The sequence below is a fragment of the Psammomys obesus genome, unplaced genomic scaffold, assembly GCF_907164565.1.
Source record: "Psammomys obesus unplaced genomic scaffold, mPsaObe1.curated_primary_1811, whole genome shotgun sequence".
Classification (NCBI taxonomy): Eukaryota; Metazoa; Chordata; class Mammalia; order Rodentia; family Muridae; genus Psammomys; species Psammomys obesus.
In genome coordinates this window covers 30,707,777-30,773,157 of record NW_026592890.1, presented here as the reverse complement: position 1 = coordinate 30,773,157, position 65,381 = coordinate 30,707,777, and the positions used below count along the sequence as shown (strand labels likewise).

The 65,381-nt window shown below is 40.4% G+C and overlaps 3 protein-coding genes across 3 annotated transcripts in view; 1 reads left to right on the top strand and 2 right to left on the bottom strand.

Moving 5' to 3' along the window:
• Positions 1 to 5,865: 5,865 nt before the first annotated feature.
• On the bottom strand, positions 5,866 to 27,219 carry Rwdd1 (RWD domain containing 1). The gene is made up of 7 exons (XM_055616051.1): positions 27,026 to 27,219; positions 19,985 to 20,050; positions 17,410 to 17,540; positions 14,768 to 14,911; positions 13,984 to 14,116; positions 13,483 to 13,545; positions 5,866 to 10,867 (listed from the first exon to the last, which is right to left on the bottom strand). The coding sequence occupies exons 1-7, from the start codon at positions 27,096 to 27,098 to the stop codon at positions 10,749 to 10,751; spliced, it is 729 nt and encodes a 242-aa protein (XP_055472026.1). The 5' UTR covers positions 27,099 to 27,219; the 3' UTR covers positions 5,866 to 10,748.
• Positions 27,220 to 48,745: 21,526 nt separating this feature from the next.
• Calhm4 (calcium homeostasis modulator family member 4) lies at positions 48,746 to 51,477 on the bottom strand. Its single transcript, XM_055615859.1, has 2 exons — positions 50,917 to 51,477; positions 48,746 to 49,132 (listed from the first exon to the last, which is right to left on the bottom strand). Exons 1-2 carry the CDS (start codon positions 51,475 to 51,477, stop codon positions 48,746 to 48,748), a joined length of 948 nt encoding a protein of 315 aa, XP_055471834.1.
• An 8,176-nt stretch (positions 51,478 to 59,653) lies between these two features.
• Trappc3l (trafficking protein particle complex subunit 3L) overlaps positions 59,654 to 65,381 on the top strand; it is a 59,336-nt gene continuing 53,608 nt past the window's right edge. The window contains exons 1-2 of the mRNA XM_055616062.1: positions 59,654 to 59,695; positions 62,496 to 62,593. Coding sequence (XP_055472037.1) covers positions 59,654 to 59,695; positions 62,496 to 62,593 — 140 coding nt within the window. The remainder of the gene's footprint in view (positions 59,696 to 62,495; positions 62,594 to 65,381) is intronic.

The following is a 65,381-nucleotide window of genomic DNA, read 5'->3' as shown; positions in this document are numbered from 1 at the left end:
TGTGTGTGTGTGTGTGTGTGTGTGTGTGTGTGTGTGTGTGTGTGTGTTCACGCATGCACATGCGTAGGGGGTTTGGGAGAGACCTGTAGAGTTCAGAGGAAAACTTGCATCAGTCTGTCTCTCCACCATGTGGCCAGGTGACCAAACCCAGGCCATCAGGCTCAGCAAGATGCCTATACTCTGAGCCATCTCACTGGCCCACTTCTAACCTAACTTACTTTCAAGATTCCCTCTTTTGATCTAAATTTTAGTTCCTTTTGCTGCACTGGAGCAGCCAATTGCACAGCAGTGCTGAGGGTAAAGCAGAGGATGAATCATTTAACCACTAGGTGGCACTTGAGAACACTGCCCTTGGAAGACAATTACTGCATTTGGTTGATAGATGGCGATAGTGTCTGCAAAATCAAAACAAAGTAACATTTCACTTATCACAAAGAATGCACTGTACATTTAGAAAAGGGTCTTTATTGTGAGAAAAAAATTTATTTAGTAATGTATTAACCATACCTATCTCAAAGTGAGATTCAGATATATCTCATTTGTTAGATAAACAGATCTTTATTTTCATCATAAATAACATATACCAATAAAAGGAAAAGAAACCCACACATCATAGCTCCTATAGGAACACTGCTGTCTCTTTGATAGATAACAATATTCTTGAAGCTTGGGGACCTATGTGACTTCCGTGTTCATGGGGATCTTCATAACAGAGCTGTCTTCCGTATCTCTGATGTTTACCTGCTAGCTAATGTTGACTACAACACGAAGTTCACCTCTAAGGGAACACAAGATAGTTTATTCTCAGCCAAATATGAGTTGTTGTAACTCAAAGACACAGATACATGTTGCCCCAAATGACATTCCAACAGAGAAGCTGTTCCATGAACTTTCTATAGTCACAGAACAGAAAGCCACAGGTTATGTCTCCAACATATTAGTAGAAACAGGCGGTACGCTGCAGCAAAGCAGGGGATCCATAAAGGTTTTAGATCTTATTCAATGGCAATTTTAATGATCTGTTGACATAATACATTCCCAAAGTTGTACCTGATGTTTGACAAGATGATAACTCAGATCCAAACAGAGTTGACAAATGGCTACTAAAATGACTAACATCAGTCAAAGACAAGTTTGGCTGTAGATCTGCATCTTTCCAACTCTCCATAATCATAAAGTTCTCATCAGTCAATTGGTTTTGTAGTACTTTTAACATAGGTATGGTTTTGTTTTTGGAAACCTTAGCTCATACTAATTTGTGCCCTAGAAGCCACTCCTAGAGCTGAATCCAATTTAAATCTTAGGCTTCAATTATTTTATTGCATTTAATTTTCCCATAAGCAGTCAACATTCCTGCCATGGAGCAAGGAGTTACTTTCTGTCCAACCATCTTTCTGAGATTCTCAACCCATCACAAAAACAGTATGCTAAACTCAAAGGTTGTCCACTGTTACCCATTGATCCCAGATAAGTATCAACACAATTTCAGTCCCATTAGGACTATTTCTCCCGTCTTAATAAATTCTTCTTATATCCCATGAGATCATAGGCCTCAAAGAAAGCTTAGCATCCACATGTCAGCAGAGGCAGGAGCATCCATTTTGATCTGTGTCCTGTCTTCTTGATCTTTACTAAAATGTGCCTCATTCTACCTGGACAGTCATATGGGTGTCTCTTACATGACACTGACAACTACATCTGGTAACAATGGAATTTGCCTGGTACTCTCATTCAACATACTCAGTGGACTTTTGATTCTGCCATATTCTCCAGTAGATGGCCTTGGCCCTTTTAATCATCTAACACAAACAGTAGAGCTCTGTACTATGAAAAGACAGTTCTTAGCCATGGTGTATACTCAATCTTTTATTTGGACTTTTCTCTTTCACAATATTGTTTAAGTTGGGGTCTAATTTATTAACGCACTGACAGATTTTGTAAAATACATACTTCTACCAACCCAGCTTTCAGTCAATTTCTTCTACCTCATAAGCAATGTGATCTTTCATTTTAACATAGGACCTCCTGTTCTGAAACTTTATAAAAATGGCACCATTTTGCTACTCATAATATTGTTAAGATTCATCTATTTCTAATTAACTCAGGGTGTTCTTTTTCATTGCTGAGCAGTATTCTATCACATATAAATAACACAACTTCTTCATTTACTCACCTGCTAATAACATTTAGGTTGTTTCCAGTTTGGACTTTTCTGAATAAAGTTGCTACCAATAGTCTTGAATAGAATTTAATTTGAGATTTCTAAGTCTCCTGCAAAAACACTTAAATCTTCTGTCTCATGGAGCAGATGAATGGTGCCTCATTTTCCATCATACTGTATTTCACTTCAGCATTGCTGGGGAAGTTCCAGCCGCTTCACACTCTTGCCAACACCAGGGCTGTCAAGATTCTTAATTTTAGATAGTGTAACTGTTGGTAATATATGTTCAATTACTCTGAATTCATAAAGAATCTTCTGTCTAGAAAAGCTATAAGAGATGATAACTATTAAATGCTGAAAACATCCTAACACATTTCACTACGTGTTAGTATGTCAGTAAAATCTTTCCTTAGTTTGTTCAGTAATTCTGTTCTAACAGTGATTACCAAAACCGCAACACAAGCTTGGGTATATATATATAGTCTACACTCAGCTACATTTGGCCTGTTCCCAGCAAATAATACCCAGCACATTAAAAGCCTGCACAGGATTTGGGACTACTAGCCAGCATGGTTACACCAAGAGGACATCCAGAAGTGTGCCCACACATTACCAGAGCTGTTCAGATCCACTCAGCCTAGCACAGCATGGTTTGTGAGAAGTCACCAAGCATGCAAGCTGAGAACCATCCCCAACAAACTTCCCTGTCAGTTCTACTGTCTTTTGCTATTGAGATTGAGTCAGTATGGTGTTTTGTTTTGTTTTGTTTAACTTTTACGTATCTAAAATTTTAATAGCACACATTATATGGAACACAAATCAAAATGTGCCAAACAACAGGGTTTTTCTTGAAAAATACAGTTATGTAAAACTCAATGGCTATAAATCATAATCCAAACATCAGGCTAGCCACATGTGGCAGCACACACCTACTCTCTTCACTCAGAGAACTGAGGCTGAAGGATTGCAAGTTCTAAGGCATCCTAGATACTAATGTACACAATTAAAAAGAAAAAACAGAACAGAATTACCTGAGCCTTGCCCTTAAAAATATCTCAGTTCTATGATGGGTGGATAGTCCAAAGTGCAGCACTGACCCTACATGTAGTAAGCTCAGGGTTTGACTGGTACAACCATTCTTTTCAATGCCCTAACTCAAGTTCCATATCTGCTAAAAACGTTCTCAAAATTCTTGCAACCCACTTTCTGTAACTCCTAACACACTACTTGCCAATACTCTTTTTCCACAGAAAAGAATTATATGCCAAGGAATTAATCTGAAAACAGACGATTAATTCCATTTGAGACTTCCTAGTATCTAGCAGCACTTTGCAGAAACTATAACGAGCATGCAGTAAGGACTGGTTGGTGTGTACTTTTCTGGAGACATAGTCCCACAGTTCAGCCTCAATGAGTAGGTGTGCACCACTACCAAGGTACAGAACAAACCTAGGGAGAGGGTATGTACATTTATTATGCACACAAAATCAATGCCTAGTAGGTAACTGCCTACACAACGATGATGACAGAGCTTCTACTTAGCTGTAGTGTCTTTCTCCTCACAGCACTTACAGATTCAAACATGCACACATTTTATTGCAATCAAAGATTAAGAAGTATCTGTAAACACTACTGTAATACCACCAGGGTTCCTGGTTAATAGCTTTAGTTGATTACTCAAAGGCAGTGTTCATACTGAATTCTTGCACCTTGTGATGGTAACTCAGAAACCTGTTACCTCTTCTGTCTTCTGCATCATGCATGTGTTCTGACTGAGCTACAGCGGATTCCTTATGATTGAGAATTTTGCAGATCTGTTGAGAGGGTTCAGCTGTGCCACGTCTTTCTAGTGAATTCAGGTGAACCATATCCTCGAGATCGTCAGACAACTGTTTCAGCTCAGCATCTGTATTTTCTGATAATTTGAAAATTCTCTTACACTCCTCTCTATATAGCAGATTAAGGCTGGCTCTGTTCCTTCCAACTCTGACAAAGTCAACAGATGCTTTATTTCTTGCTGCTGTGACATGACACTCCCAATTCTTATTCCTGCCTTTTCTAATCCAAGAATTGAGCTTATTGGTCTGGTGAAGAAAGTGCTTCTCTAGATCTTGTGGCTAGGGTTCCCTCTGTTCATCAGACTCTATAGTGGACCACATATCCTCACAGGGGTTACTATTGAATTAAGAGCTAGGTAATAGTAAAGAAGAAACAGTAACTAAACCAGTGTTATAAGCACTAGTTAAAGCTGCCAGTAATCATGGTAATGGTACTAGGGGTAAGCATGGCAGTGGTAGTTGTAGATGCTGAGTTCCATGACAGCTATGAAGGCAGAAACATTTGCCATTGCAGTAAATATCAGGGTCCTTGAACTAACATGATGAGAACAACAAACAGAACGTGCTAGAACCAATCTTAGATGCAGATAGAACTTTTTTTGTACATATTTTTTCAATTTATTTTTTTATAAATTAGTTTATTCACTTTGTATCCCCACTGTAGCCCTTTCCCTCATCCCCTCCCAATCACACCCTCCCTACCTCATCTCCTCTTATGCCCCTCCCCAAGTCCACTGATAGGAGAGGTCCTCCTCCCCTTCCCTCTGACCCTAGCCTATCAGGTCTCATCAGGACTAGCTGCATTGTTTTCCTCTGTGGCCTGGCAAGGCTGCTCCCCCCATCGGTAGGAAGTGATCAAAGAGCCAGCCACTGAGTTCATGTCAGAGACAGTCCCTGTTCCCATTACTAGGAAACCCACTTGGACACTGAGTTGCCATGGGCTACATCTGTGCAGGGGTTCTAAGTTATGTCCATGCATGGTCCTTGGTTGGAGTATCAGTCTCAGAAAAGACCCGTGCCCAGATTTTTTGGATCTGTTGCTCTCCTTGTGGAGCTCCTGTCCCCTCCAGGTCATTCTATCTCCGCCTTCTTTCATAAGATTACCTGCATTCTGCCCAAAGTTTGGCTATGAGGACTACTAGGTAAGTGTGCAGGTCTCTGAGACTGCACAGCACTGAAAGGAGCACACCGATACCCTGACATACCTTGTCCGGGAAGAAGTGAAGTCCTAGCTGGAGAGTGCACGACTCAAGCAGCCATCTTTAAGCTGCTGTGTTAGGTGTTTTAGGTTGGGATTCCCCAGGAAGCAGACAGGAATATTTTAGGGAAGCAGCATCTATGAGAGTAAAGGAAGTACCACTGAGCAAAGGAAAAGCCATTGAGACTCAGGCCATAGCGATCAAGAGGGCACTTAAGACATCTCTATTCTGCTCCTCAGAAGTATTTAAAATAAAGGCTTGATGTTCTAGACACAGGCAGAGGGCACGAGCTGTGCACTGTAGCTGAAGGAAGAGAGGAGCCGCTTTGATCAGCAATCTCTCAGTGTTTGCCTAGGTTTTGCTTGTTTTTTATGTAGTAATGGCAGAAAGGAAGTATACTTACTTCCTCATGGTAATTTAACATGGTGGAATGGGAAGGACTCATAGGTAAAGACCTGTGAAACCTTTCACTGCTAAACACCCATCTCAGAGCAGATGGCCAGTTTTTATTTCTTTTGAATTCTGTTAATAGGTGTGGTGGGGTGAGTGCAGGACCTACAGTAGTCAGAAGAGGGAGCTGGAATTACAGGTGAGTTGCTACATTCAGGTGCTGGAGACTGAACTCAGGCCCCCTAGAAGCACAAACAAGAGTCTTGACCACAGAGACTTCTTTTACAGCCTTCAATTTTATTTTCTGAAAAATGAATTATTCATTATCTCTCCTTTACAGAGGAGGAAGCTAAGGATCACACATTCAATGACTTTATCACACTCCACAGTTGTTAGTCCAGTTCTCACCACTTTTCATCATTTAAGACAACCATATATCTTCTTTTTAAAAACACTTGCAAAGCTAGGTGGTAGTGGACACAACTTTAATCCCAGCAGTCAGGAGGTAGAGGTGGGCAGATCTCTGAGTTCAAGGCCAGCCTGGTCTACAGAGCAAATTCCAGGACAGCCAGGACTACACACAGAACCCTGTTTCAAAAAACAAAACCAGACAAAAAAAAAAAAAAAAAAAAAAAAAAAAACCAAAACCTTTGCATGTGTAGAGCGTGTATGAATACATATGTGTATGCTGACAGGGCATGTGCATGCCACAGCACATGTATGGGAGTCAGAGGACAGTCAGGGAGTCAGACAGATGTTAGCTATCACCTTCTACCATGACAGTCCTGTTCAGACTACACACATCAGGCTAACTGGCCTACAAGCTTCATATTCTCCTTTCTCTACCTCCCATCTCTCTACAGAAACGCCGGGGATACATGTACTACCATGTCTGGCTTTACCAGGGTTCTGGGGATCCAACTCAGTCTTCATACTTGTGAGGCAAAGTCTTTTACTCACTATAAAATCTCCCAGTCTTCACAACTGAATCATGTATATTTATGTGAAGAAATGAGTCAGACAGCACTGGTGAGTTAAGACATTAAGAATCAAATCTTCACTATCTTGTTTGCCCTTTGTGCTTAGTTTCAAGACTATGTTCAAGGCGCAGGCTCATTATCAATCAAGAACCAATGACAGAAAGATTAAAGCCCCAACCTTCCCAAAAACAAATGTTCAGAGCCTTGCAATCCATAAAATTAGTTGATAACAAGTGACTTTGACTGAAATACAAAAACCATCCAGCTACTTCCCATTTTCCAGTCACTGATTCTGCTGTTGCCTTTAAGTCTAGAGTTTCAGTGTACTGGTATATCATGAAGTAGTTTTGAAGCTCTTCTTTTTGTACAGTATTTAACCTTAACCTTCTCCAATCCTCCTCCCAGGACAGGTTTTCTCTATGTAACTCTGGCTAGCCTGGAACTTGCTCTGTAGATCAGGCTGGCCTCGAACTCACAGAGATCCACCTGCTTCTGCCTCCTGAGTGTCAACACTGCCCAGCTTATCCCTTAACCTTTTTCAAATTAAAAAACAAACAAACAAACAAACAACATAAAATTTCTGACTGCAGTGGATCCCACTGTGTGCTATTGGTTGTCTGAGAGTCAAAAGCCTGATGCTCACCATAGAGCCTTTCCAAGGCAAATGCTCTCCATCTTTGTGCAATGAGACAACACCAAGAACAGTAACACAAGAAATGTCCAGTAACACCCCTACCCAGTTCTGTCTGCCTTCTCTAGAAACCACTACCTCCTTCTCCTAACTTGCTATCTTCGCAAGGCCATGCTTTTCCAACATTATTTGTCAGTCTGCCTCTCTTATTCTCTCTACCTCCTTTTCTGTGTACTTTCTTCACCTCTGGTTCAGTTTTCCTGAAATATTTACCCAGATTACACACTTAAGGAAAAAACGACACAATTTAAAATTATAATTCAGACCTGATAAGCTAGGGTCAGATGGAAGGGGAGGAGATCTCCCCTATGTGTGGACTTGGAACGGGGCAGGGAGATGAGGGAGGGAGGGTAGGATTGGGAGGGAATGAGGGAGCAGGCTACAGCTGGGATACAAAGTTAATAAACTGTAATTAATATTTAAAAAGTAAAAAAAATAAAATTAAAAATAAATAAATAAATAAAATTATAATTCAGGACTATGGACTGTGCCACTATGTTGGCCTGTACTGGGCACCAACTGAAAATTTCGTACATTATTAAACACATTTGTTGTGCTGGCTGAAAGTGCATAAGGTTCTAATCACAAAGTAAAACTTCAGACTGAGCTGCATATGTCTCTTCATGGAGAACAGGAAAAAAAGAATTAACACAAAAGACAAATGGCACACAGCAGCTGCCCAGCGTTATCAGTGTACTGAATGGAACTTTTAAGTGATTGTTCCCAGTAAACAACTGGAAACCAAATCAGTGTGTTTTAAACTGCAGATCTATAGTGTCAATGCAATTACCACAGGTTGGATCAAGGACGAGAATTGGGTGGCAGATCAGTCATTCTCATAGGAGAATGCAAAATAAGTTCTAGATATAAAAGGAAAATCAGCGTAGGCCATTTTTCTTTGATGATAAAAAAAAAAGTCCTTTGATGAATGTGTCTTAACAAAACAATGCCATTAGCCATTTTTTGATACAACTAAGTTGACAAATAGGTCACTTGAACTTTCACCTGAACAGTAGCATGACCACTCACTATCTCCTTGGCAGCACCCGTGTCTGCTGCTCTGACAGTGACTAATACCACCCTCCTGTACACATCCCGAAGAAGCTAGTGCCTCCTGGCTGTACACACACTGCAGGACGAGCTACACCACCCACCTGAACACACACTGCATGTGTCACTCTGGAGAGGCTTCACCCCCAGCCGACAGCCCCTTCCCAGTTACTCAGCGTAAGTGTGCGATCGTCATGACAGGACTGCTGCCTTGCTTTCCTACCTGACACAGAGTACCTATGTAATGACAAACACATGATGTGATGTCAGGTAGCTCCTCCCCCTTCCACCTGCAGCTTATAGCACCAACAACGGGTAGCACATACTAACAGTCTTCGTGCATCTTCTGGAATTTAAGAGCTCATCTTTGGCTGCTTGACACATATATTTGTACAGTTTGTGAAGGATAATGAACTCTTCTTCTCAATGAGATGACACGGACCCTTCCATTTACTTTGAGCTCAACTAACAAATTCAATTAAGCCTTTATGTACTTCCTTCGATCAGCACTTCCTCAGCTTGTCAATAAGGATTCCTGCTGTCAAAAGAGCACAAAGGAATGAGGACTCAGGATGAGGATTTTATTCAATGATTTTGGTATAAAGAGAAAACTGACTTGACCTCTTATGAGAATCTCAATCTTCCCGTAATTCACACATTCCCTACCCAGGGCTCCTCTGTGCCACAAGAACCCAGAATGTACTTGCTTTTTTATTCTACTAATATTTTGATATCACTTGGCACAAGTAGATGGGGCGGGGGGGGGGGGACAGAAGTTTTCCCACACCAAGTGATCACAAATTACTTCCAACGCCACTGGTCAGTCTGTTTGTTGCACAAGTGGAATTGTGGGTTCATTCCCAGAATATAAATCCAACTGTGATTTATATTCTCATGAAATCTTGAAGTGTCACTAGAATGAGCCAGGTTGTCTTCTTATCATTTGCTTTCCCTACAGTCTGGTATGACTAAGGTGAAAACCACTTCAAAACATCTGAAGAGACTCCTTGGCACGTCTAGGTCAGGGATCTGACCTTTGCAGATTGTTTCTCACTGCTTTGTTAACCCTAATTGAACAGCTTCTCCAGGTTCTTACATATCTACTAATCAGCTTCTAAGTCTCTTTTTTAAAAAAAAGATAAAATATAACAAAAACTTTTGGCTCTCTCTACACAGAAATGATGGAAGTTGGTGGGGCCACCTGGCATCAAAACCAAGCAAAATATATCTTCAAAAAGTACTAAATTCCATGACAGTTTATTTCTTTTTGGTGGTTTTGTCTTTGTTTTTTGAGACAGGGTATCTCTGTGTAGCCCTGGCTATCCTGGAACTCACTCGCTCTGTAGACCAAGCTGGTTTCCAAGATAGAGATCCTCCTGCCTCTGACTCCCAAGTTCTGGGATTAAAGGAGAACATCACCACTCAGCATGATAGTTTTAAATACTTTGATTTTAATCATAAGTCTCACTCCAAAAATAACTGCGAGGTTGACACTGCATTTGTGGATATGTAACAAAGACATATTTTTAATGGAAGATGGGTACTTGAAATAGCACAAGTGATTTTCAGTCAGGTCTTAATTGTCTAAAACCATAATGAGTAGACAATTTGCAGAAAGCTTGGCTCTCCTACCTGATGCCCCAACCAACCATTTCAATTTAATATGAAGACAGCATCCCATATGCATGTATAAGGACATATCTCTCTTCGAATAATGAACAGTCCCAACAGACCCTTGGGACTAGTTAACTGGCAGGAAACCCTAACCAGGTAAGACAAACCAACAGGTCAGAGGCTCAATCAGAAATGTATGTTAGAAAACCTCCAGACCTGCTGTAATCAGTCTGAACTGTTTTAAATCAGGTTGGGACCTGCCGTTTGTGGCTCTAACTAGGGAAGGGCTCAAGAGCGTATTCCTCAAAACCTTCAAAGTGTGACTCAAATGCTGCCACCACTGTAATAAAGTCCATTTTATTCCTCCACACATAATATTTGAGCTTCTAACTTTGTTAAGACTCAATTATTGTGCCATGCGCCTGGAGACCAGGTTACTGTTCTATTCACTCGAGACGTCTTATAAGACACTTGGAATCCAAAATAACCACCAACTCCCACATGGAAATCCTGAATTATGCCAATTCCTCATTTGTAAACCCACGAATTTACAGCAGAAGCCTACATAAGTGATACAGGGAGGACTTCTCTTCAACACTAAATGATTTAAAATATCTAAACTTCATCAGTAAGAGGAAGTAAACATTTTATATTTGAAATTTTATGGGCAGTTTATTAAGTTCAATGATGAAAGCTATCAGAAGAATATTCTCCTGAATAATATGTCTTTTCTTAGAAAAAAAAAAAAAAAGGAAGATGTAAACCCTCTAAGCATCGCCACAGATGCTGTGGCGGCCACGCCTCTCTGGAGACAGGGACAGTGCGTCAGTCTGAGTCGCTCCCTGGGGCAGCAGGATTGTAGTCAGGGTCATCCTCACCATCCTCCAGCTCCAAGTCCTCCATGTCCTGGAACAAGGACTCATCCACCTCCACACTGTTCCCAGCTGTAAAGAGGAACACAGAGTCACCTTACACTCCAGAAAAAACACAACTGATGTGAGAGTGTGAGGAGGGGCTGCATGAGGACTCCAGACCACCAGTGCAAATCCTTCCTAAGTCGATCAGAGATTCCAGCAACAGAACTCTAACCTTCACTGGCCAGGCTATGCCTTAGCAAAACCACCCTGCAGATGACCTGGAGTAGAGCAGGGTACCACGGCACTCCTGGATCTGCACAAATGTTATCTTCCTTCTCTCTTAGAGTCTAGCTTACTGAAATTCAATCCAACAAGAAAAAAAAAAAAAAAAGAATGTTGAGCAGTTCGGAAATAAAACTACAGGGCTGGAAGATGGCTCAGCTGTTAAAGGATAGGCTCAAATCAGAAAGAAAAGTATAGTGTACTAAATTCAGGCCAAAGAATAATTGACTTGGGCCTAGTGAAAATTTCTCGAATATCTTCAGGGAATATTTGAACCCATCAGAACACACAGGTCAGAAAGAAATAATTCTGGAAGTATACAAAACACAGAGGAAAAAAAATAATCTCTTGATACTTCTAATTAGAAGACAAGATTCTTGAGGAAAAATACCTGGAAGTAACACAGGTAAGGCCACACTAAGAGGCACTGGGTAGTTCCCATCAGAAAATTCTAAAGTTTTATGATTAAGTATGAGTCTCTCCTTCTCAGAAGCAGTAACTACAAAACAGTCAAGGCTCTGAGAAGGAGAAAAGAGACTCAGGGGCTGGAGAGACAATAAGAGCACTGGCTGCTCTTCCAGAGGACCCAAATTCAATTCCCAACACCCACATGGTGGCTCACACATGGAGTTACAGATGGTTAGCTGTAACACCGTCTTCAGGGGATGCACCACCCTCTTCTGGACTCCATGGCCACTAAGTACACATGCACTGCACACATATACATGCGGTCAAACACTCACACGCATAAAATAAATAAGCCTTTAAGAAGAAAAAAAAGAAGAGAAAGATTCAGAGAAATGATTCAGGTGGCTACAATAAAAGTACAGGCAAAAAATAATAAAACCTCCAAGTGAGAAAAGGGAATTCCTGGGAGATACATCCAAGATAGACTTAACAGGTCTTTGGGGAAATCTACCAGATATGAAGAGATACCCTGATCTATGAGAAGAAGGAGTCAGAAATAAGTGAAGCCAAGCATGTTGGAGCATGCTTCTAATTTCGGCACTCAGAGGCAGAAGCAGGGGAATGTCTGTGAGTTCAAAGCCAGCCTGATCTATGCAGCAAGTTCCAGGCCAGCTATTGCTATACAGTGAGACACTGTGGAAGGAAGGAAGGAACAAAGGAAGGGAAGAAGGGAGGAAGAGAGGGAGGGAGGGAGGGAGAGAGGGAGAGTGGGAGGGAGCAGAAAAGAAAAGCTAATAAAGTTTCTAAAGCACAAGAGAATGAGGTGAGGCTTTAGGGAGCTGGAATTCCTCAGCAAAACAGAGAATATCCTAGTTTCTGACTTTTTGGTTTGTGTGAGAGTCTCACTCTGTAGCCGACACTGGCCTATAACTCACAGTGTAGAACAGAATAGTCTCAAACTGAGACAAATTTGTTTAGTCTCCATGTACACAGATTACAGGTAGAGAGCCACCATGCCCGGCTTCGGGTTTTGTGTTTTAGATCATAAAAATAAAAATCTTCACTTATCTGCTAGAGAAGGTAATAATATAAATTTGAGAAAAAATATTGAGGACTGTATAGCTCGATGATAGAGCTATACATTTACAAGCATGCACAAGGGCCTGGGTTCCACTCTTAATACCAAAAATAGGAAGGGGATGAGTGCCAATAAAGATCCCTGCAAGGTTAAGAAGAATGATTTAGCAATAAACCACATCAACAGCATCTACCTCTCTCCAGCAGATATCCAAGGCATGTTTGAGAGCCAAACCTAGAGAACTCCAAAGGACAAGGTGGACACAAGAGGTGTAATGAGGTGTACAACCCCAAAAAGATGCTACTGTGACAAGATGTGATAAGCACGGAAGCCAGTCTGAAAACACAAGCAGGCCATCAGCTGCATAAGGCAGGGAATGGTCCGTACTGCTCTTTGCTGTGTGCAGAGTGTGTAGAAGGACAGAACAATACACATCTGAGGATGGGTAGCTGGTAAAAGCATAAAGAACCAAGGGGGTAAGGGTAGGAGCAAAAGGGAAAAGTGCACAGACAAGATACCCCACAGCTGTATAGCAAGAGGAATGGCCAGCTACCCAGCAGGGGGTGCTGGGAGCTCCATATGGGCTTCTCTACACCCAGAGCAGATGGTGAATTTGCTTCTCCTACATTTGAGATACAGACTTTTGAGGAAAATGGCCACCTGAACCATGCTGTCCCAGTTTTCTAGCTAACAGAGGCTCATGTACTGTAACTGCAGCCCTTGAGATACTTAAGTCATCAGAAAACTTAAAAAGCACACATTGCTATACAATTTAATAGATTGAACATATCAATTGATTCACTACTAAACCTTATGTTCAAAATGTGTTTTTTTAACAAGTTTGGTAGGAAATCTTCACACTAAATAAAAATATTATCCTGCTTTTCAGAGACTAGAAGATGACACATTACATCCATGAGGAAGTGTATCTTACCGTCCTCCAGGAACTGGATATCAGATGTGTCAAGATTATGATCTGTTTCAAATAACTGTTTCCCTAAAAGAAATAAATATGCTTAATTCAAATGGCATAGCATTCCTTCATCTCCTAAAATCATTTAAAAGGATAAAGACTTCAAGAAAACAAATCTGAACAACATCTGTGTTTCTGGGAATTCTAATACATTTATGAACTGTGCAGCAGCGTAGAGTGCAAGACAGGTATTCACACTAAAACAAAAAACAACCAAAAGCCTAGGTTCCGCAGGCCTGGAAAACTATGGGTTCAATTGTGTCACTCTGAGGGCTTTTGGTCCTCAAGATTCGTATCTCAGGATCCAGATTAAATACCAAACAAAGCTATACTGCAAACAGTAACTATCAACTGTGTGAAGAGGCACGTTTGTTACGGAAATCCGTCCCAATCATCTTTGCTGTCAGGAAATGGCACGTGGTGTGGGGTGGCAGGAATGACTATGCCGGGGAGGCACCATACCACTTAGCTTATTTTTCCCTGCTTGTTCTTCTTCTTTCATCCTTTTCTTTTTAATTTCCAGGAGTTCCACATCAAACTTGGCCTTCCAACTCAAGAAATTTTCAATTGTAACAGGAGTTCCATGGAACAGTTTCTGAGAAAATAAGAGACACAAGTGCTGTGTCAATAAAGCAGTAATTTAGCAAATAAAGCCAAATCATTTTGTCCTCTAGATACACACAACCACAAATGTGAAACATGGAAAAACATAAATGATTTCTGTTTGGGCTAGCTCTCTACTTAGTTTCAGCAGCCTACTCTGGAAAAGTCAAATTTTTAAAATATCCTTCTTCAGAAAAAAAAGTTTAAAAAGACAACACACAATATACTTACTGTACTCACCACATCTACTTATTATTAAGAAAGTTCTTGGTTTTAATGTTTTGAATACATATAAATTTCTAACACTGCCATCACTTTTTTTACTTCACGTCAGAGTTTGGAGTTGGTCTCTTTACACTTAGGAACTGTTAGACCACTGTGATAAGGGTTGACAGCTCTCAGTTCTGCACTCTGGCTGAAATGATTTACATTTCCTGATCTCACATGAGTGAGTTTTATCAGTCTGTCACCTGTTACAGTATGTCATCAACCAAAATTTCACTCATAGTAAAATTTACATTTTAGTTTCACTATTATGATTTTCAAAAGTTACTAAAATTATCAGAAAAAAAATCAAAACTAAACATCAAATAAGCCAATAAAGCGATGTGAAGAAAATGAAAAACAAGGTTTTCAAGTACACCTTTTCTGCTTCTTCTGCTTCCTTTTCTTTCTGTTTTTTTTCTTCCTCTCTTCTGGTTTTTATCTGATCTACTATTTCATTTAACTTTTCCTGAACAGCTGTCACAAGGGTGAAGATCATCACCATGCCAAGATTCTCCTCAGCCTGTGTAAAGCAAACAGAGGTGGAGACAAACAAATTTCTCAGAAAAGTAAAAACTGACCAAAGATACAACCTTAGTATAATAATTAAATCCCATGTTTATAACATAATTCCTCATTCAGATAGCTGGATAAGTGGACATTTAAAATTTGAGTATAGAGCCAGAAGTAATAGCCTTGTGAGATGGAGGCAAAAGAAATTCTTGGCGACATAGGGAGTTTGAGGCTACCCTGAGCTACATGTGCCCTTGTCTTTAATGACTAGAACACACACCTAGGAAACAAGCAGGTAGTTGTTCTAAAATCTGGCAATATAGACTTCAAACCATAAACTAGTGTGGAAAATAAAGAAGAGTCACTTCTTAATGATTTTAAGAACATCAGTAGGACATAGATGTAACATCTCCACCATAGCAGAGTGGATGACTTCAACACCCCAAAGAGAGTTGTAACTGCCATTTAGGTGCTGGCAACTAAACCCAGGTCCTCTGCAAGGGCAGCAAGTGCTCTTAATTGCTGAGCCAGCCCCTTTCCTCTTTCTGTTGCTAAGTCTGGCTAAGTGTCTATCTTGTTTAACTTTGCAAAGATCCAACTATTGGTTTTTGATTCTTTGTATTTTTTATTTCCATTTCATTCATTTTACCCCTACATGTAATGATATTTTTCATTCCACTGGTTTGGCGTTTGGGTTCTTCATTTTCTATAGCTTTGAGTTATCTTTTAAGTTAAGTTGCACTCTCTCTCTCTCTCTCTCTCTGGTTTTGGTTTGGGTTTTTTTTGTTTGTTTGTTTTGGTTTGGTTTTTGTTTTCGTTTTTTCGGTTTTTCAAGACAGGACTTCTCTTTGAAGCCTTGGCTGTCCTAGACTCACTTTGTAGACCAGGCTGGCCTCAATCTCAGAGATCTGCCTCCCTCTGTCTCTCTGAGTGCTGGGATTACAGCCATGTATTACCACGACCAGCTTTTTAGCTTATTTCTTATCGTAGATAAAACTATAATCTTCCTTCTTAGGACTGTTTTCCTTATATTCCATAGGTTCTGGTATGTGTTTTCAATTTGATTTTATTCTAGGAATGTTTTTATTTCCCCCTTGAGTTCTTCAAGGACCTATTAATTATTCAATAGTGTACTGTTGAATCTCTATGCATTTGTGTGCTCTAGAGTTTCTCGTACTGGAATTATTTCACTTTCCCCGTATTTTTTGAGACTTAAGTCTGTGTACTGATAATCTGCTTTAGAGAAATCTCCACAGGCTGCTGAAAAAAAAAAAAAATGTGCATTCTTCAGTGTTTGGATGGAGTATTATGTAGATATCCTTTAAGTCCATTTGATCTGTGATATCATTTAATGTAGCTATTTCTCCAGGGGTTCCAATGCCCTCTTCTGGTTTTCATGGGCCCCAGGTATACACATAGTACAAATACCTACTCACAGTGTTGCACTGTAAACATGGTCAAAAACCCATGACCAGGGGAAGTCATAGATCCTAACAGGGAACCTATTATTACTCTTTTGTAAAGGTTGTATGGTCAAATAGCCTTCTGAGAATTTATGTTTATATTAATAGATTAGTGCTGTTCCCAACATTGGAGAGATCATAACTGCCCAAAGAGTGGAAAATAAATGACTGCTGACTACTCATCCCTAAATGAGACATGTATATCAGCCTATTCTATCCCCCAAGTTCAGGGAACATCATGGAAGAGTGTGTGGAAAGACTGTAAGATCCAGAGGATAGAGAGGTGTTCTTTGCCTTCTGAACATGACATAGCCATTGCACTCATGATCTTATGATAGTTGTAGAGACCTACACAAAACCTGCACTAGCTCAAACCTGCCAAAATTCCAGCATTGAAGGGGGAGGGTACATGGCTCCACACTGAGCTGAGGACCTAGGAGGAGCTGAGAGTTTCTATGGGAAGAAGTCATTTTTCTTTGGGGTGCGGCCAACGGTGGGTTGCACATGCTCCTGTGAATGGCCCCTAGCCAACTGCATACTGGTAGCACTAATTTGTCTTCGTGAGCTATTTAAAGGAAGAGCTGAAGACACAGCTCAGTGGGGTTAAGAAAGCACAAAGTGCTCTTTCAGAAGACCAAACAACTGTTCCCAGACCCTACATCAGACTGTCACAGCTGCCTATAACTCAAACTTCAGGAGGACTCAAAACCCCTGAGAGCACCTGCACTCACCTGCACATACCCACCTAGACACACACACACACAATTAAAAATAAATCAAAATCTTTACGACAACAAAAAAGAAAGAATAGGATATGGTGGTGAGGAAAGTTGTGTTGAAGGACGGTCTCAGGGGAACATTATATTCATGTATGAAATTCTCAAAGAATAAAAATCTTGTCCCTTTTTAAATGATGCTTTGTAGTTATGTATCATGAATTCTGATTGGTCAATGTACTGTTTACATATATTTAAAAACATTTTCTAGCCAACATTTGATAAAGGCCAACAAAATATGCTACTAGAAAGCAAAAGCGTTTCCTTACCTGCAATTCCAGTAATTTTAAAATGTCTGAGACATCATTATGTTCCAGATTTTCCTGGGAGAATATTTCATAAAGTGGAGCCTCATCGGGGTATTTTTCACTATATGTAAACTTGAGGGTAGTCTGGACAGCTAAGACACAAAATAAAAGTTTAATATGAATATATTAAAAGTATAAAAAATCAACATTTTTATTAAATCAATTATAATATCAGTGAAAAATATAACAGAATTAATAATATAAAAAACAAGCTCAAAGAGATGATTTGAAGTAGCATTTTACTATACAGAAAGACAGACAAAAAACATTTTTAAAAAATACTGGCTAAATAAACAAAAACCTAATTAAAAATACTAGAAAAATTATTGCCATAGTTTCACATTGAGCCTTTATTAGAGGAAGTTCCTGACTGCAGAGGACATAGCTATATCCTGGAATTCATACTCAAATAGTCACAATGGCAGCAGGATGTTGCTAACTGGGTAGCTAGATGACATGTTTTTGCACTGGGCAGTTTTGAGAGGCTAAATGCTCGGATTATAAATATGTATTACCACACCTGCTAAAAAGCATAAGCTTTAAAAAAGAAAAACTTACCACTTCTTCTATAAGCAATGCCAGGTATTCAATATAGAAAAGCAATGATAGCTATGAGGCTATGCATATAATTGAATCATTTCACTATATTCATAAACTTACAAAATCAGAACACTATACTATGTATACAGTTATTTACCAATTCAAAATACGACTGAAAGGCTAGAGATAGTCCATGAGTAAAGCACTTGCCACAAAAAATCTGGGTGAAATATAGCACACATGGAATTCCAGTGATAAGATAGGAGGCAGACATAGGACAAAACCGCAAACCAGGCAAAAGCAAAGCACAACGCCTACAATTGCCCTCTGACCTCCACACATGGCAACCATACAATTACATGCACACATGCAAACACACCAAAGGCTGCAGAGACCCTGTAGCTGTAGCTTAGCAGTTAAGACCTCCAGCTACTCTTCCAAAGGAAGATCCGACGCCTTCTTCTAACCTCTGCAGGAAGCAGGCATGTACACTTACATACAAGCAGAGTAACACTCATGCACATAAAATAAAAATCTTTAAAAAATAAAAACAACATCCCTTCAATATCAAAAATAAGCAAACTTCCCTAAGTATGTCACCACTTACTCGTTAAGACAGAACTATGATTATTATAATAGCCCATGTACCATTTCCTTGTGCTGACATACTTTCCTTACAATAATATCCCATAAGTAGAAGTACACGAAGATTATTTTCTTACATTCCTGCTCCATGATCTAACATCTCTCCTGTACTAATCTAAATTCACAACTGGGTGGGGTGAGATGAGATGAGATGAGATGAGATGAGATGAGATGAGATGAGATGAGATGAGATGAGATGAGATGAGATGAGATATCTTCGTTTTAACTTGCTTTAAGTACTAGTGAGACTAGGTGACAAATAATAATTTATAAACTAGAAACTATATATCAATTCCCTTTGTCTTTTTTACTAATCGGTTTGTTAAAATGTAGTACGGGGACAAAACCAGCACAATCTAGGCATTGTTTCAAACACAGTTTATTTCTCAAATAAAGAATGAGTTGCACACAGCTGTTATTACAAGAGTGCTATTATCCCCCAATAAAGGTACTGTTCAGAATATAGGAATAATCTCCAGAAACTTTAATAAGAAAATTAAATTCTGTCTCAACGAGCAGCGCCATGCCATTCTGAATACACACTGGTTCCACATAGCCAACCATGCTGAAGAGCTCAGGGGACTTAGAGCAGTATTTACTTGGAACTTTAAGGTATTGGAAAATTTATAGCTACTTATTATAAAAGTACAGGAACAGTAACTGTATTTTACATCCTTTTCATTGAGATTTCAAAATATCTCAGTGTGAAACAGTTTTCATTAAGAAACTAGCAGTTTTCAGGTGACACCATTAAAACTGACTGATTCCTTCTCAAAGAACTTGCATTGCCACCTGAGAAAAACATGCTTGAGATCATCTACTTATCCATAATATTTAATTACTATATTAACTGACTTAGACCAAAAATAGATAACCTTTATATTACCGTTAAATTTAATTTATTTAATTTACTAGTTTTAAAGCTGTTCTGTTTGGGGAGGATGGGGCAATAAGCAGATAGCTGTACATTCAGCCTGTTTGTAACAACAAATTGTCAATAAATAAGCTATTCTTCCAGAAAGATAGCAGAAATCGAAAAACAGTAATCACGTGACAAATTCTTTGAACTAAATAAAGTCTCTACCTTCCCTTCATCTGCTATCTTGTGAACCTATCCGATTCACTTTTAAATACCATGAATACTGTGCCAGACTACAGAGCCTGGACTGCCTCTGTTCGTAGGAATTATGCCCAGAGTAAACAAGGGCTACAAACACAAGTCATGCATAGTAACAGTAAATCCATACCTGCAATGCCCTACCCAAAAAAAAAAAAAAAAAAAAAAAAAATGCAGAAGGAGCAAAATTCCTAAGGAGCCTAGAAAAATCACTAGTAATTTCATCATACTTACTTTCATCATTTTCTTCAGCCTCCGATGTCACAGTAATAGTAAAGCTGGGTGGGTTTTCTGATAACACTGAAAGAAAATACATACAGCAGTTTTTGAGATGCTTCCTAAGGTAGACATTCCAGTGAGTATTGCTGCTCAGCACTAGAAACTCTTAATTTATTTGTATTTCCATGTCAACCAACACAAACAGAACACTGAAACGATACACCCACTATTTCAATCAAGAATAATCTTAATCTGCAAAGTCCCTTTAGTAAATAACTCTCAATTAAATATTAAGCCATTTATACTTTATTCCAAAATCTGCCAGTATATGAACAACTGTATTCCAAAAAAAAAACCTCCCAAATAGAATGATTAAAAAACAAAACATAACTAAAACAAAAAACAAAAACAAACAAACAAAAAAAAAACACGTTATTTTTTTCACCTACCACTACCCACTAATGTTCATGTTATGGCAGGTTATATTACCTTGTTATTTTCTACATGTTTACATGGAGTTGAATCCACTCTTTCCACAAGACTGGGTCATTTTCACACAATTATAAAGAAATCAGCTCTGAATCTGAACATAAACTTACTCACTAATCAAGCCCTGTAACATTTACATAAATAAAGAAGCTTCCGAGACCATTTTAGAGCATGTCTAATAACATCTGTTGATCATCTACTCCCACACCAGAGTACTGGAAAGCCCTGTGAGAAACCCCAAAACAGGGCACTGCTGGTTCTGGAAAGTCAGCAAATACTGGCTTAATGAAAATGAAAAAATAGCAAAGGAAAGTTATATTAAAAATCAAGTGAGGAGTAAAGCAGAAAGCTTGTAGCTGAAGGAGTGGCTAACAGAGCCTAAGCTTTATTCCAGGCGTAGGAAGCACTGGCCACTCATGGTTGGCAGCAGCTGTGTGAACTCTGGAAGAGCACATAGCACTCAAGCCACCAAGGAAACTGCATGGCTATAAAGTGCCCAGCCACTTCCTGAAGCCACCTCAGACACATGGTATCAGTAATGTTTTTAAGACAGAGGCCTTTGACTCAGGTTTCAAACAAAGGGATGGACATCTATAATGACTCAAAAGCAGTTTGCCCAAGAGATGTAGCACTCTCCCTGAACTCAAATTGTACATCACAGTCTAAGACAACACATCCCATGCTGAAAAGGCACTGAAAGCTTGCTATAAGCTCCCAGATAGGTTGTTCTTACTGATAGTGTTTATTACAATACATTAGATGGAGTTCTTTTTCATATCATGAAATGAAAATACTGTGACCACAGAAATAAAAGCTTTAACCCAGAGACTACCAAACAACAAGTCAGCCAGGAGGCTATTATTCTAACAAACACAGCCCTATTGACTGAGCACCACACTGTACTTATGTTGTGCTATACAGTTAAATAAAAATCCCTTAAATCCAATACCAAGACCATGGTTTTATAGTCTTATCTACAGTCCACCAAATTTAAGATGTTAATTTATCTTATATGCCACTAAAAAAATGCCAATTAAACTATGATAACATAAGTTCTTATTCTAATCATCTTCAAATATAAGTCATGCATCTCAGAAACAGTTAAATACATATTCATTCAATGCTATAGAGGTCAACACTGAGCCACGGAGCTTTCACATAAACTACAGTTTCACATACAGTTCTTCAACTGTAAGTGGCAGCACTGTACAAACCACCCAGGACTTCACTTTAAAAGAAAAGGAAAAGTATTTCCTGCTGATAAACTTCAGGAATGTTATTTGAATGAGGCTGAAAGCCATGAATTGCACATTAGTAAGGAGAGAGAAGAAACTGGACATATGTGAGGGTACTGTGGCAGAGCACAATGGTGGAGAAGCTAAGAAACACTGAAAAGAATTAAGTTTTCTGTTCGATGGACACATTTGAGTGGACTAATGGAAGTATGACTGACAGAGTAATCCTAGACAGTGCCATTTTCAGCAGCTGAAACTGCATCTCTACACACAGGAATCTAGCAACAGTGCACAGAATGGGAGGCAGAAGAAACTAGGCAACCTCTACAATCAATCAGGCAAGGATAATGAGGTTCTCAACTAGGATGGGAACCATGAGAATAGCAGGAAATTATGATGGTGATGACAGGTTGAGTTTGCAGCTGCAAATTTGGTGCCACTAAACCAAGTAAGAGTACAGAAGAAATCAGATATAATATATTTTAAACAGAGGGAAACTGATTGAGGTGAGGAAGAGGCAATCAGAAATGAGCACAAAGGAGACCAAACAAGGCCTAAATTCAGTTTGGATCTTCTGGCAATGGCTGAAGCTATCAGAGGAAGGAGATTATGAGAATTAGTTAATGAGATCATTAGAAAAACGATGACAGATAAATGACAACAGCAGCTTTTTAAGGAATCTTTAATTTGAAGAAAAAAAGTGAGGGAAAAAAAATGCCAGAGATTGAAAGCAACAGCCACAGAAGATAGTAACAAAATAGAAGCATCAGACAAATCCATACAATTACAAAGGAAGAATCTCAGGATACAGATTCACTATCCCACTCCAGCCCCAGCATCATCTCTGCTCCACTTTCCAATACAGAGGTTTTATCACATCATTGCCTGCTTTTATAAGGAGTTAAGGACAGGTCTGCTGGCACATGCCTATATTTAGGAGGTGGAGGTAGGACAGTCAGGAATTTAAGGATATCCTCAGCTATATAAAGCACTGGAGGCTAGCCTGAGCTATGTGAAGCCCTGTCAATGGGGGAGGGGGAGGAGACAAACAACAAAAGCTAAAAGCAGTTCTCTATTTGTCTTCAGTGAGTTAAGATCACTTATAGAAAGAGATGGGGCTATACAGCCCAAACACTAGAAAACCTAGTGAAAGCACTAGGTTTGATACAGCGGTGTCTGTAATATCCACTGTACAGTTTGTGCATGGAGGACCTGCTGACACATTAGCTCATATCTACCCCTTAGAAGCCCCTGGGTCATCTGGTTCCTGACCACTTGTTAGTGCCTCTCATTCCCTTGACTCCCCACGTCTTACTTTATGTTGTAGCAATGCTGTACTCCTTGCAGAGTCCTGCTTCCATAGTGCCATGTCCCTCTGAAAGGCTGTTCCCCTTAATTCATCATCTCTCAGTTTTCCCAAACAACTTGGCCTATGCCCTCTCCTTGAATGTCTATTGCCTACTTCCCTAGTAGACTGAGTTCTTTACTATGTAGCTAATAAATACTTGGAAAATGAAGATGCCTCCAGGACACAGAGTGGTTAACAAGAACAATGTTTACAGCCTAATATGACAAGTCAGAACAGGGAGGAAAGATGGAGCAAGAGAAGTAGAAATACGAATCCATGAGAAACCACAAGAAGCCTATAAGGGCATGGGTAGGAAAAGACCATTGGACCACAAAGCTGGAACAGTAATCTCCCTGGCATTCTCATGGTGTGCTGATGTCCATATGTAGGAAACAATCAGTTAGTAGCTGATGAAGACAAAGAACAAGTACAGCCCATTAACAGAAGGATCAGCAACTAAAGCGGCGTATTTCTAAATTGGAGTATCTTATGCTTATGTTACAGAGTATGTACATTTACACTACTTCCCATCAAACACTTGAAATTCAGGCTGGAGAGGACACCACACCATGCTCCCACTGTAAAGAGGGAGAGGTAAAGAAGAATGGGTACAGTTAAGAAAAAGAAATGCAAGAAAACCCTGTATGGTGGGACAAGTTCTTACAAACAAATGAAGACAGATATGCCTTCTGACAGGTACCAATAAATCTCCTTTAAAAACCTACTAGCACCCCATCCCCACCTTCAATCCTTTATCTATCCTACTGCTACTTAACCAGGAGAGTGAGACCACACCTTAGAATGACAAAGAACTAAAGTCAGAAGCCCCTTCCTGAAGAAACTTCCCTGAATGGGCGCTGCCATGAAATGTTCATGCACAATAAAGGTAAACTTTTACTTTACTTTTAAAACCTGGTGTGATCTAAGCTGGCAGTGGAGGTATACACCATTAATCCCACCACTTTGAAGCAGGAGCACTCAAATCTCTAAAAGGTCAAGGCCAGCCTGATCTACAGAGTGAGTTCCAGGACAGAGAAACCATGTCTCAAAAAAAAGAAAAAATTAAAAAAATTAAAAAACCAAAACCAAAAACAAACTTAGGAGAGGATAATGCCAATGCCAATGTAAGGATGGGAAAATTACTCCCTTGTATTCTTCAAGATGGGCTTTCACCACATAACCCAGACGGACCTGGAATTTTCAATCCTACTGGCTCAGGTTTACAAGTGCTTGGATTATAGGCATGTAGCACCACACTTGGTGGATTACTGCGTTCTGACAACAGAGGAATCCCATTCTAATGCACTGCTTGTTCAATTGCATTGCGGTGGACTAGGATAATCCACAGGTGCCAAATTTAGCTCACAATACTCTTAAAGTTTTGTGTGTGTGTGTGTGTGTGTCATTAAGAATTTTGTTAAAAACAGATAAAGGAGTGAAGTCTAACCACTTTGGCAACAGACTATACAAACGTAGCTCGTTTAAATAGGTCCCTTGTTAGGAAGTATCTAACCTTTCAGAAGGTAGTTCTCAAAAAAAAAAAAAAAAAAATCTGCTTTCACAATATGATCTCTACTCTTCCTCTATGCTATCATCATAACTATTGAGTGCCAATGACTGCTACTTAGAGGACTGACAAAGCAAATACAGGATATGTCCTCTTGGTAAAGCAGACAGAATTAAGGAAACTTGGTTTTGTTAACTGAAGGTCAAACACTGATTCTCAAAAAACCTCCCCTCAGTCAGATACTCTAATGCAGAAATGGAAATAAAAATAACTAAATCCTACTGCCTTAGCAGATCCTTGTCAAGTGAAGCACTACTGATGGAGAACAGTATCAGGTGAGTCCATTTATACTCTGAAAGGCAAGTTATTAGGAGGGTGAGTCAAAGTGCAATCAAACTTCAGAATAGGCAAAAAGAAGACACTGTGGTACGATGATAAACCACAACAAACGCAACAATGGCCCAAAACATCATCACAAATAGAATAGCAGCAATTCTAAGGTTCAGCTAGGTCTGTGGGCCAGAAGTGCACCTTTTTGATCTCATACAGGATCAGGTACACTTAATAAATGCTTCTTTCCTAGTTCATAAGTATCTATTAAAGAGACGGTAGGGTGGGGTGGGGTAGGAGATTCAATTCCTTCATCAGATGGAGCAATCAGATGGATTGCCAAACCCATTATTAAATGGGATTCAAAATGAAGTGAAAAAACTGCAAAGTAATGTAATTGGCAAACCAACTCTTGGTAAACCAACACAAGGGAACTTTCCTAAACCTGAATGTAAGCATGGAAACATAAATACAACAGGCAACAAAACTGCAAACCTTAGAAAGCCTTACAACTTCAGAGATCAAACAGAAATATTTTACTTCAGAGTCCTACCTTTTCCCTAAAAGCTTTCATAAGAAAATGATCAAAAGCAAAATGCAAAATCCCTAAGAACTTTATAAATCAGGGTGCTTTACTTACTGCAAAATGTGTATGGATGCTCACAGGTATTGCAAGCAGATTCAACTGATAACTTGGAATAGTTGGATGCATCAAAATAGTCCTAAATTAACATTTGATACCTTGACTCGGGCTCCCCGAGCACTTGTGCATCTAACAAGAATTTCATACATTACTGCTACTGGGACCTAGTAAAATTTGACAAAATTCTGCTTTAAGGCTTAAAATATATCACTATTGTTAGACACACACGCACAGTTTTAGCAAAGGATAATCTAACATCAAAGACACGTTAAGAATATTGGCTCATGTATTTTTGCTTCTGCCTACAAAGGATACATGCCTATAATGTTTCTAAAGTACTAAAATGGTCTAACATCATGGTTAAGACTATCAGACAATTGACACCAGTAATCTATCTTAGTTTGACATAGACATATAAGCAAGAATAGAGAAGGGAGCCAGGTAATGACATTCTCAAACCCCTCTTCACTCATCCCCTTAACATCATCAGCACAGCTGTCTGGCTGCTGAGGCAGAACATGAACAGGACTGGAGCTACATAAGGGCAGATGAGCGATAGCTGCCTGTTGGCAAAGCAAAACAAAATTTGCTACCATTGCAAGCAGTTGGTCAAAAAGTGAAGCCAACGGGATAAAAAAAAAAAGTAAGCTGAAAAATGAGAGGGAGGGTTTGGAGTTTAGAGGTTAAAGCAGTATCTCTTAGGCTCTTAATCCAGACAATCAGATGCTGACAAAATTCAGATTCCACGTAGAGGCTGTGGAATATAAAGCCCGCCATTTGGGAGCCTACGCGTTCATACTGGCTTTACCTTGAGTGCTTCTCAAGTCTGAGGAAAGCCATAGATAGATTATCCACGAAAACAGACTCACACGGAAAATTCCCCTAATAAATTTGTCATGAATGTTTTTCCCTTATCCCCCAATCTGCTCTTCCTTCATTCTCTGCTGAGGATGGATTCCAAACCCAAGTCTGCAGGGTGAAAGAACAGGTAAGAAACGGGGACCTCTGGCCTGAAGACCCAGAACGTAGAGCACTGGCCTTCCCTGAGCCTCCACAACCTAGACGACATCTAAGAGCCTCAGCGGCCGCATCGTTCATGGTGCATTCTGCAAGAATGCCCCATCACTCTCACAGTTAAAGAAAATAAAGACACTCCCAAGTGTGCAGCTCTCCAAACCCAGCATTCAACCATCACCGCCGGTAAAACAGCTGGTACTTCAGAAGAGATTGAAATGGGGGTTGGGGGAGGCACTCCAAGGCTCTGGAGAAACTCGTCGCACTGCCAGTTTCTCTTCGCGTGCTTCAGTGAATCTCCGGTGGCTGCGGTTACGCGAAACCAACGTGCTCGAGATCGATCCCAGGGCCTGCGCCCGGCCACCCGGCCCTTCAGTTCTGAGGACAGTGGAAAAGGGAGCAGCGGGGTGCTGGAAACTGACTGGAGAATGCGACGGAGGGGCCCGCGGACCCGGCCTCCGCCCCAGCGGAGGGCGGCCGTCAAAATCACCTGTGAAGGAGTCGGGGTAGATGGACTCCAGAGCCTCCAACTCGTTGCGTTGCTCCTCGCCGTAATCTGTCATCGTGGCCCGCGCTCCTGCCCGTGCATCAGCGCGATATCCTGGCGGCAGGCTGCAGCGGAGACCGCGGCCGCCGGCTGCCGGGCGGGCGCACGCGCAGTCTAGGTGAGACGGCCTGGACTTGGCTCCGCCCGCTAAGAAACAGCCTGATTCCTGCGTCGAAGTTCGACTCGTCGTGCCTGGAAGGCTTGCCCCTCGGGTCGCGGCCTGCCCACGGCCGCTCGGGATTGGCTGGAGGGTGACGGCAGCCTGTCTGGAGTTCCGGAAGGACAGCTAGGGTCTGGGCTGGGTTTTGCGGGCCGCGCCGAGCGATCTCGCGTAGGGCGTGGTGACGTCGCCGAGGGCGGGACCCGGTGGTCCGCCGGCTTCCGCTTTTCCCCAGCCTCAAGGTGGAATCTGAATGTTGTCAGTATCTGATCAAGTTCTGATATCAGAATTGTCAGGTGAGGAAGACAGCTTACGAATGACAAAGAAGTTGATTTGTGTTTCAGTGACCCGTGGGTCAAAGGACAAAGCGAAAACAAGGTTTGCTTCCTTTCAGAATAACAGAAAACAATCTGCCTAAATAGGTGAGGTACACACCACCATCATAAAATTTACAGAATAGCCACTATTTGCATGTTCTCATTAGTAAATGAAATCCCCCTTAAAGTGATCACCCCGTTATTAAGTGAAGTATTAGAACATCCCTAGTTTGTCTACCCGGCTCAGGGGCACAGATAAGTCTAGTCCTCACCTTTCGTCCAAGACGTTGCCTTTCAGAGCAGACTAAGAAACAGAAACCACAATTAATGAAAATGCAGAGAACAATTGACTTTGGGATCTCCCACAACCGATACATCTGAGCTCAGGGAACATAGCAGAAGGGCGAGGGAAAAGATTGTAAGAGCAAGAGGAACAGAAAGTCAGCTGCAAGATTGTCGTCTAGATAGGACAAGTTTCTATGACCATGGAATCTCAAAAATAAGACAGTTTAAACAAGATCTGAGCAATAGTTAGTTCTAACAAGTATACATACAAGCAACACTAAGTGGACTCAGCAATTGCATATATATATATATATATGTAGATATGTGTATACATAGAATAAGAGGGCGTTGATTTGAAAAGGGGCACATGAGGTACTAAAAAGAGGGGAAATGTAATTGTATTTTAATTAAATAAAAAATTTTAAGAACTACAATTACCAAAAATTAAAAGAAAAGGATTTTTTGTAAACTATCTTTTTCATGCCTATTATATGTTATAGCAAACTTAAATCTTAGCGAGTGTTTGAGGGGGTGTGTTGCTGGAGAACAAACCCAGGGAATTCTATCCTCGTCCTTGAGTTTGATTTTTAATACTGGGAATCGCCTTAAGAGAGTTCCAGGGCTGCTGTAATGAAGACAACATGTCCCCAACTCTTGCTTTGTCATACATGAATGGAGATCATTATCATTTTCAGTTAATCTCTTTATTTCATTCTATAATAACAGGGCTCTTGTAGGACAGAGAGCCCTTACATGGAAATATAAAAAATTCTCAAAGGGAAAAGTATCCTTTTAGTGTTTTGTTTTAAGCTTCAGTGAATGGTGTTAGGAACAGGCCTGTTTTCAGGCTCCGCCAGACAGCAAACAGTATGAGATACAGGAGACATCATGATACAGGAGACAGGATTAAGAAACCTGTGCTTCGTTGTTTACAAGCTACATAAACTTGTAAGATTGCAAAAGGCCTATGAAGTAGTGTGTACTGGAGTATACAACAAACTCAAAAATGCAATATCAGTTTTATTTATTAATATTTTTTAAATACAATATTGATCAAAAACAAAAAGAATAAGGGCCTTGAATGGTGAGGAGTTGAGTGAGAGGGCTGGGGATGAGAAATAAAGAACACAGGAAATAAGACAAAGGCAAAAGCTGGCACCAGGAAGTACTGCATAAGCTCATGACTTATACCAATCAAGTTTATTAAGAAGTAAAGTGTCATATACACTATTTACAGAGAGGAAATGGCCAAGGTCAACAGAGAGCTAAGTCAGACAATGTTGGCAAAGAGAACACAGGACACCCCAGACACAACTACCCATGGACTGGTGGTATTTAGGCAGCCTGCTTCTGGGTTGTGTGGCAACCTATGATGTAATCATGTGTCTCCTGCCATGTAGCCACACCTGGTAGGCGTGGTTAAGTTGCTCATTAAAAAGATCAACCTGCCACTTTGTCACTCTCTTGCCCTCTTGCCCTTTTTCTCTCTCTCTCTTTTCTGCTCTCTCCCCTTTCTCTGTCAGGGCATCCCCCATCCTTCCCCCTATCATGTCTTGGTCTCTTCTTCTCTCTCTCTTTTTTTTATCTCCATCTAATAACCACTTTCATGTAAAATCTGTTGTGCCCATCATTATTTCATTGTTCCTAACACCGGTGCATTGAGCCGGTAAGGACTCTCCTGGTAGCACCTGGTCTGGTCATACCACAAACCCTTAATTGGACCACAATGCCTGAAACAGATTTTTCTTCTGCTCTACCTATCCCCAACCACGACTCAACCATATATGCTTAAAACCTACACTTTCTCTCAACTGCCCTGCACACACCTGTCCCTCTGCTCAAGTCCACTCAGACTTGTCATCCTACCATATGTTCTGAGCACCCAGGATAAGGCAGACACTCATGCTGTGCCAGAATCAGCCTGGGGAAACAAACACTCATGCCAGATGCTGAAACTGCCATTTTGTACACAGACATAGCCTACTTCTAAACTATTGCTGTTAGGTAAACAATTGCTGGGGACCCTGCTCACACAGAGATGGCTTTAGATTGCACTGTTGCCTCAGGCCCCATGGGCAAAGTTTTAAATCTCCCATAGAATGCCTGCCTAGAGAGGCTGGCTTGCAGAGGATGGTTTTCAGTTGCACAGACTTCCGTTCAGCCATGCCATTCGCACACAGAGAGTTTTGAACCGGGCTAAGAAAGCCATCCCACCAGCAAGCACCTGGTCTCACAATGCCACTATGGCCACACACCACACATGGCTAGCCACCATTTTGGTTTTGGGATAAGGAGGGTGGAGCCACGGTTTCACTGCCATCTCCACTAAGGGCAAACGTGTTTTCACTGCCATTTTAACTTAGGGCAATCAAGGGCAGTCACATGATTGGCAGCCATCTTGGCTATAAAAACAAAAACAATGCTATGGTTTCCGCTACTGCCAGCTGCTTTTACTACTTTGTTTCTGTCCCATTGTTTTTCAGAGCTGCAAAACTGCAGTCTCTTATAGACCCTTAAAGGCCACTGCACCCCTTCCTACCTCCATTTTATCTACCCTTATCCTTTCTCGTGGATGAGATTTCCTCTACCAGAACTCGGCCTTACTGCTGGTAAAGCCCTGGTACCAGGCACCGAGGTTCTTGGGTTTAGCAGGGCTAAGCACATGACCTTCTGTGCTATTTGGTTGACAAACCACCAGCCACATGGTCCATTTCCATTTCACAGTAACAGCTTCCTCATATTCTCTCCTCTTAAGGGAGATCTCTGGCTTCTACACCTATATTTGCCCTACTCAAATGTTTAATATCCAGTAATATCCAGTAACACTAAGAGCGATCCATGAAGTAAAGAACACCCTATTTTTCTTTTCTTGTCTGTTTCTGTCTGCCTGCCATCTCACTAAATATATTCTCTGGTTTCTTTTTATACTCTTAAAAAAAATCTTAAAATTAAACTGTAAACCTTAAGGTGACCACATGGTATGAACAATTTTAATCATAACTAATTCTGATTATCTCTTTTTAGATTAGGGCAGCAATAAGTCTCATTTTAAATTGGCATGGGTTTTTATAAAAATTCATAGTTACATTTTACAATATATATGAGTCAACCCTGGTTCAAAATAATTTTTATATAATGCTAAAATTTCAGTTATAAAGGTCTATTCAAATTAAGCTAATTTAAAATGTATGTCTAACTGCCTATGTCTTTATCAATTTCTTAATTAATAAATGCTGTTTCTCCTGCCATGAGCTGCCTATGATCCAGATTCACCACTAGGCTTTCTGGCTAATAGGTTTGCTATAATAAACACAAGTGTAATTTTAAAATTGCTTTATACTGTTCTACTATATTGTTGGTTTTAAAACTCATAACTCAGGGGTTACTACATACAAGTTTTACCAATACTCCAAATTAAGCTCTATTAATTTAGAGGGATTATTTATGCTATATATTCACTATCAAAAAGGTTAAAATATTCTTGGCCTTGTTTTCTAAAAATGGTAATATTATTAATATATAGTGTAGCCTTAAGATTTTAAAAGCTATGAAGTTTTTTACATAATAAATCAGACAGAAAACTGTTATGCTCACACTTTAATGGACTATATTTATGACTTTTAAGGCTCCAACTTAACAGGGACTAAAGTCCTAATATTTAATGGTTAACAAATGCAAGTTAATAGTCAGTCATCTCATAGATGATCAAGTCCTTTAACATTTTCAAAAATATATTTATAATCCTACAGATGCAGACATGGTCACACTGCTTACTTAATTAAATAGCTGAGGATGGTCCCTGAATCACCATACAGGAGTTGATAAAAATAATAAGAGGAACCTTTCTGGTGGGCTCATCTACAGCAAAAATTATACTCCTGACCTTGGCTGCTGCTCTGAGGCTCTTGGCATTTCCGCACAGAAAACAAGAGGTCTACAATGCCTCATCCCACAGTGGTATACCCTAAAGTCAACTCCACCAAGTAGCTATTTCAAATGCAGCCAAAGGTTACCCTGGTCCCACTGCTGCCTCAACAAGCCACACACTGCCTGCTGGCAGACTGGCTTTTGGAAGTCAAAATGCTCCCATGCAGGCTTGTCCTCTGTACCCAGCCACGGAGGGTCAACCACACAAGAGCCACAGATATTTTCAGCTGTTGAGCTCCTTGGCCTGGCAGAGGACAAATGGCTTCTAGATTCAGCAACCTCCAACACCTGCACCCAGCCCAGGATAACATTGCAGGTCTGTTTTGGCCTCACACTCCGGCCACATAGACATATTGTTAACTTCTGTCTTGGGAGACTTCAGATGCCGTCTCAGTTCTTGTCATATGCAGGAGACCAGGCCTTAAGCCTGAGTCCTAGAGTTGCTATTGTCAGGGCTCAATACAATATACCTTGTTGCCAGACTCAAGAAATAAGCCTCGGATTTAATGTTTTACCATCCCTTTAGGTAAAGAACAATAAATGTTCATAACAGTCTCACCTATGTCTCATGGTAAATACCTACATACTAAAGTCTAAGGAAAATGTTGTTTGAGGACCTAAGAAAAGTGTTTTAAGGTTGCTAAACACACATTATAGATGTTTGAGGGTCTAAGAAAGTGTTTTAAACTTGGTAAATGCAAGTTGTAAAGGTTGCAAGGTCTAAGGTGATTTAAGGTATCCTAAATACAAAAAAAATGCTTACTATTTCCTCCTGTTGCTATGCTATTGTTATATTGACTGTCCAGATATTTGACCTTTATCAATAGAGCTCTGAATTATTAATCTAACCCTAATACCAAAACATTCCACTATACCACCCACTATCATGGTTCCAAGCTCAAGCTTTTAAATGTCCTTTAAATCTCCATAATGTATAATCATACTAACAGTTAAGATCAAGTGAGCTTTTGTCCCTTCTACTTCAGGAAAGGCTTCTGCCTTTTCAGAGCTCACCTTAAAGAATGTTTATGCTGTTAACACAAATGTGTATGTCTACTGCCTTTCTACAAAGTATATTTCAGTACAGATTACAGTTGTGATGCTAACATGTCTAAAGTTTGATCTCCTTTGTAAAACTTAAAAATAAGTCTTGTAAGCTGCAGGAAATCCACCTGAATCCACCTCTCAGGTCATTTGGGCTCTGCCTAAGTACTATACCTATTGCCTATCTCAGAGGGTGGGATTCCTCCCCTTTCCCCAATTTTGGGACTTCCCTTTCCTGGATACTTGATTACTACATTCCTACATCCAACGCCAGCTAATTAGTGAGTCTTCCATTCTGGTTGGTATCAATTCCTGGCTACCAATTGCTACATTCATACACCCAACACCAGCCATTTGGTGAGTCTTCACTTCTGGTTGGCACAAACACTTCCTATCGCTCTTGCCAACCTACATCCAAACCCTTCATCTACAACCTTCTTCTCCCTTGGGTAAGATTTTCCCTCTCCTGGCACAGTTTCTCTCCCTTCCCCTCTCGCTCTTCTATGAATCCTAGTGCTAGGTAAACTGTGTCTGCTTCTAGGGGCACCTATACCCTTGGTCTCTGGCCAATGCTGACAAGCTATTGGAACAGGTTGTACCAATCTACTGAGTCAAACCTTGCTCTTGGGACACCTTGACAGGTCACTGACTCCTACCTGCCCAATGGGAATAGTCCAATTGTCCATTCCTACAGATCCTCCTTTGGGATGTCTTCTGGAGAATTTCAGATTTCTAAACCTAGTGCCTGCTTTAAGGGCCTCTAATCTTACACACCTCTGTAACCAAACTTGTTTCTTAGATAACAGATCCAAAGCAAAGCCTTTTTGATTACTGCCACTGATTGGGTAAATGGAGGTAACCATGTTCAGGCTCTTTGATCCAAATCTTCTACCTCTGTTCACTCTCCCAAAAGTTTTAAATGTATACCTAAAGAAATTTTCTCCATAACCTACTTAAATTTGTCTTCTGCCTATATAGATATATATGTTTCAGTATCGTGCCAGACCCGTGTTTCCTACATCCACAACAGTGCCAAAGCAGCTACCACAGGAGTTCCAGTCTGACCTCATAGACTTCCCTCAGTCTGGACCTGTATGTTCCCTGCCAGCCATGGATGTTCTCACTGACCCTGGACAGCATCAAAACAGCCTGATCTTCCCGGACTTGGCCAGCATTTCAGCCTTTTGACCTCCCTACAGCACCCCCAGTGTCAGCAGGAAGTAGCCAGAAGAGAATTTATGCCCATTATTCACTTATTACTAATAAAAGGGTGGAATGGTGTGCTTCAGGCCCAGGACAAGTAGCTCCAGGTTCTCCCAGCATTCCTCAGTCGCTACCTGCTGCCTTGTGTGGCTGGCAACTCTCTACCAGCACCCCTCTACCCTGAACTTTCCAGGGCAAGGGCTTCCCCTCCTCCTCTTGACCATGTAATCTAGACATTTTGTTGCTATTATTTTTTTCTCTGTGTTAACCCCTTGCATGGTAACCAAGAGCTGCTTCCAATGAACCTAAATGTATATACTTTAACTTGCCTTATATGAGAAGCAGTCAAATCTCTTCATTTTTTAATTATAGAAAAGGGTAGGGGGAACGTTAGTATTTATGCAGTCTGCTTCTGGGTTGCCTAGCAACATATGATGTCATCATGTGTTGCCTGCCAGGTAGCCACATCTGGCAGGCATGGTTAAGTTGCTCCTTAAAAGGATCAACCCGCCACTTTGTTGTTCTCTGGCCCTCTTGTCCTCTTACTCTCTCACTCTCCTGCTCTCTCCCCTTTCTCTGTCAGGGCACCCTCCTCCCTTTTCCCTATCATATCTCGCTCTCTCCTTCTCTCTCTCTCTCTCTCTCTCTCTCTCTTCATCTCTATCTAATATACCTCCTTCATATAAAATCTGAGCGCATCATCATTTTTTTAGTCCTAACACTAGTAACCACACCCCCAGGGAAAAAGGTCAAATCTCCAGAAACCCTAACCTTGACTCCTGCAAGGCACTAGCTCCAGAATTAAATGGACCTTGCCAAGTCCTTTCCCAATCAAGGATGCAGAACTAAAGTTCCATTTGTCCTTTCAGCTGGGCCTTTAAGAAAGTCCAGGTTTGTTCTTCCCATACAAAATCCTCACATTGTTGCTCCTTAGTGCTGAAGAATAAATACACAAAGAGATTCATCTTGCTTTTAGTACTTCAGTTTCTTCTATGAGCACTACAAAGTTACAGTGGCTCTTTCTTAGTTGAATTACTGTTCTACTGTTACCTTTGCTACCACCAAGTACCTGACAAGAAACAGCTCACTGAAGGACTTACTTTGGCTCACATTTCATAGAGCTATGCTGGCACTGTGGCAAGGAAGGCTGGGCTGCAGGGTGCATAATGAGGGGAGAAGCTTGCCACAGCTGTTTTCACAGATCAGGAAGCAAATTGTCCTTTTCCGGCTTGCTCCTGTCTCTTTTTATCCATCCTGGGAGCCCCAACACACAGGATGGTACTGCTCATAATTAGGTAGTTTTTCCCCAGTCAATCTTCTCTCTCAATACCTTCACAAACATATTCCAAAGCGCCCCTTCTAATAATGCTCCAGGTGTTTTGTAATCCAACCAAGTTGGTGTTTCTTTTTTCTTTGTGCCTGTGAGTTTCCAAGCCAACCTTACTGCTCACCAACCCGGAATTGAGCATTTCCTTACATCCAAGGCTGGGGCTTTTGTCTACTTCTGTGTGTCAGGGAATACAGAAGTACACAGAACAGAGTAGGTGCTAAACAAATGCCATATGGCTCAGCACATGAAGCCGTTTTCCTCCAAGCCTGACCACCTGAGTTTGACCTCCAGGATTTGGTGGTAGAAGAGAATCAACTGCCATAATTTATCCTGTGACCACCATATATGGACCATAGCACATGTGTGTGCACCCATACAAACATAATAACTTTATATGAGCTTAAATGAAAGAATATAATGAACGGATTGGTCATGACACGGTGGGTGCATAATTAAATTATAAGTCTTCTGTGTAGTTACTTACCATATGAATTTGGGTAAGACACAGCCTCTCTGGCTCTCAGCTTCCCTGTCTAGAACATGCAGGCTTTGAGTTATTTCCAAGTTTCTAGATATAAGTGCCTGTGATTCATCCAGAACTTGCTTATGTTGGAGTTGATGTGCAATCAGACTTCCAAGTTACTTAACTTCTGTGACGTGAGTTATAATGGGTGAAGGCATAGTGTTTCTTTTAGTGGCCTTGATAAAGACCTACAGACTGTTAGGGGGCTGGAGAGATGGTTCAGTGGTAAAGAGCACTGTCTGCTCTTCTAAAGGTCCTGAGTTCAATTCGTAGCAACCACATCGTGGCTCATAACCAACTATAATGAGACCTAGCGCCCAAGGAAAGACACAAAAAAACAGATACAGATGCAGAGAATACCACTTGTTTGCATACTCAGGAGTGCCATTAAAAAACAAAACAAAATAAAACCCAAAAAAACTAAAGTACAAGCCATAATGTATAGGCAAATGATATGCAGGGTAAAAAAAAAAAAAAATCGAAGAGAAATGGACAGAAATTGTGGAGAGCTGCTTGTTTGTCAAGCTACTTTGTTATTGAGTATTCATGGAAAAACTTGTTTTCACCCTGGCCTTCACCTTGAGACAGAGAAAAGAGGAAGTTTCACCAAGCTCCTGAAAACTTGTTTGTGTGACCTTGGACTGTATCTGCTACAGGGAAGTAGTTTAAGAAAACGAGTTTGGCAGTTCCAAGAGCTTCTTGTATTGATGTGACTTGTTTTTGCTAGGCCTATAAAAAGGAACTGTGGAATAAATTTGTGGGTGCAGTCTTAGTGAAGCCCTCTCGAGCAGATCCCATATGTAGTGTGACTTGCTTTAATTATTTCAATCTTCACTCTCCACTCAGGAACTTGCTAGAATTGAATGAAAATAAATAAATGATACACACTGAAGAATATAAATTAGCCTGGATGACTCCATTTTGAAGTGAGGAGCCATCAATTTTCTGGTATCTATTGAGACTTGCTTTGTGAACAAGAATGTTATCTGTTGTATTAATATAAAGTTTTTGTTTCTGTTTCTCATTCTAGTTTCCAAATAATGACACAGAAACCTATTAGATTTATTTAACAAGCCTTAAGCCCTGTAACTAGTAACTAGTAGATATTCATCCACTATAACCCAATTACACTATTCTGGCTACTTTCCATCCACATGCCCTCTTACCTTACCCTGGCAGCTTCTGCTCCATCTTTGTCCTCATGGTGAACTCCTCATGGCAACAACTCTTTTTTTCTCTTCTTCCTCCTCTGGCCCCTACCTGAGATTCCCCCTGACTGGGAGTGAAAGTTCTGCTTCCTTTCCTCTCTGCTCAGTCATACACTCTTCAGCTTCTTTATTAACCAACCAAGGATAATTGAGGAGCATCCTTTATACAACATTGATACAGGAGATTCTTCAATTATCATGACAATGTGCATATCCTGACTGCAACCTCAGGGCACTGAAATCAGCATCCTAATACACAGTGCATAACACCATTTCACAACAGTGGTCAATTTTTCATGAAGTTCCATGAGATGCTGAAAAGAAAGTATATTGTTTGTGTTTCAGTAAAGTGTTCAGTAAATGTGTTAAATCCATTTGGTTTACAACATCACTTAGCTTACCTAAGAATGTGGGCAAAGATGAGGAGAGGCCAAAGTAGATAGTCTGCTAAAGAGCTTGGGATAAGACTGGGAGATTGGAATTGGAGAAGAGGGAGAGATGAAGATCTGCAGTTAGCCTATCTCCTTTCTGGGCCAAAGTCAAATTGCTACTTTATTTTATTTTTAACATTCTATTGATTATTTGTAAGTTTCACATCATGCACCCACTCATCAAGCCCACTCATCGCCCCATCCCTTTGTATTCATGTTCTGTCTTTGCAAACTCCCCCAACCTGCAACAGAAAATAGAAAAAAAAAAAAAAACAAATAGATAAAACATATCACCATGGAAGCTGTAGTGTGTAACAGTGTGTCCACAGTATTCCCTTTTGTTCACACAGCTTTTCTTGCAAATGTTTATAGCAATGAGTCACTGGTTTGGTTCAAAGCCTCTGGCTTCTGCTACACCATTAATACTAGACCCTACCAACACTCCTCTCAGATACCCTATTGCTACCCTGTGTCATGGAGACCCTACAGCTTTGGATCTGTAGGATCAGCCCCTTCACATGTTCTAGCAGTTCATAGATGAGGTAGATGTTGGGGTGGGCCAACTCAAAGCCTTGAATCTGGGCCTGGGTGATAGCTGAGTTTGTCAGCCCACCAGCTCTCCCTCAACCACACCACCAGGGTGAGCTCTCCAGCACTGCCCCGTCTAGCACACCTAGTGCTGCAATTGGCAAGGGCCAGTACCATCTCTTCTGAGAGCTGTAGCTGGTGAGGGGTGAGGCTGCCTCTCCCACTTTCGTACCGCATGGCCATCTCTCCTGACTGCCGCAGGTGTTGAGGAAAAAGAAAGGGGAGCATCACCCAATGTCCCACCACCTCATGGCAGGCAAGCGGCAGGGCCCGCTCTCTCTCATTCACACCCTCAGGTCAACTCACCTATGCCTCTGCCACCAGTAGAGCAGGCTCTACTCTGCTGCCCAGGGAAGTATAGGCCTGCTTTCCCAGTTGCTGCAGCCAGGAGAGGTGGGATCAGCTCTCTGGAGTGCTGCATTCAGTGAGGGGCAGACCCAACTCTGCACAACCCTTGGACATCCACATCGTCCCAGGCTGCAGCCCAGACCAGGGACATCCTCATGTTCTTTAGAGGTAATATCAACCAGGGACATTGACACAGACATGTGGCTAAATGGCTCGGACCCAGGCATGGGCCTCAGTGGCAGCATGGACTGGGGCTTCACCATGGCCTCAGGTGGCTGCACAGGATACTCACATCAGACTATTCCTCCCCACCCTTGCATCTTCAGTTCCACCTTTCTTCACAATACTCAAACTTTTCCACTTGTCTTTCTCTCCCAAACTTGTACATGGTAGTGGCTCCCACTGTGGGTGGGCTATATGGCAAGTGGGCCCCTGGGCGTCTACAGCCCACCCCAGCCTCCTCTAGGTGTCCTCTGACAGCAGGCAGTCATGCCTTGTGTTGGTTGTGACGCCCCAGCTGCCACTTGTGCAGCTTGGCCCCGCTGTTTTATTTTTAAACCATATAGATAATGAAGACCTCTCAGTTCTAAGCATCAAAGCAAAGGCAGCACTAGTTCTGAGAAAACTTGTACTTCTGGCATGGCTGTGTAAAAACAGGAAGTGAGGCAAACAGATGAGGAATAAAATGTGCATGTTTTCCTTCTCTTCTGCCTGCAAGACACAACTTTCATATCCTCTCTGACCATCTCCCCCCAACCAACTCTTTCTCTTTCCCTCTCTCTTTGTCTCTCTGTCTCTCTGTGTCTGTCTGTCTCTCTCTCTCTCCATGGCTAGAGTTGTACTTCAAATTTAAATTACTGTTCTTAGCAGATCTATAAAACAAAAGTGCCTGCAATCAGTAAGCCCCATTGCCTAAGGACAGATAATTTCCTGGGATGATGGGGCTGTTCATGTAAGATCACAAGCCATGTGTTTTCACTTCCTTAAACAAGGCTGGTTGCTCCAACAGCACAGGCGTGCTTAACCACATGTTGGTATGAGGCACGATAAGCAGGAAGTACATCATGATGTATGCTTGCCCACAATTGTACTAATGTGGAAAGTACATAGCCATTTGGATTTTTCCTATATAAGCCTCCCACTAATGTAATTTGGTATCATTCTCAGGGAATCCCCAGTATGAACATGGCCAGTGTCCATCATCGTCGCCAGTATTTAATAAAGCTTGTTTCAAGTTAGGTCAAAATTTGTCATTCATAGTGGTCTCATTCTTGTTCAGGGGCATTAACATTCATTCTCTTCTAAAAAAAAAAAAAAAAAAAAGGACAAGGTTGGTTAGTGAAAAAATGCAAATAGCTTCAAACACACAGAACAAATGTGAACAAGAATTAAAATGAAAACTTTCCTATGAGGAAAGTGAAGAATTTAGTCAGGCTTGTACCTGAGGCACTGGAGGCATCATTGGGGTAGAGAAACAAGCCCTCCAGCTTCATTTGCTTGTAGTTACTTTGGTTTCAGTTGGTGTAGGATGTTTGATCCCATTGTGAACACTGAGATTGTGAACTTTAGAAACCTGTTTCTGGTTCTAGAGTACCTCAGCCCTACTATACACCTTTAATCCAAGAGCTTTCTGTTTACAGGATTAAATAAAGTTAACCCTATGTCAAGAGGCAGACTAAGCAACCAGATGACAGGGATTAAAGGAGGGACATTGAGAGAAGGATATTTTAGACAGCTTGGAGAAGAAGGGACTTTTAGCTTTTTGGGCTTTTGGCTTTCCTTTTGGGACATCTACTAAGTAAGAAGGTCATCTGGGTGCTTTCTCTGTGTTTCTGAGCTAGCAGGTTTTCACACTACCATCTGCCTCCTTAGTCTTCATTGGTGAAATTGAACAATTGAGTTGTTCTTCTTTAAAACAAAGTTGGCCTTAAAAACACTCATTTGGAAGGCCTCAAAGCCGAATATGTTACAGCTAACCCTAGATTAACTGTTGGTGGTGCTTTCTGACATGTGGTTTGTAGGAACAGTAGCCTGAGTCACTTTTTGAGAGCATTGAGACCATTTGATTGAATGTATTGACTCTTCAGTTGGGGATAAACAAGGGTCAAATTGGTGAGTTTTTTTATGGCACAAGGCCAATTCTACCACCAAATCTTACCAACACCATCATTTTCTGCACAAGCCTTTTTCAAGAGCCACGAAACTGATGATTTTTGTGCAAAATAGCCTCTTTTTCCTGAAGCATGCATCTTTATCCTTTAAATGTATTTACATTCAGTTCTTGGGGAGAAAGACTTGAAATTTGAGTCTTCTGTCTCCATTCTTGGCCTATTAAAATAAACTCCTTCATACAATTAGCATACTGTGAAATAACAGAACTGTCTTTTTAAGCAATTCATTGCTTTAAAAATGTGTTTTTAAATTTCATGAGCCCTTGAGGCTAGAGAGATAGTTGGCTCAGTTAATAGTACTTGCTGCTCTTCCAGAGGACCTGAGTTCAGTTCTCACCATCTTTATTTACCTATGCACAACTTCTTATAATTTGCACTCCATGGGCTCTGATGCCCTCATATGGCCTCCATGGGCACCCACAGGCACTTGTTATTCATGTAGAGCACACACACACAGACACAATAATAAATTTAAAAAAAAAAGACTTTATGGGACCATCTAAGGTATAGTAGATTTATTCATGAAGATTTAGAATTAACAAGGAGTTACACATGCATCAACTGCAAGCATAAGGACTATGGTTTAGATTCCCAAAGCCCACATAAAAACCAGGTGAGTGTGACAACTACCTGTAGCCTCAGCCCTTGAGAAGCAGAGACAGGGAACCCCCAGTTAAGATGCTAACTGGAATTTGTAAGCTCTGGATTCAATGAGAAACCCTGCCTCAATAAATAAATTGTAAGACGACCAAGGAATTTACCTGATGTCAATATTGGCCTCCTTAGGCAAGAAAACAAATGCATCCACACCCATATGTGCACACACATTTGAACATTCAGAAACACATGCATGCATGCATACCATACACACACACACACACACACACACACACACACACACACAGTCTATGTTCTGTTTCTCATAGTTTAGACTGACCAGCCCTCTTCCTGTTCTTTAATGTCAAATGTTCACTTTTAATTTTGTCGACCAGCGTGCTATCTTTTTTTTTGTGCGTGTTTTGTTTGAGACAGAATCTTATTACATAGCCCTAGATGATCTGAACTTGCTATGCTAACCAAACTGGCCTCAAACTCACAGAGGACTCCTGCCTCTGTGTCCAGAGTGTTGGGGTTAAAGGCATTTACTACCACACCTGGCCGAAGTAGCTTTTGGGGGATTTTGTTTGTTTTCAGGCTGTAAACTTTAACCAAATCCAAACAGTCTTTTCGATAGAAGTGGCACTGACAGTGTTAATAATCAGGCGATACTACCTGACTGCCCTCAGGGACCTAGCAGCAGCATACATCATCAATAGGTGCTACACGTAAAAGCCACCCTAGATATCTCTCTCTCTCTCTTGATTTGTTAAGTTTTAAAAATTTATTTATTGTTGTATTTTGTTTTATTCCCAACCCCCTCCTCCCCTGAAAGTTTTTCTGTGCAGCCCTGGCTCTCCTGGAACTCATTAAGTAGACCAGGCTGTCCTCAAACTCTGAGATCTGCCTGCCTCTGCCTCCCAAGAGGTAGGATTAAAAGCATATGCAACCTCGTCCGGCTAAAATGTGTTTTGTTGACGGCTGTAAATAAAAATCTTATCCAAAGTATGCAGGAAAATGTGATGGACTCTCTATTTTCGAAATCGGCCAGATTTGTAGCGCATCTTCCAAACACTTCTCAAGCCAATCTCACTTCCTTCCTGGAGCAAGATCCCTTTTGATACTGGTTGCAGGTGCCTAATACACCTGGCCAGGTGGGAGGAAAGACCTGTGACAGACCTGCCAGCAACTCTTCTTTAGGTTTTATTCCAGTGTGAGGAAGTCCTTGATCCACCCTAGAGCTTCCAAAATTGAACAGCAGCCAGAAGACAGCGATCCAACCCGAAGGGCTCAATCTCGGGCTGATGGTGCACCCGGGGTGCCAGGGTGCAACGGGAAGGCAGAGCAGGCACCCCTCTCAGGGCGGAGACACAGGCAGGAGTTGTCACCTGGGCGCCGAGCACCCGGAAATCTCTGGCCACACGGGGGCACAAAGCTGCTGTGCAAAGCCGCTTCACTGGCATGTCCCACACTGTTACCCAGGATACTTCAGAGAAAGCTCGAAGGCTGGGCGCCCTGATGGCAAGGGGGACAGAATTCTGTAATAATCATTACCTCTTGTTCTACCTGTAATGACCTGTTATTTTGTTTGGGGGACAGAGAAATGACGCTTTGGCTTTATCGAAAGAGAGAGAGAGGAAGGAGGGAGGGAAGAAGGGAGGGAGGAAGGGAGGGAGGGAGGGAGGAAACCTTTCTCGAAGTTATTTCAGTTATTCTACTAAAGACGGTTATTTAGCAGATGACTTTCTTAAAGTGAAAGAACAGCAGCGTAGTATTTCCAATAGCAAGCCAGCTTGATGTGTAAAACGTATACAATCCATAAAGTCCCAGGGACATTGAGTTTCCTTTAAACACGACAGCCAAAGGTTACACGGTAAAACCCTCTCTCGAAAAACAAAATAAAACAAGAACAAACTAATTTTTTTTTTTGCTTTGCCATTTGCTTTCCTCATTCAAAACCAGAAATGTATGATGAAATTAACTAACAGTATACAGTCTATTAATGCTAACTGCCAACTAAAAGAATATATTTTAATTACAGGCTTTAAAATGAAGCCTGTAGGCCTGGAGTGGTATATTTCTGTATTTCCAGTATTCAGTCAGCTGAGGTAGGAGGATCATTAATTCAGTACCAGCCTGAGCTACACAGTTAGTCCTAGGCTGAAAAGAGAGAGACAGAAGGGAAGCATTTATGAATCCAATAAAGCTAATACAAGCTTTCCTTTTTGCAGTTTTCAACACCCTAAAGTTGGACTACATTGTGTTTTTTTTTATACAAACAATTATAGAGAAAGATGATGGGTAGATAATTGATAGGTAGATAGATGATAGAGGCTAGGAGCAACAGTTTTGCCTAAGTGGACTACCAGGGCAGATACAATCTTGTGTTAGAAACAGCCTTGAAAAGGTCTTAGATACCTAAACTCTCGAGATGTGTTGGTATGTGCCACGATACCACACTGTTCCCACTATAATTAATTTCTATAGACTCGGTGATTTAAGGAATTAAGAAACGCAGTTTTAAGAAATGCAGATTGATCATCTTGTAGTTTGTAAGAACAATATAGAATTTTAGTAGTCTGACACAGGCCTCTACAGGTCAAAGTCAAGATGCCAGCAAGACAGTGTTCCTTCTGCTGGCGCTTGGAAAGCATCTACATCTTTGCCTCTTTGTAGAGGATGCCCTCCTTCTTTAGCTCACGGCACTCTTTGTTGACTCTCCCTTCTCCTGTGTAGCAATATACTCCAAATTAAAATATTTCTTCCAGAGTGGAGGTTCCTCAAGACTCAGGAAGTAAACAATTCAAGAGTGCCAGGAAGCCTCGAAAATTACCTGATCCACAAGACTTCTCCTCTTCGAAAGTTACATAAACAGTAAAGACAGTGCAGAGAGATTGGGAGTGTACCTTGTGTGAGCTGTCACCCACATAGTGTGGGCTTTTTAGATGATGTGCTTGTCTGAGACACCCCTTCTCCTGTAAGCAACCCCTCACCTCTACTCCTATGAGTGATTCCAGTAATTATTTTGTCTTGCCAAGTTGAACTTGGTAGAGTTGTTTCTTTGCTCTGTATACTGTTACTTCCTTACCTGTGGTGAGTAGGCAATGTTTGTGATTCCCCCCAGTAATCCCACACTTTCTCAGACTGATTCCTCCTGTAGAGGAATGACTTATGACAACATTCTGTGGCATGTGAATGTGTCTGTATATATATGTGCAACGTTCTATGGTCAATATAGGTTTCCCAAGAACTGCTCTTCAAATACATCTGTGTTCAAAATAGTTTACTTGACCACTCCTACAACTTAATCATCCTCACCTATCTCATATGAAGGAAAATTAAAGCTCCAGAAAGACTGACATGCATTCATAAGGCCATATGAGTAATGAGAGACAGTGTTTCCCTGATCTCCACTTTAACCCTTCAGAACTATGGCCTCCTGAAAGAAACTACATTATAGTGCTGTCCTGACTGATCCTGAGAGGGAGGGAGGAAGGGGGAGAGAAAGCAAGAGAGAACCTGATACTCCAGAAAAGACTGGTGGTTACTCTGAGAGTGTTTTTATTTCAGGTTGAGAATGTTTGTGCTCAGATTTACTGACTGGGGATTCTTAATCCATCATATTGCTGTTTTAATGTTAGAGTACTTCAGATTTCCTATTTATTTTAATGCTCAGTTTGTACTGCAGTCACCCATTGCCGATAGGTGCATCTGCCCATGTCAACCACTAGGTGGCAACAGAGGCACTCATACACAAAAGCTGTAGTCCTATATATTGAGATTAGAGAAGTTTTAAGTAGTCTTGGAGCGTCTTGGAGCTTAGCACAGACAAATGATTTAGAGCAAGAACAATGCTGTTTGCCTGTCTAGAAACACTGTACATTATGCTGTAGAGAAGTCACATGTGTGGACTTGTCACCTTCCAGCTCACACAACCAGTTTCAAACCTGTCTGTTCCCCCAAGCCTGTCACCCTGCTCTTTCTTGATCACATCTAAATTTTGGTATGTTCCTGCATTTTTCAAACTAAAATTGTGTCTCTACACTCGGTAGTTTTTGAGATAGCAATTATGTATGTGCTCTGTATTCAAAAGGTCTTTAATTATAGTCATGTGGTTTCAAAATGTGAAGGTTAATATGTGCTTGCCTTTTAGATGCAAGGGGACGAAAAGCTCACTAATGTTTTTTTAATTTTTATTTGTGTGTGTGTGTGAGAGAGAGAGATCATGCATGGGACACATATATGCAGGCACCAGAGGAGGGCAAAAGAGGGGGGCAGGTCCCCTGGGACTAGAGCTACGCATGGTTATAAACTACCAGTGTGGGTGCTGGCTACAGAATGCAGATCTGCAAGAGCGCTTATGAGCAGCAAGTACTCTTAAAGTGAGGAGCCTCCTCCACACTGCTGTTTCTAATTACCAGCATTAACTTGAATTCTTAAACAAAAACACAGCTGGGAATGAACACAGAGCCCAGAAACAATGAGGATGACAAACTGTAAGTAAGTTCTGTGCAATTCAGCTTTGATAACATAAAAGAATCAGAATCAGCCATAGCTAAGCTATGGGTTTATTTTTCTCCTGCGAAGGAAGTGGTCCAAATCCTGGTGGAGTAGTGGATCTGACAAAGGAGAAGTTGGTAAGCCTCTCTCTGCCAAGCCACAAAATTTGATGCGCAAGCCAAAAGCACTTGGCAGCAAAATATAAGGTAGTGTTGACGCATATAATTGATTTTAATTATATGTTTTATAATTACATAAATCCATTATGCATAAAGGGGAGAAAGTGCCATGATCCTAATGAAAAATTTTTTTACCTAGCTAGCTGTGGAACAAAATAATACAGCAAAGTTGTGGGGGAAGGAGTTTTAATTTATTTTACTTGAAGTGGATGATACACAATACAATGAAATCCCAAGTATATATATGATTCTTCAAATACTCATATAGACACTAAGAATTCTTTGAAACCATGTAGACCAAGATTTTCCATCTTCCTTACCAAAAATGCCATGATCATGATTAATTGGCTCAGAAGGTAAACTTTTTATATCATGCTCTGAGTTTGATGTAGAAAGGGCTTCAGAAGCAAGCCCGGGCTGTTCCTAGTGTTAAGTCATAAGCAACTATTAATCTTCCTGGTGATGTAACACTATAATAACTTCATACATTCTTTGATTGTGCTGTTAATTGAAAACCTTATTGAAGAGTCTCTTTTTGTGGTCCAGGTCCTGAAAACTAATAAACAAATTCTGAATATGATGAAAATTATTCATTTACTAGTAAATCCCAGCACAGAGAAGACAGAGAATTCTAGAGCTTTAGAAGAATTTTGAGGATAAAATGAATGAGGCATTCTATATGGAGGCAACTAGAACCTGAGGGGCCTTCCACGACTTAAATCTACTTTGTTTTCAAATTGCTTTTGTAACATTGTATCAGCACTGAGTACACAGTTAACTGGTAAGAGTTAGCTTTCCCAGGCCCCTGTTAAAACTCTTTCAAAAGCAGAATGCCAGTTGATGGGTTTTTGTTTGTTTGTTTGTTGTTCTTGTTGTTTTGTTTTTAAAGAAAGCTAAAGATAGAGCTCCATGAAGAAGCAACATGGGTCTATATTCCAGAAAAATCTATGAGTGGTTCTCAACCTGTGAGTCTTGACCCCTTTGGGGTTGAATGACCCTTTTACAGGGGTCGCCCAAGACCATTGGAAAACGTAGGTATTTACATTATGACTCCTAACAGAAGCAAAATTACACCTATGAAGCAGCAACAAAAACAGTTTTTCAGTTGGGGGTCACCGCAACATGAAGAATGGTATTAAAGGGTCGCAGCATTAGGAAGGTTGAGAACCACTGCTCTGTACACATTAATTCACCTAAATGACAGCAAACAGGAACATTTTATCAGCTTAGGAAGGGGCTTCAATAGTTCATCTGGTTCAGTTCCTTGCCTTCCAGAAGGTAATAGATCAGTATCCACGCTTTATAAAGCAAAGAGTTAGGCCTGGAGAGACGGTCTGACTCTGGTCAGGCTATCTATAAGGGTTGACAGTCAGTTCAGGGCAATCTCCTAACCAAGCAAAACATGCTAAGCAATCTACTCTCAGAAAAAAATCCTGAAAAGAATTTTGTTTCCTCAAAAATTTCATTCTTACTTTTTTTCTGTCAGGACAAAGTACCCAGAGCTTGACACAAAATAGAATCCTTCATAACGGTATACAAATGGATTACTAAGAAATCAGTGGCATTTCAAATAATCCAGTTATTTGATCTCCTTGAAAGTCAAGCTGACCATCAGCAGTTGGTTCTCTGGCAATCAAAAATCATTTTTGGATAAAGAAGCGAATAAACAAAACCTCTCAGATCCGTCTTGGGACTGATCAGCCAGGTGCTTAAGGGAACAAGACCGAAATGAGGTTTGAAGCAAATCTAATCAAGATATATTGGAAGATGTCAGATATTAGAGGCTGAATTTGGCAAAGCCTGGCAGGGGAAAGCCAGCTCTTACTTGGGTTCTATTTATTTATCTATTTATTTCTTTTTTAATTATGGGTATGTATGCATCTTTGTGGGATTATGGTGCTGGGAGGCAGGTACCTATGTTAGGTACCCTGGGTCTAGAATTTTAGGCGGTGTGGGCCTCCTGACATGGGTGCTGAGAACCAAACTCAGGTTCTCCGGCAGAGCAGCATTTGCTCTTATCCAGTGAGCCATCACTCGCTTTGCGTTCTAGAAACAACTAGAAGTTGTACAACTTCATGCCTCAGTCCCTTAAAGAGGTTTGTGAACATAAAGGAACAGTTTGACAATGAAAGGGTGCAGCTGAAAGCCCTGTGTGGGCTTACCGAGGGGAAGCTTTGTAAGAAAAGGCGATGCTGAGAATAAATGATAAATAAAGGATACATCATCCTCCCTGAGCGCAGGATAGCACTCAAAACTTTCCTCATTGATACCACTTCAGAAAGTCCATTTTATTCTACGTTTCCTGCTAGTAGGCTACATATTCAGATCCAAGGAAAGAAGAGAAGATAATAGAATTTATAATGTAAATGAAGACATGGAGAAAACTAAAAATTAGAATGGAGAAATGCAGTGATAGAAGATGGAATTCAGAGAGGATGATGGAAAATGATGCTGCTTTGAATTCATCGCTATGAAAAGCATAGTGGTAAATCTTGCCATCGCATTTAATCTTCTCAGCAGCTCTCTGAGGTAGCTGTTATGGGTGTATGACAAAATAACACTCAGATATACTGATTTTCAAACAGGTACTGAGCAACAAAACTAAATGCCAATTTGACATGACTTAAAATTCCATAACCATTTAAAATGGATCAACATGACACAATCATCGTTCCAAGAACCTGATGAAACTTCATAAAGTTACAGAGGTTGTTGCTCTATAAATTGACTTTGGAAATAGGATTTGGGAAGGACTTCTGTACATAAGTGTCAGAGAGAAAGAAAAGAAAGAGTTGGTACTGAAACTCGCACATCGGAAAATCAAGCACCCTGAACTTTGAAAGGTGCAGCTATTAAGGTTTCAATTCAATACCTTCTTGTTTAACTTCCTCATTTTCCTCAACCACCCGGTCTCCAAGGAAGCTATAAGGACCCTGTGAGGTGTCACCCACACATAGAAGATTGGGTATAGAAATATCTCTCCAGTCCTGACACGAAGGGATACGAATATGCTTGACATCTTCACTCCCAGGAACGAAGCCAAACACTTTCTTGATGCGATTCCTGATAAGAAGTCGGGAGTGCTCCTCTGCAGCTTGCTCAAAAAGTGCTCTCTCATTCTGGAGGTGGTTGGCCCAGTAGTGATGCTGCAGAGAGGTGAGGGGAGAGCAGCATCTTTCCAGGCATTTGGAGACCAGGAGAGCAATGGTTGCCAGAATGATCAGAATCCAGCCCAGCATCTATGCATAATTGGTAGGAATGGTTAGTGGGCTCAAGCATCCATACAGCAAATATTCAAGAAACAGCCATAGTAAGAGGGAGCCTGACAGACCTCAAAACTAAATGTAGGTAAAGATCTTTGCTTCTGGTTTTTATCATATAATATATAATGATGATCACTTGATGGAAATAGCTGTGATGGAAGACAGGTCAAGCCATTTCAGCATAGCCTTCATATTACAAAGGAATTTGACCTGTTAATGTGGGATAGACTCTAAGTACTGACTGCCCTTGAAGTGATAGATGCTATAAACCACCAATTAACCTTATATAAAATGCTTAAACCTTGTCCTTTGCTTATAACCCAGTCTTCCTTCTTGATCATTAGGTATGGACCCATGCGTTTGTTGGGGGCTTAATTAATGTTTGATAATGATGGTGGTGAAAATGACTGTGTGATGGAGACTAATGGCAGCCTCCCAAGACGTCTTCAGTGACCTGCTACCAAGTACTCACAGGTATAGCTTCCTGCATTCTTCTTTCTTCTTATCTTTAGCAAGCAAAGAAGTCAGGAAACAACTATACCTCATGGTTCCTTAATGTTTTCCTTTTCAGATAAACTACCTTTATTTGTGACTGCTTCATACCTGCTTTTTAAACACTGATGTTTTTGTCTTAGATTCCACACATACACCCCCGACCCGTATTGTTCTTAAGCATTTAAAAACTGGTAGGTCATTGACAAAGGCAAGGTCTAATGTTTAGAAATTCTAACAGTGCACAGTCACAGGTGGGCAGTGCAGAAGTCCTCTGCCTCTAGCCTTTTTCCTACAAGCTTTCACAAGCTCCTCTCGATGAGCGGGTTTTGTGATTAGTCAAAAACAAACAAACATACAACAACAACAAAAAACCCCTCCCCTTCCAAAAAAACAAAAACCACTTGTGATGAAGCATATCTTAATGGAAATTTGCTGGCTTTTCTTCAACCGGGTTTTATTGCAGTATTTCAGGATTCTGTGTCTTGCTTTTAACTTTTCTAAATGAACAGTCTCTAAATAACTGAATGTTAAGAGGCCAAAATCTATGGAAGCCTTTCCATTCAGTACTTTGAAAATTATGTTTTAATTCATCCCTTGGGAAAACTCATGAGTTTTTCTTGCCAAAATGTAAAATTGCACTTCTGAAATTTAACCTAAAAGTATTGCAGGCTCTTGTCTTCCTCCTATTCTGTTCTACTCTCTGACACTAATTTGTCCATATACATTTTATGTAGAACTACCACTGGAAATTTTAAAAACATACTTGAGCTTTCTGTAATTTCTGAAAAAAAATTAGAATAGACAAATGCAATTGTGAAAACAAACAGACAAATGAGATTTAGTAAACATAGCACTGTTCAACTATTTTTGTAATGCTACTAAAATTCATTATTTTTAACAGACTCTAGGCACAGTCATGAGCTCTTTAAATGTATTAGCTCATTTTCTCATTCACAACCATTTAGGTGACAGATGCTATTATATCTTCTTTTCACAGCTGCAAAGTGAAGCATGGAGAAGTACAACTTAATAAAAACAAAAACAAAAACAAAAACGTGCTGGTTACTAAATGGTAAAGCAACCAGAGTGAAACAGGTCCACCTGTTTTCTCAGCTTCACACCTATGTCCATGAAGCTGTCTAGTAGGATGCATTTTGATACATGGGATTTGACTTGTGCTCTGAATTCAGATACTATGAGAAACAGCAATATGTTCATAGAAAACGTAGTAAGTTTGGGGGAGAAAAAAATGGTTATGAACTTACTTGTGACTGGTATCTGTGTAAAAGAGCCACTTCATCTCTTACTGGAATCACGTCGGAGGGAGCTGATGTGTAGCATGGAAATCCAGCTAGGATCTCTTCCCGTTTGCTGGCGGTGACATTAGCAAACATTGGGTACTGGTCCACAGAGGCAAATTCACTTGCTGCGCATTCATAGTAGGTACCTGTCAGCAGGGTCACCGTCAGCCATGTCAGTGGAGCAACCAGCGCCCTCCCGGTGACGCTGAAGAACATGAGGCAGGCCAGCCTCCTCTCCAGGGGGCTGCTTCTCCGGTATGGAGGGGTACAGCTGCAGCAGCAGTATTCGCTGGCAACTGTCCACATTTGGCCTCTTAGAGCATAGCCGGCAATCAGAAGGATCAAGGCAGGAACCACGAGAAAAGCTGAGCCGTAATAGAAATTCTTTCCGACTTGACACGGACAACTGAAAGTGTAAGAGGAGAACAGTTGCTGCCCACAGGCAGTCAAAATCGCTATCAAAGAACTGATGCACGTTTCACTTCTCTGCAGAGAAGACACAAAACAGTTGAGAGCTGAGTTCATCGTGGAAGTTCCGACACAGCCAGCTGGTGACCCTTTCTGATCGCTAGACTCCACCAGCTGTGACCATTTTATAGGACGGCACTGGTTTAACTGGTTGTGTCGAGCAACCCAACATCCTTGTGTTTAAAGGATTCTAGTCTCTTCTCATGTATTTTATGAATCGCGAGCTAATACATTCACACCAGATTGCAGCTGCGAGAAAGGGAAGGGATCTCAGTTTTCTCTGAAAAGAGAACTTTTCAATGTCTCATTCCGGGAGGACCACAGCACACTTTACAGGCAGACTCCCTCCATCTTTCTATGCACCACTTTGGACAACACAGTATGTTAAGTGTCAGCCAACACAGCTGAGGATGCAAAACTGACACACTCTTATCTCAGCGACAAACAGATTCTACGGCCAAAAGCATTACAAAACAAAGAGAAGTGAAAAATATTAAATATTAGAGGAATCCTAAATTTTTGAAGCATTCCCAAAAGGTTTTCTTTTTTTTTTAATTTTTTATTAATTACACTTTATTCATTTTGTATCCCCCCATAAGCCCCTCCCTACTCCCCTCCCGATCCCACTCTCCCTCCCCTTTCTGCATGCATGCCACTCCCCAAATCCACTGATAGGGGAGGTTCTCCTCTTCTTTCTGATCTTAGTCTATCAGTTCTCATCAAAAGTGGCTGCATTGTCCTCTACTGTGGCCTGGGGAGAAGCTAAGCACAACAGAGCCACATCAAAACAGAGATGTTTGTTGACAGACCTAGAGCCCAGTTCAGAGCAGTGACAGTAGAGATTAGAACACAATATGTCTTCAGGGGCTTTAGTAGCAGCAAGGCATCATTCAAGACAGATCAAAATTAAAACAGATAAAGATGAAGAGAATGTGTTCATTAAGAGGATTACAAAAGGGTGTATTTCAGCAAGAGGTAGATGAACCCTGAGGACAGACCTGAGCACAGGTAATGATTAGCCCCAAATACTTACCATTTTTTTTGTTACCAGTTGAAGCTATTGCTTAAATTTCAAAAATAGAACTATATATTATTATAAAATGTAATATCACATTAATATATAGCAATACAGTATCATAACACACTACCCCTATATAAACACCAAAGTACTGAAAGTATTAACCAAACAGACATTGCTGAGGAGGTACAACAGCTGGAGTTCTCACACATTGGTGGCAGGAAAGTCATTTCATTTGGAAAACTGGTTTTCTTAAAGGTTTATCTATCTCCACTATATAATAATCAAATCTCCTAGTTATGTATAACAGATAAAGGAAAGCATATGTTTACATGAATACTTATACTTTGATATCCATAGAAACTTTCTTCAGAAAAGGTGTAAACTAAAAATAACCCAAATGTTCATCACTATATGACTGAATTAACAAGCTGGCATATCTCCAATATTACTATTCTCAGCAGATTCAAAATAAAAACTAAATTAAGAATAATTTTCTAGATGAAAAAAAACGAGAAATAAATATGTATGATGGTCATTATATAAAACTCTAGAAAATATAGCCATGTATGGGGCATAAGCCTTTAATCTCAGTACTTAGGAGGCAGAGGCCTCCTAAGAGGCAGAGGCAGGTGGATTTCTGTGAGTCAAAGCCAACCTGATCTATGTGGTGAGTTCCAGGGCATCCAGGCCTACACAGAGACACCCTGTCTCAAAACAACTAGAACAACAAACTCTAGAAAATATAAATGTATACCAACAGAAAATAGATCAGTGTTTGCTGAGAGAGCAGGAAAGGAGCAGTAGGGATAGAGGGATTATATAGAAACATGAGAAAACTTTTGGGAGGTATATATTTCTGCTCATAGTGTTTGGAGTTGTGGAAAAGATGACAATGCTATAAAAAATATTTATTCTTTTCTCTTTTCTCAGGACACCAGGTCAGGGAATGCCAACCAAGGTTACACCAGGAAGCATCAACCAGGGTCAGAAGGTGGGAGAAGGAAGAGAGAGCCTAGACCAGAACCTTTACTGGAGTATCTGTGGAGAAGACAAGGCAGACGCTTAGGATTGTCTTTTAAATAAATCTAGTGGGCTTTGGGGCATATTATCCCTATATGTTATAGCCTAGCAATGGTTGATTTAGGGTAGGAAGATATTAACTCAGATATAAGCATTAGATAAGGTGATAGCTCTGGCATTTGACCTCTGCATCACAGGGGAAATACAAGTAGCTTATTATTTGGTCCTGTAATTAATGGATACCAGATGGATAAACATAGAACAGGGTGATCACAATGTTAATTACATTGATTAAAAATTTGATTTGTATACTTATCAAACTATGTATCTAATATATCTTGATAAACCATAAACATTTTAAGTATGATCACTGAAAGACCTAGATATGCCATGTATAAGTCATTTAAAACAGAGAGGGAATAAAAAGAGAATCTTTATAGGAAAGGAGAGAGTAAATAAAGACAGGAGGGTGATAAAGAGAAAAGACAAAACCACAGTATAAACGAGAGCCAATGTGTCAATAATTAACAATAAAATATTTTAAAGAACTAACGATGACTGAGTGCTTACAGTCTGCTAGGAACAATGTAAGAACATTGGATTTCCTGAATAAACCAGTGTTGAGGTATGGTGAATTTAAGGAACTTGCCTAGCACCACACAGATATAAATAGAGGAGTCAAGATTAGGAACCAGTTGCCTGACACACATCTTTTCAAAATTTGTTATTTGTTATTTATTATTTATTACAATGTGTTCATTTTGTACCCTGCTGTGGCCCTCTGCCTAGTCTCCTCCCAATCCCTCCCTGCCTCCTTCTTCTCCTCCTATGACTTTTGGGCATGGAATTTTATGAAAGAAGGGGAAATAGACATGGAGGGGACAGGAACTGCAAAAGGAGACCAACAGAGCCAAAAACAAACAAAACAAACAGACAAAAAACAAAAACAAAACCAAAACAAAACAAAAAACCTGGGCCTGGGGACCCTGCAGAGACTGATACCACAGCTGACACACATCTTTACCCATCATACCAGATCTGGTTTAAACCTGCCCATGCAGTGTTCTAAAAACAGCTATACTGCTTACAAGCAACACTCCCAAAACTATACCACACACAAAGCTTGAAAACAATGATGTGGAAGCATGGATCATGGTGAAGAATAATGTTAGGAGAAGGCAAGGCTCATCTGAAGGGCTAGGTGCACATTCCATCATAATAAAAATGATGCATTTTGAAGATAATCATAGTGCCAATTTGTCTGTCCATGGTTGCATAACTTTAAAATATGTAAATATTTTACATATCTAGCCAAATAACAAGGAAGAATTTTTTCACAGGGAGATTTTTAATGTAACACTAACTTGTGATCAAATGAACAAAAACAGATAAAATATAAAAAAGATAAATTTAACATGTTTTGCCTAAGTCAGATTATTAAAGATGCATGGCATTCTATGGTCTAAAAGTAGAAGATATATATTTTATAAGTCCCACAAATAATTTCCCTCTGAAATGTATTGAAGTTGCAAAGGCTCACCAAGAGGCTCATCTCAGCACCAATATCCAATCACAAGGAAACTGATTCAGAAACCATGACTCGAGTGTACTACAGAGGCAGAGTTAGGAACATATGGTATGGGAGCCAAATTGGCCACTGCTTGTTTTGTCTGATGCTAACAGAAGGATGAAATTATTATGACAAAATCTGTATGGCTGCAAAAACCTAATTTTATTTACTATCTGGTTCTTTACAGAAAGTTTTACAGACATGATGTCGATCTGTATAAATAATCTTCAGAGACAGGCATCTCTGGATAAATCTCAACAAACAACCTTGAGGGAAAAGTCTGAGACCATGAGGTCCATGCTGTATGACACCACTATAAAGTAAAGTTAGAAGTACTATTAAATATTCTGTATGGATAGGAGCATATGTGGAGCCTTAAAACATGATAGGAATGATAAATACCAAGGTCCACAGTGTGATAACCACTAAGTAGGGCAGGAAGATAGGGTTTAAGAGAGTTCTGGATATTTTAGCTGGCTCAGACCTGCTTTAATGCTTAAAACAAAGCCTGAAGCATATATAGCAAAGCTTGGTAGCACATTCCACATCCTTCTTTGTTATTACTATCTCGTATCTTAAAATGTCTCATTATAGTATCTGGTATATGAGGAAATGGGGTAGAAAATTGCAGAGTATTCCTCCTGAGAGCGGCATAGAACTCAGTAGAGCACTGGTTGAACCCCATTGGAGTAAGGGCTTCGTTGATGCAAATCTGTAAGTATGTGCTTTGCAGGTTCCTTTTTGCCATTTCCAAGGGCGTTGGATTTGGCTTAACTCTTCCTTTGCCCCTCCCCCCACCTATACTTAATCTCCTACCCCATGTCCTCCCTTTTACTTTAATATCACATGTATTCTATTATCCTGTATATGCCTCTCCTAGATGCTTCTGGTGACTACACACCCCCCTTCTCTCATAAATACACATGTATCAAAATTCAAAGCTAAAACCTACATAGAAGAAACATGCTTATCCTTCTGAACCTGTGTTCTCACTTATTGTAATATATTCCAGTCCCATATATTTTCCTGTAAGTTTCTTAATTTCTGGGTTTTTAATTGTTTGCTTTGATAAAAATGAATCCCAAGTTAGTTTACCGTTGTCTCTCCATCATGTAGTCCCCACATGGACGTTAACTACTCAGAGGGACCGGTTTCACAATCTCTCTCTCTCTCTCTCTCTCTCTCTCTCTCTCTCTCTCTCTCTCATTGAACACAACCATGCCTATGACTGTGAAAATCAGATCTGAGCATTATAGCTATCTTTAGGGGGTGGAAAGCGGAAGAACGGGTTAATTTTATATAAGGAAACCAGGTTAAAGTAAACGCAGAGATCAGCTTAAAATGGATAGGAGTGTCTGTTTTGTGTGTGTGTGAGTGTGCACACACATGTACCTGTGCATGATTGTCTGCATCTACATTCGGAGGCTGGGGAAAGGCATTGGTGTCACCCCTCTCACCTCTCACTTTAGTTTATGAGAGGGTCTTTCTTTATTTTATTTTTTTTTTGAATTTTACTTTTTTCTTATCAGTTACATTTTATTAACTCTGTATCCCAGCCGTGTCCCGATCCCTCATTCCCTCCCAGTCCCTCCCTCCCTCCCTCATCTCCACTGTGCCCCTTGCCAAGTCCACTTATAGGGGGGACCTCCTCCCCATTCATCTGATCCTGTTTTATCAGGTATCTTCAGGACTGGCTGCAAAGCTCTCCTCTGTGGCCTAACAGGACTGAACCAGAAGTTCACTGGTTCCACTAGGCAGGCTGACCAGTGAGCTCTCAGAGTCCGCCTGCCGCAGCCTCCAATGCTGGAGTTATAACCAGCACATGTGGCTACGCCTGCCTTTTTAGGAGGATCTGAGCCATCTCTCTGGACCCCAGTAAAGACTAAAATCAAGCCGCTGTACAGGTACTCTGGTAGCTTGGAGTCGCTGTCGTCTTCTGTTAGGATCTCCTCAGGTCTTTACTCAATTGCAGGGCCGCCTCCCAAAGGACCTGGGCAGAGGAGTCCTCTAAGAGAGTATTTACTTGTGGTGGCTGACATCCAGGTAAATCTGAGATCAAAGGATACTTCTTTCTCTCAATCCCAGTTCCAATTTCTTTTCTACACCCCTTAAAGATTTTTACTTAAATTAGAAACAAAATGCTTTAGCATTATTTTGACACAGTTCTCCTCCCTGTTCTAGTACCTTCTGAAGCACCAAACTATGTTTTTCTCTGTTTGAGAAAGGGGTGTTTTTACATACAAAGAAGGGGCTTGGAAAATGCAAGGTGCATGCAGATGTTAAAAAGTGTTGAAGAAGGCTGAGTTTCACAGTCTGAAAAATAGCAAACTAGGGTCCAAGAGACATTGACTACAGCTGTATTTGGCTATGATGTGTGCAGGGTACCCATCACACACTCAGCACATTCCTCAGGTTCTGGGTCCCTTCTGGAGGGCTGTTAACATTAGCAAACAGCCTTGTCAGTCTGAGACAGTTCCTTTCTTTCTTTCCTTTGTTTGTTTGTTGAGATAGGGTTTCTTTGTGTAACGTTGGCTGTCCTGGAACTCACTCCGTAGACCAGGCTGGCCTCTAACTCACAGAGAGCTGTCTTCTTCTGCTGGTACCCATCACACCTTAAAGCTTTGTACTGGCCATGATAAGACACATCATACGCAGCCTTGCTCTTGTATTGTTGCTCACAGCACCACCTTCCCTTTTCTACAAGCACATAGACCTTTTCCGTTTTCCTCTGGGTCTCTTACCTTGAAGCCACATGGCCCCAAGTTGACAACATTCTGTCAACTGCACATTCATAGTTGTTTAGAATCTACTTGTAATTTTTTAAAGATTTTTTTTATTATTTATTATGTTTACAATGTGTTGTCTGCATGTACACCTGCATACCTGAAAAGGGCACCAGATCTCATTATAGATGGTTGGGAGACACTGTGTGGTTGCTGGGAACTGAACTCAGGACTTCTGGAAGAGCAACCAGTGCTCTTAAACTCTGAGCCATCCCTCCAGCCCCAACTTCTAATTTTTTTTTTTTTTTACCAACTAAATTAGAATGTATACAATAGATTTTTAAAAGGGAGTTGCTTGGAATCTACAAACTTAGTTCTGATCCCTACTATCCAGATACAATTTTTAAAAAGCCTTATTAGTCTTTTTATTTCTATATTCCTATCCTATAAAATGTTAATGATTATCATACTGACTACTTCAATGATTGTAGTTGAATTAAAATGATACAGATAGCAAAAACCATACTGTAAGCTGTGAAGTTGTAAACATAAGTTATAGTCTACCCCTAAAAAAAGCTGTCAAATTTCCAACTCCATTAGAACTGATTTCCCTGAAACCATAGATTCATAGAACATAAACAAGTATATGGAAATACTTCACTTGGTGTAGAATTCCATCCCATAACCACCTGTAAGAACAACCTATAGTAATTAGTTTTTATATAGTGCATTATAATGTGTTTTATGGTGCATATCATCTCTTTGATACTCAAATTATTCTGTGAGGTAGGTATTACTATGACTATTTCACAGATGTGGAAACTGAGCCATAGAGCAATAAAGTAGCTGGCCCATGGCCACACAGCCAGTAATAGGAGACCTGCAACTGAATTGGAGCCTGGTCAACCATCCTATGATCCTTCAAATGAACCACATTCTTCTTCAAAGTGCTCCGACTTTGTAGGAAGAGTGTGCCAGAACCAATAGGACTAATTTTCTCAAGATGTAAGTAGCTGACTACTGCCTTCTCAACTCCATTTTCTGTATCTATTTCTGGAACAGCTTTGAAATCCCGCACCCTGCAGTTGTCACGATGAGATTTCTTACTTGAACTTTAAATATCTGTACTTTTGCATAAATAAAGAGAGCCTCCAATAGCTCATGAACTATCAAAAGGACTCTCAGAGCTTCCTCTCTCTGCCAGAATCATTATACATTATTAAACTGCAGAGCACCCATTCTGAGCAACAGCTCTGTAAGAAAATACCCTCTTTCTGACTTCTTAAAATTGCTGAGTGCTGTTATGAAAAATTATCATTTGAAAACAAGATGCTAGATATATTTGGATGTTGTAAAGACACAAGATGAGGGCAGGCACTGTTCTGGGGACAATGTGAAGCTCATTTGTTGGTCAGGTTTGAACTAAGAATTTAGTGCTTAAGGATTGCTGATCCTATCTCTCTGATTCATAGCACAATCAATACAGAGTGAATAATGCTAAACATTTAGATCTATCTTGGATTGTGAAAGTTTCTGTTCATGACTTTAAAGCAATGCCTTGGCACCAGAACAAAACACCACTCATCAACTCCCTGGGGCTACAGAATTTTTAGTGTCTTGGTGCTTTGGGTTTGACTTCACACACACTGTGAGCTTTTATGGGCCTGGATTACAAGTGAGGCTCTTCCTTGATCAGCATCAGGTTCCAGAGGTACCAGACAGTGCTGTTGTGCACATTTTTTTCCTCTTCCATTCAGCAAAGGGCAAAGGCAGTGGAGAACACTCCTGCCTCAAACCCAGGAGGAACTTGCTGAGAAAAAGGCGAGAGGACTACTGATGCATGTCTGAGCCACAGACTGAAGAAAAGAACCGAAGAACATTCTCTACCTACCAGGAGAGATGTCTCGCCCTGCACACAAAAGGCCAGAATATCACAAAATAGTAAGACTTTTTTTTTTTTCAAAGAGCCTTGCTTCTACCTTCCAGCAAATGTTTCCTTGAGGGATGTTTTAGTTTTTTGTTGTTGTTGTTGTTTGTTTGTTTGTTTGTTTGTTTTTGTTTTGTTTTGTTGTATTGTTGGGAAGTAATGTTGCAAGTAGAAGGTAGCAGGGAAGCAAAGATGATGTTTGGGAATGAGCCTACTGGGAATAGTTACAAGTATCTCTTAATAGTGTAGCAGGTTAATCAATTTTTATACAGAATTTTGGGGCATGCTTTGCTGATGGATGACTTGAATAAACTATCAAATATTCCTTTTGCCTCTAAGATAAAATATGAAAATATCAATTAATATGCTGTATTTAATGTTACATTAAATAGCAAATAAAATGTGCAGTCAACTATGTGTAAATTGAATAGGAAAAGAGCATCAAATACAAAGAATCAAAAGATTGTCATTAAAAAGTCATTCCTTAAGTCATAGTCTTAAACCTGTTTGTATTTTATGTACACTGTTGTTCTTTCTATATATTCCTAATTCATTTATTCCTAAAGCTTAAAAAAAAACCTTTAACTGTAGCTTTAATAATCCAGATATTACAGGTAGGAAAACTTATGGCTATGTTTAATGCTGTGTTAATTATTTCAGGGACTGGTGAGCATTTAGTGTAATTAGGTGATTTCATCTGTGTGCTCTCAGGGCTGCATTGACAACCTGGTGAGCACCAGCTGGAAATGCCTACAAGTATTCTGTATGCCATTCTGGGATCTTGAACTATTTGAACTGTTGAGCTATTAAATGACAAAAATGTATAACACAGAGTTCATATTGTGCCTAAATCACCACACACACACACACCAGTTAAAAACTTTTTTATACTGATGTACCCAAAACCACTGGAATGAATTACTAGAGTTCTATTTTTCACATGAAAGTGATTAATTTTATTGTTTTAAAAATCGTAAACAAATTCCTGTTGATATTTCTTAGGATCTGTAGTTTGGATTTGAGACCTGCTAGATATGCAGTTCAAAGTATAATCTCAGGTCATAAAGCAAAATGAAGACACTGTACTTGAAACCTGGGGGTGGGGGTGGGGAACAGGTTTAAAGATGTATTAGTATATCCCAAGGGAGAGAAAATACCTGAGGCTAGAGGCTGTAACATATAGCAGGGGCTCACTTTTTTCTCTCTCCTTTGTGCAAGTTCATATTTGTGTAGAGTCGCAACAAGCACATTCCTCCCCTTCCTCTCTCTTCCTCCCCCTCTCTATTTCCCCCTCCCCTCCTCATTCCTTTTCTCCCTCCCCCTCTCTCCCTCCTCTTCCATTTCACCAGCATCCTTTCTTTCTCTCTCTACTCTTTCCCTCTTCCTCTCCCTCCTTTCTCCCCTCTTCTCTCTCCCTCTCCCTGCTCCTTCCCCTCCCTACTCCACACCCATCACCTTTGTTTATTTCTATGCTGCAACATTGGTACATAACAGTGTTTTATTTTCTGTTGCAGTTTCTTCTATGTTAGGCAGAAGCTTCATCTATAACTCCTGGGTATTTGTTGTGTTCTATGTTGAGGCTCTTCGGGAGTTGATACCAGGAGTATTTACCAGGAATCTAATTGAATATTTGTGACCCTCAGTGTTAGGTTAACATTCTTTTTGTTCATGTCTTTTGCTTACATCCCTTATTTCCTAGTAAAAGTATTAATATTATTTTCTTATACCTAAAATGTATATATTACCACAATACCAATTAACATGCAATATAAAGTAATTTATGTTTATGCTACATATACTTTTGACATTTTATTTCTAGTTTTCACATAAATTAGGGCTATATCTACCAAATAATATTTAGATTCTTTAAAATTTTATCATCAATAAATATGTCCACTTGACAAGGAGGCACATTTGTCATAATATAAACCCGCATAACTCATTCAGCTGTCCCCAAGTGAGGACACTGGGGCATTGAGTTAACGTTGGAATTATTTCTATCAAAAGTCATGGTGTTTTATGGAAGTCAAGTTGCTTTGTTTGGGACCTTTAGGATGGACTGTGTGGAACATGTCCTCACCAGGCTCCCTTCCCTTTCAGGGGAAGTACTTCTTGGCAGGAACAAGACAGACTTTTAAAATGCACTAATCAAATTTTGTGTTCTGATTCCATTATTTTCATTTTATCTATACTAAATGAAGCTTGGCTAGAACCCCTTTTTGCTTTTAATTTTTAATAAAAATTGGAACATAATTTGAAGTTCTATTAAAAAAAAAGAAGCAACTAATGTTTATATTTGGGTCCTCTAAAACTCTCCTCTTTAAGCAAAAAGAGCAAAAAAAAAAAAAAAGTGGTCAGGATCAGCTTGAAGGCCACGTTGGTAGATCCAGGATTCAGAAGGGGCCATGCAGAGTCATGAAAAGACTCAACATTTTTTATTTACAACTGAAAACTGGCAGTGTAAAGTATAAGTCTTTCCAGAATCATGATTGCATAAGAAATTAATAGTTAAAAAAAAAACCTTCCACCATAAAAATATGCATCGGGGTATGCAATAGATACAAATGCAAAGGAAGATGTGAGAAGTCAGTCTTCTCAGGTGAAAAGGTAGACTTCCTTCTCAGCTCATCTCCCAGCCTAGCACTCTATGTAAATGATGACTCAAGAGTGCAAGTTGTTACAGTATTGGGCGAGTGAGACAGGTGAGAAGTTGATGCCCAGGTGTAATTTCAGCCCATAGATTAAAAATAAAGAACACAGCAATAGACCATCATAATTGCCTGTAACAAAGCCATGCATTTTTCTCCCCTACAGAACAAAGACCTTTTTGTACTCACCTATGGAGCTCTGGTTGCTCAGCTATGCAAGGATTATGAAAAAGATGAGGATGTGAACAAATACCTAGATAAAATGTAAGTTGAAGTCTCCTTGCTACAGAATATCTACTGTGTCTTGATATTACTGAGTTTTCTTTCTTTTTCTTTTTCTTTCTTCCTTCCTTTCTTTCTTTTTTCTTTCTTTTTTTCTTTCTATTTTCTTTCTTTCTCTCTCTCTCTCTTTCTCTCTTTCTTTCCCTGTTTCTAATGTCTTGCTCTACTTCACCAGCTCCTCCACGGCTTCTACGAGCCACGTTCAAGAACGGAACATTATTTTTTAAAACTCAGCTTAAAATAATAGGAAAGAATTTCCCCTCTCTATTGAATGCAAAATTCTCTTTTCTCAGGTTGGAAATTATTTCATTATTAGTCACCTATGAGCAGACAATGTGATGGGCTAAAGGTTCTTTTAGAAAGATGATGGAATATCTGCTTTGATTTAAAATTTTCATAATTCCTTACCATGAAGATATTTGCTTACATAAGCATGGAATGCCTATTGGGGCTATGCAATAACCAAGCAAACAAACAGAAAACTAGCAGTAGTAGCCTGTGAAAAAGAATGATATAAGAGGGATTTGATGGAAAGGACAGTGTCTTTTTCTTGTATAGTACTTTCATTACTCCAGTGTTTAAAGACTATTTAGAATATAAAAACCCCATCTTTCCTTTTTAAATAAAGCCCATTTTCCTTTTTATTTTATTAGTGAAGATTCCTCTCGGTTATATTCAACCTTCTAGTCTTCCCCAAATAATCGAATGATCATCAAATTATTGCAACAATGTCACTATTTTTAAGTTTTTAAATGTTTTTGGGCACATGTCCATTACACATAATAGTTGGTTTCACTATGACTCTTTCACACATGTTCACAATACATTTTTTTAAATTTTTATTAATTACACTTTATTCACTTTGTATCCCCCCATAAACCCTTCCCTTCTCCCCTCACAATCCCACCTTCCCTCCCCCTTCTCTAGGCATGCCCCTCCTCAAGTCTGCTGATAGGGGAGGTCTTCCTCTCCTTCCTTCTGATCCTAGTCTATCAGATCTCATCAGGAGTGGCTGCATTGTCATCTTCTGTGGCCTGGTAAGGCTGCTCCCCATCAGGGGGAGGTGATCAAAGAGCAGGCTAATCAGTTCATGGCAGAGGCAGTCCCTATTCCCATTACTATGGAACCCACTTGGACACTGAACTGCCATGGGCTACATCTGTTCAGGGGTTCTAGGTTATCTCCATGAATGGTCCTTTGTTGGAGTATCAGTCTCAGGAAAGACTCCTGTGCTCAGATTTTTTGGTTCTGTTGCTCTCCTTGTGGAGATCCTCTCCTCTCCTCTCCAGATCTTACTATTTCCCACTTCTTTCATAAGATTCCTTGCACTCTGCCCAACAGTTGGCCATAAGTCTCAGCATCTGCTTCAATAGTCTGCAGGGCAGAGCCTTTCAGAGGCCCTCTGTGGGAGGCTCCTAACTTGTTTCCTGTTTTCTTCTTCTTCTGATGTCCATCCTCTTTGCCTTTTGGGATGGGGATTCATCATTTTAGCCAGAGTCCTCCCTCTTAATTAGTTTCTTTAGGTGTACAGATTTTAGTAGGTTTATCCTATATTATATGTCTATATGAGTGAGTATGTACTGTGTGTGTCTTTCTGCTTCTGGGATACCTCACTCAGGATGATCCTTTCCAGTTCCCACCATTTGCCTGCAAATTTCATGATTTCCTTGTTTTTCATTGCTGAGTAATACTCCATTGTGTAGATGTACCACAATTTCTGCATCCATTCTTCACTTGAGGGGCATCTGGGTTGTTTCCAGTTTCTGGCTATTACAAATAAAGCTGCTACAAACATGATTGAGCAAATGTCCTTATTGTGTACTTGAGCATCTTTTGGATATATGCCTAAGAGTGGTATAGCTGAATCTTGAGGAAGTGCTATTCCTAGTTGTCTGAGAAAGTGCCAGATTGATTTCCAGGGTGGTTGTACAAATTTACATTCCCACCAGCAGTGGAGGAGGGTTCCCCTTTCTCTGCAACCTCTCCAGCAAGTGTTGTCACTTGAGTTTTTGATCTTGGCCATTCTGATGGGTGTAAGGTGAAATCTCAGGGTCGTTTTGATTTGCATTTCCCTGATGGCTAATGATGTTGAACATTTCTTTAAGTGTTTCTCTGCCATTGGATATTCCTCTAGTGAGAATTCTCTGTTTAGCTCGGTTCCCCATTTTTTTAATTGAATTACTTGATTTGTTGCTTTTCAGGTTCTTTAGTTCTTTATATATACTGGCCTCTGTCAGATAAAGGGTTGGTGAAGATTCTTTCCCAATCTGTAGGCATTCGTTTTGTTTTGATGACGGTGTCCTTAGCTTTACAGAAGCTTTTCTGTTTTCATGAGGTCCCATTTATTGATTGTTGCTCTTAGAGCCTGTGCTGTTGGTGTTCTGCTCAGGAAGTTGTCTTCTGTACCAATTAGTACCTTCTCCACTTTTTCTTCTAACCGATTTAATGTGTCTGGATTCATGTTGAGGTCTTTGATCCACTTGGACTTTAGTTTTGTGAAGGGTGATAAGTATGGATCTATTTGCATTTTTCTACACGTAGACATCCAGTTGGACCAGCACCATTTGTTGAAGATGCTATCTTTTTTCCATTGTATGGTTTTGGCATCAAAGATCAGGTGTCCGTATGTGTGTGAGTTTATTTCTGGGTCTTCTATTCTTCAAGCCCAGATGTCAACATTCCTTACCTCTCCCCATCTCTCCAGCTCTTACATTCTTTCTGCGTCTCCATCCACAGTGTTCTCTACACCTTGAAAGGAGTGATACTGAGG

Bases quoted from the DNA above. Each gene is read 5' to 3' on its own strand.
- Rwdd1 (XM_055616051.1), bottom strand. From the start codon at position 27,098: ATGACAGATTACGGCGAGGAGCAACGCAACGAGTTGGAGGCTCTGGAG. The intron at 14,912-17,409 runs GTAAGGAAACGC...TGCTTTACACAG, and splicing joins TAAAATTACTGGAATTGCAG to GCTGAGGAGAATCTTGGCAT. The intron at 13,546-13,983 runs GTATGGTGCCTC...TATTTCTTTTAG, and splicing joins AGGGAAAAATAAGCTAAGTG to GGAAACAGTTATTTGAAACA.
- Calhm4 (XM_055615859.1), bottom strand. From the start codon at position 51,477: ATGAACTCAGCTCTCAACTGTTTTGTGTCTTCTCTGCAGAGAAGTGAA. The intron at 49,133-50,916 runs GTAAGTTCATAA...AATTATGCATAG, and splicing joins TACACAGATACCAGTCACAA to ATGCTGGGCTGGATTCTGAT.